This window comes from Silene latifolia, chromosome Y (assembly GCF_048544455.1).
Source record: "Silene latifolia isolate original U9 population chromosome Y, ASM4854445v1, whole genome shotgun sequence".
Lineage (NCBI taxonomy): Eukaryota > Viridiplantae > Streptophyta > Magnoliopsida > Caryophyllales > Caryophyllaceae > Silene > Silene latifolia.
This window is the reverse complement of record NC_133538.1, coordinates 328,209,436-328,281,524: the sequence shown is the minus strand read 5'-3', so window position 1 is coordinate 328,281,524 and position 72,089 is coordinate 328,209,436.

Below are 72,089 nucleotides of genomic sequence, written 5' to 3'. Positions count from 1 at the left end.
AGCAACAACATTGGCCTTCCCTTCATGGTAGATGATTTCCATGTCATAATCTCCAATCAACTCCATCCACCTCCTCTGTCTCATGTTCAACTCCTTCTGCGTGAAGATATACTTGAGACTCTTGTGATCCGAAAATACCTTAAAGATTGCTCCATAAAGGTAATGCCTCCAAATCTTGAGAGCAAACACCACTGCACCCAACTCCAGGTCATGAGTAGGGTAGTTCTCCTCATAAGGCTTCAACTGCCTAGAAGCATAGGCAATTACTTTACCATTCTGCATCAACACACATCCCAACCCATTCTTCAAGCGTCGTATAAACCTCGAAATTCTCGCTCCCTTCAGCAATGCTAGGACAGAGCGTGGTCAAACGCTCCTTTAAGGTTTGGAACGCCTTTTCACAACTCTCATCCCAACGAAACCTGTTCTCTTTCCTCATCAATGCCGTCATCGGTCTAGCTATCTTAGAGAAATCTTTCACGAACCGTCTGTAATATCCAGCCAAACCCAAGAAACTCCTAACCTCGCCGACATTCTTCGGTGCTTCCCACTTTGTCACGACTTCAATCTTTGCGGATCCACAGCCTACTCCATCTTTAGAGATTACATGCCCTTAAAAGCAACTTCCTCTAACAGAACTCGCACTTGGACAGCTTAGCATACAACTCATGATCTCTCAAGGTCTGCAACACGATCCTCAGATGCTCCTCATGCTCCTCCTTAGTCTTAGAGTAGACTAAGATGTCATCGATAAACACTACTACGAATCGATCCAAGAAGCGTCGAAGATCCTATTCATCAAATCCATAAACACCGCCGGCGCATTAGACAATCCAAACGGCATCACCACATACTCATAGTGGCCATACCTCGACGTGAAAGCCGTCTTCGGTATATCCACATCTCTAATCTTCACCTGATGGTACCCCGACCTCAAATCAATCTTAGAGAAAATCGTTGCACCACTCAACCGATCAAACAGGTCATCTATTCTTGGCAAAGGATACTTGTTCTTTATCGTCACACGGTTCGACTCCCCGTAATCTATGCACATGCCTCAAGCTCCCATCTTTCTTTTCACGAACAGTAATGGTGCTCCCAAGGCGATACACTCGGTCTAATGTACCCCTTTTCTATCAAATCGTCCAACTGTTTCCTAAGTTCCTCCATCTCTTTAGGACCCATACGGTACGGTGCCTTAGAGATTGGCCCCGTCCCCGGCTTCAACTCAACGGTGAAATCTATCTCCCTCTTCGGTGGCAACCCCGGAATCTCCTCCGGAAAGACATCTGCAAACTCTCCCACCACAGTATCTCATCAACGTTGGACTCGCTATCCGATCATCTCTCACATGGCACAGATCAAAGGACATCCCTTCCTCGAGATAAGACTTCAAGGTAACAATTTGCAATCAACTTAACCTTGGGTTTGACTAAAAACCCACGGTAAGACACACTAACACCCTTAGGACCTCTTAGGGACACTTTCTTTTGATGACAGTCTATCTTAGCCTTATACTTTCCTAACCAATCCATCCCAACTATCATCTCAAAACCATTAAAAGGAAACTCTAGCAAGTCTACAGGGAAATCGACTTGCCCAACTATCAAAGATACATCTCTAAACAACCTCCCACACGATCTGAGACTCACCCGAAGGTATGAAAACTTGCTCCTTAATGACTCATATACTCTCAGACCCAACTGCTTTACATGACTCGAAGACACAAACGATTGAGAAGCCCCCGAATCGAACAAAACAAACGTAGGAATACCATTAACAAGGAATGTACCGGTGATAACATGCGCATCCTCCTCAGCTGCCTTCTTCTCCATCATGAACAACTTGCCACTGGTCTTCTGCCCACCTCCCTGGACAGTACTAGCTGATGCGGTCGGCTTAGCACCCGACCCTTGATTGTTGTTGTTCGTCGGTGTCTTCTGATAAGAATTACCGCCGTTGCGGTTGCCTCCACTCTGGTAGCTCTGGCCTCCTCGGTTTGGCCATGATCCAGCCGGCCTGTTGCTCGCGAAGCTCTGTGCAGGTCTCTGAAAAGATCCCGGTGCACTCGTGCACTCATGCCTCTTGTGGCCTACGCCACCACACCCAAAGCAGGTCACTCCCCAGCTGTTGCTCACACTCCCACGACCTCTCCCAAAGGAAGTTCCAGCACTAAACCCAGATCCAGAAGAAAACCCCTTAGATTGATTGTGGTTGCCTTTCTTGTAGTTAGATTGGCCACCACCCTCGCTCTCCGACTTCCTCTTCTCACCACCAGACCTCTCCTGAGCCATCTCCACTAGTCTCTCAGCTCTCCCAGCCCTCTCATATGCTTCCTTCACATCAGTGAGGACTCCCACGGGTAACTTGTCCATAATCTTCGTGGTTAGTCCACTCTCAAACCTCAAAGCCAAATTCTCATCGCTCAAACCCATGTCCTCTGCATATCTAGATTTCTCATTGAACTGCCTGTAGTACTCAGCCACAGACATCTCAGCAGTCATCTTAAACTTATCAAACTCCTCCCTCAACTTACTCCTCACATGTTCCGGCACAAACTCCTTCCTCACAGCCCTACGAAACTCCTCCCAAGGTATAGCAGGTAACCCCTGGTTGGTATATATCTCCTTGGCACTTACTTTCACTGAATCCCACCACTTGCCAGCTGCCTCCCTCAGATAGAATGCAGCCTGATCCACTCTCATCTCATCGGGACAGTGGACTAAATCTAGTATGTTCTCCATCTCCCTCAGCCAACTATCAAGACGGTTAGGCTCCTCAACTCCCTTGTACTCCTTCGGGTTAAACCTCGCAATATAGAGGCTGACTTTAGCATGGTCCACCTCTTTCTCCTTACTCTTATCCTTGTCCTCATTCACTCTCTTCAGGGTCTCAGTAAGAGCGTCCTGGTGCTCTAACATCTTAACGATGTCATCCGTAGTCATAAGCTCTGCTCTAGCGTACAAGGCATTTTTCTTGGGCGGCATCTTGAAACTAAACATATATAAGAAAGGGTAGATATGAACATACGTACTAAACTTCAAAACACGAAAACACGATGCCCAGAACCCACTCGATCGAGTACCCAAACCCACTCGATCGAGTGACGGGCTACTCGATCGAGTGCCCCTATGTACTCGATCGAGTACCCAAACTCGTAACCAAACGGACTTTGGTCACTAACCCACTCGATCGAGTATATAGGCTACTCGATCGAGTGACCCCTACTCGATCGAGTACCCCTAGTTACTCGATCGAGTGCCCCAAAACGCGATTACGGACTCAATTTCGCAAAAACCTATCCGATCGAGTCAGTCTTACTCGATCAAGTATTACTAATACGTAAAAGCTACCCGCATATTACGTCATATACTAACATGATAACTTTATAAAATCACATTACTTCATAACATTCATGCTATTAATTGCCACGTTATAAAACATTCCATATGCTATCAACAATGTTTATATACATAACACACCTTCCTTTCATCTCATCAACTTTCAATTTTAAACATCCATCCATCATCACATTCCATCACATTGTTACACAAGTTACCAAGCACACACACGACTCAACACGTATTTACCCCACGTGACCGGTTCAAAGCTGTAGGGCGACCCCTCGCGACTTTAGGACGTCTCCCAAGCCTTTGCACTAGCTCCTACAACTTTTACCCCGGGTTCATTTTAATTGACTCCCTATGTTCATTAAGTTCATTGGTTACGGGTTTCGGGATCGTCGCTCGATACCATTTGTAACACCCCCATACTCCAAGTGCCTTACCGGGACCACTCAGGTATGAGGATGTCACCATCTCGGTTGCCCGAGGTATGATAATCAAATAGACAAAACAGAAACAACATTTATTATAAGTAATTTAATGAATAAGTTACAATCCTCAAACCAACTGAAAGTACAATACATTATTCCAACTAACTGTTCTCAAATGAAATGTAAATAAAGACTAAACTACAGCGGAAGACTCTATCGTCATGTCGTGGCCATCTGACTATCGAAGCACCGTCTCTATACTGCTCAATATCGCTCACCATCCCCGAATGGATCACCGCAGGTTTTACAAAACAACACCGGGTCGGTACTAATCACACAACCAAAATAGATAATAACAATAAGGCAATGACAATTTGAACTGTCACACATACACACAACACCAACTCCCATCATCATCTCAACACGATCGTCCTTTGGACCACCGCTGCAGTGGGGGACGCGGCCGTTCCCACCTAAGCCCCGCTCATCGTACGAGCGATAACCCTGTATCATTAATGTGCACATCCCCTTCCGTGGCGGGTTCCACGAAGGGCGAAACTAGGGCGTGAGATCACTCCCGCAAGTGACCCCACTCAGCCGAGAACGCATCTCGAGAACCATCACAACCAATCACAAACACAATCACAATCACAATCACAATCACAATCAAACACTAACTACAAAGACATCACCAATATCCCATTATGGGACTAATACCGAGTAGGAAATCCTACCTGGAAAGCAAATACGCAGACGATCTAAACAAATTGTCTCAAAACGGCTCCTCTACGAATTCTCCTCCTATCATACATAACACATAAAGACTACTATTCAATTCCTACTCATAAAATCCCCAAACCCTAAATTAGGGTTTGACCAAAACTAGCAAAACATCATAAAAATTATGCTAGAAGCTTACCCTCGACGCAAGGAATCCAACAACACGAAAAACAACGAGAATCGACCGTCTGAACTCCGGGAATCGTTAAGGATGCGATTAGGAAGAAGGACTGCTGCTTTCTCTCTTAAACAGGTTTTAGGTTTTGGTAAAAGTGTTTTAAAACAAAGACGAATTGGTTTAAATACCCTAATCGCATAATTAACAAAACCCGCGAAAACTCCCCCGTAAAACCGGGCGCTCGATCGAGTACCCAAGGTACTCGATCGAGTACCCCCCTACTCGATCGAGTGCCCGAGCTACTCGATCGAGTGCCCAACAGGTCAGAAACTATTTTGCTGCGACACTTACCCTTACTCGACAGAGTAAGGGCTACTCTATAGAGTACCCCCAAGACTATAAATACGGAGTATTACATTCGGTTATTCCAAAAATGTATAAAATGTGTTAAATATAAATTGTCATTAATATTATTCCGTTTTATTAATACGGGTCAATAATGACAATATCGTATAATTATCATTCGCTGATTAAATATAACCGATTACATTTAATTACGAATTAACATATTAATTCGTCCAAGCTAACATTATATACATTAATTAAATATAACATATTATATTCAATTTTACGAATTTGACAGTTAATTCGTCTCAGCTAATATTATTTAATCGGCATTAAATAATCGTCTCATCAACACATTGACTAACTGTTTAGTCATATAAGGCATCAATGTGATTACATTTCCATAACCACATCTCTCAAACACATCCTTTAGGTGTGACTTTTAGGGACCAGTTGATCACCGCCATCTGTATGATAATAACGTCAAACTTTATAGGAAGCCAACCGTTATTAGGTAATCGTTAATCAACTGATAAAATACGAAGTATACCCTTGTGAACCTTTAAGAGATTTAAAAATGTTATCACACTAATTTGTGGAGGACACAAGCTCCAACAAACTCCCGGTTGTCCTCACAAGTGTATGTGCGATAACTGATTCTCATATCCTAAAATTTCTCCCACTCAATGTAAAACAATTTGCAAAATCTGTATTCACAAAGGTCATATTTTACAAGTGATCTGTATCAAGAGTGGTTTCCCCGACTAGAGAGTAACTTAACTGATAAACGAATCATCATTCGAGCATGGCCATGCATTTTAGTTACTACTCCTCGAGTGGCCCTGAGAAATAACTATACCTGATAAAGGTTGGATATTTTCCTCAACTAGAATCCTGCAGATGTAAGCACAGTATGAAATGACCCAGAAAAAATCTACTTAGTCTCCAGTTACGGCAGACCGTGAGAAAGAAACCAAAGTCACCCAAAAACTGCCTTAATCTCAAGAGATAGTCGATAGTCAAAAGAATCGACTCTAGGAACACAATGGATGTCCTATCCATGACATGGCACCGAATGTTTTTAAACATTTAGGACTTCATTACGTTGTCACAAAAATTTGTCCTACGAGGTATCGTTATAATCTCGCATCTGTGATCGATCAGTCAACCGTTTGACTTATGGCTCGTTGAACCCACCATCAATTGACTGCACAATATAATAGCCAGATTTATCAGCTCATTAAGGCGATTACGGACCAAACAAAATATAATGTAATTCAGTTCACTTTGTGGCGTTCAAAGTTGTCACTACAATCCACATGAAAAACAAAATATTATAAAAAACGATGAAGTTATAAATAGTATATGAAAAAAATAATGTATCAAATCCATAATCAACTACTACAACTCAGGAACACGTTTAATTCCCATGGAAATAACATGCCCTACATGCTTATCATAATTCAACGGTTTAGTGAGAGGATCCGTGATGTTATCATCCGTCGCAATCTTGTCACTCACTATCTCCTCTTGCTCCACGTAATCACGGATCAGGTGAGCCTCCTGATGTACATGTCTAGATTTGTTGCTAGACTTTGGCTCCTTAGCCTGGAAGATGGCACCTCTATTGTCACAATAGATAGTGATCGGGTCATTCGAACTAGGAACTATCGTAAGTCCTTGTAAGAATTGACGCATCCATATCGCTTCCTTTGCTGTCTCCGAAGCGGCATAGTACTCGGATTCAGTGGTAGAATCTGCTACAAAACTCTGTTTGGAACTCTTCCAGCTGACCGCAACACCATTAAGAGTAAAGACAAACCCGGACTGAGATTTTGAGTCATCTCGATCCGTTTGGAAGCTAGCATCTGCGTAACCGATTGCGCATAGCTTAGTATCTCCTCCATAAGTCAATACCCAATCCTTAGTCCTCCGTAGGTACTTGAGGATGTTTTTAACAGCTATCCAGTATGTTTCACCTGGAGTCTTTTGGTACCGACTCGTCATAATCAATGCATATGCCACGTCTGGACGTGTGCATATCATGGCATACATGATTGATCCTATTGCAGATGCATAAGGAACACGACTCATGCGCTCAATCCCTTCAGGCGTCGTGGGTAACTGAGACTTCCTCAACTACATCCCAGAGGTCATTGGAAGGTTCCCCTTCTTGGAGTTGGTCATGCTGAACTTCTCAAGAATCTTATCCAAATAAGACTCCTGACTAAGTGATAACGTCCGTCGTGATCTATCTCGGTAGATACGGATTCCCAAAATACGTTGTGCCTCACCCAGATCTTTCATCTGGAAATGGTTCTTCAACCATTCTTTAACCGAAGATAGGAGAGGAATGTCATTCCCAATCAAGAGTATGTCATCGACATACAATATCAAGAATACAATCTTGCTCCCACTCGACTTGATATATAAGAATGGTTCCTCGACCGATCGAGTGAAACCTTATTCATTTATCACTTGGTCGAAACGATGATTCCAACTCCGAGAAGCTTGCTTAAGTCCATAAATGGAGCGTTTAAGCTTGCATACTTTCTTAGGATGTTCAGGATCTATAAAACCTTCGGGTTGCACCATGTACAACTCTTCCTCCAAATAACCGTTTAAGAAAGAAGTTTTCACATCCATTTGCCAAATTTCATAGTCATGAAATGCGGCAATCGCTAAGATTATCCGAATGGAACGTAGCATGACTACAGGTGCAAAAATTTCATCATAATGCAATCCGTGCACTTGAGTGAAACCTTTTGCCACTAGTCGTGCCTTATAGGTATCTAGTTGCGCGTCTACAGAACGCTTTATTTTGTAAAGCCATTTGAACTGTAGATGTTTTACCTTATTAGGTAAATCAACAAGATCCCATACGTCATTCTCATACATGGAGTCCATCTCGGATTGCATGGCTTCGAGCCATAGCTTTGAGTCGGAACAGGCCATAGCACCTTTATAGGTAGCGGGTTCATTACTCTCTAGGAGTAAAACGCCATAGCACCTTTATAGGTAGCGGGTTCATTACTCTCTAGGAGTAAAATGCCATCTGTCCGGAGGATTAGAGACTCTACCCAACCTCCTAGGTTCCTCAGGAATATTAACCGTATCATCAGTTGGAGGAACAACTTCCTCCATCTGTTCCTCGGTTGGTTGTTCTGGAATCTCCGACAGCTCGAAGGTTATATTACTTGTCTTGTTCTCGAGAAATTCTTTCTCTAAGAACGTCGCACTAGCCGCAACAAAAACTCGATGTTCGGTAGGCGAATAGAAGTAATGACCAAACGTTCCTCTTGGATAACCTATAAAGTATGTCTTGACCGATCGCGGGCCGAGCTTATCCTCGTGTCTCCACTTGACATAAGCCTCGCAGCCCCAAACCCGAATAAAGGACAAGTTAGGGACCGTTCCCTTCCACATTTCATATGGAGTCTTGTTAACAGCTTTAGTCGGACTTCGGTCAAGTATAAGAGTAGCTGACAAAAGAGCAAAACCCCATAATGAATCAGGCACTACCGTGTGACTCATCATGGATCGAACCATATCAAGTAAGGTTCGATTTCTCCGTTTGGATACACCAATTAATTGAGGTGTTCCAGGTGGAGTTAACTGTAGAACGATTCCACATTCTTTAAGGTGTTGATCAAACTCATTTGAAAGATATTCGCCACCCCGATCTGAACGGAGTGCTTTAACCTTTCTACCCAGTTGGTTTTCAACCCTGTTCTGGTATTCCTTGAATTTCTCAAAGGACTCACTTTTATGCTTCATTAAGTAGACATATCCGTATCTACTCAAATCGTCCGTGAAAGTGATAAAATATCTATAGCCATCTCTAGCGGTAATTGACATAGGTCCACAAACATCAGTATGTATGAGTCCTAATAGGTCACTAGCGCGCATTCCAATACCTTTGAAGGAAATTCGAGTCATTTTGCCAATGAGACATGATTCACACGTCCCATATGTAGAAAATTCGAATGCGGGAATAGTCCCATTATCGACGAGTTTCTTCACGCGTTTCTCATTTATGTGTCCCATTCGACAATGCCATAGATAGGTTTGATCTTTATCACCAACCTTCAATTTCTTATTATTCACTTGTAATACTTCTGTTGTTTGATCTAAGATATAAATTCCATTCATGGAAACTGCTTTGCCATAAATCATTTCATTTAAAGTGAAAATACAGCTATTATCCTTTATTAAAAATGAAAATCCGTCTTTATCAAGTACGGAAACTGAAATAATGTTCTTAGACAAACTGGGTACATAGTAACAGTTATTTAAAAATAACTCAAAACCACTTGGGAGTTGGATTACATATGTACCCTTCGAGACAGCAACAACTCTAGCTCCATTTTCGACTCGCAGGTCCACATCACCCTTTCCGAGAGGTGTGATGTTTCTTAGGCTCTGCAAATGATTACACAAATTAGAACCACAACCAGTATCAAGTACCCAAGTTCCGAAACTTGCATGGTTAATCTCAATCATATGAATATAATATGACATACCAACAGGAACGACGCGGCGTTCTTTAATGTCCTCACGGTACACGGGACAGTTCCTCCTCCAATGTCCAGTCTTGTGACAATGGTGGCACTCAATGTCACCGCCTTTGCTCTTTGCCTTGCCCTGTGAGCCACTAGTCTCACCGGGCCAACTCTTACCGTTTTCTGGCTTCTTGAATTTTCGCTTACCTACAGTTAGGTCGCCTGGAGCTTTGCCCTTACCTTTACCCTTGATGGAAATCGTGAGAACATCCTGCTTCATGCTCCCACTTAATTTCATATTCTTCTCGGTCTGTACGAGAAGGGAGTGTAGCTCATGAGGACTCTTTTTCAAGTCACTCATGTAGTAGTTCGCCCTGAAAAGGGCAAAACCATTGTGAAGAGAATGAAGCATACTGTAACACTACGGATTTTCCTTGGTGACTACTCGACCGAGTAGAGCCTACTCGGCCGAGTAGTGCTTTGGCTGTGGGTTATTTTGGTTCTGCCGAGGAATACTCGGCCGAGTATAGTGAATACTCGACCGAGTATTGGACACTCGGCCGAGTATGCACTTACTCGACCGAGTGTCCGGTTTGGCAGAGTGTTATTTCGACGGTTTGATTAGGGAATGTTTAGGGTATTTTATATTTCCGCGTCAGTTTCTAATATCATTTCAAAAGCTTTATCATTTCTACGTTACCCTAATCACACCCAAATCATTCCCTATCCTTCTCTTAAGCATTTCGTGGCGTCATTGTGTGGGTAATCGTCGTGATTCTTGCGTATAAGTTCTCGTTGCACTGTTGGTAAGTTCTATCTTCGTGATTATTGGTACTTTTGTGAGTTACTGTACATTTATATGAGAATAAGATTTTGGGAATTGTACAAAGTGTAATCGTGTTTCATGATCATTGTATAGGAGAAGACTTCGTAGAGGAGCCTTTTTGATTGTTCGTGTTGCATACTGCTGTTGATTGCTAAGGTAGGGTTTTCCTACTCAAGTTACTGTGCTTTACATGACATGTTGTTGTAATTATCGTTGTCTGTTGATCATCGTAGTATGGAGGTTGTTGTGATAGTGTAAGTGTGAGGGGATTGAGATGACTGTGATGTCATGTGATTGTGATTGTGGTGGAGTCACTTGCGGGAGTGGCTTCACACCCTAGTTCGCCCTCCGTGGAACCCGCCACGGGAGGGGATGTGCACATTAAGGGACAGGGATCGTTGTCGCTCGTTGAGGAGCTGGACTAGGTGGGATCGGCTGCGGTCACCCACTGGCGGCGAGGATTACCTGTTCCGATGGGTAATCTGGCAGGGCTACACACTTTGGTGTGTAGTCAGTTACTATGGGAGCTTGGATGATTGGGAATTGGTGATGATCAGACGATTATTGCATTTGTTGTCTTATTAGTTGAATAATACTGACCCCGTTGTTGTTTGTGGAATCTGCGGTGATCCATTCGGGGATGGTGAGCAGGCTTGACAGGTTTTGCTAGTGAGAGCTTGGGGGATTATCTTGGGAGATTTGCCACCACGAGTCATAGCATCACCGTCTGAGTCTTAGCGAGTTTTCCTTTAATGTTAAGACTTTGAAGTTGTATTTCGTTAGACAGTATTTGGTTTTGGATCTTGTAAACTTTGCATTTCACAGTACTTTAATAATAATGCTCAATTCAGACGCTTTGGTATATACTAACCTCGGGAAACCGAGATGGTAACGCACTTTCATGGTAGGGTGGTTCTGGTAAGGCACCTTGGTATGAGGGGGTGTTACAAAGTGGTATCAGAGCCGAAGATTCCGGCACCTAAACAAATGAATTTAATGAACCTAGGGAGTCTAAATAAAATGAACCCGGGGAGAGTTGTTTGGAGCTACCGCAAAGACTCGGGAGACGTCCCGGAGTCGCACATTGGCTCTTACTAACTCGAGCCGGTAACATGGGGGAGTGTGATGAGAACTAGGCTTTGTATGTGCACGTATGTGATGATGCATGTTGGTAAAAGTCGATAGTTGCATATATGTGTGATGAAGTTCTTAATTGTTGTGATGGGAGGAGTGGTAGATGAAACGGGTTGTGATTTCAATGTTGGCTTAGCATATGTGCAAATTGGATGCTGATATGGTTACAATATGGTATTAAAGTTTTTAATATATGCATTGCATGCTGATGTGATTATAACATGGCTTTTAAGTCCTTACGTATTTGCTACGGGAATAGTGAGCATGATAGGGGAATCGTAACCTGTAAACCTGTTTATAGCGTAACTCGGCCGAGCAGGGCAGATACTCGACCGAGTATGGAGTACTCGGCCGAGTAGCCAAGAACTCGACCGAGTGTTGTTTGATGGAAAGTGGCAGTCGCTACTGTTTGTGATAACTCGACCGAGTATGAACGTATACTCGACCGAGTAGTGTTCACTCGGCCGAGTGTTGTTACACTCGACCGAGTGTTGTTTTTGTGTTTTGACGTTCGCTTCTGGAGTCGATACTCGACCGAGTATCTGAGAGGATACTCGACCGAGTTAGCTTTACTCGACCGAGTATGATGTATACTCGGCCGAGTGTTCTTATGGCGGAAGAGTGTTAAGTTTTGAGCATGTGTTTACGTTTCTTTCATTCTTATCAGCTCAAAATGCCGCCCAAAAGAACTCCCGCGCAGATCCAAGCTTCAGAGATGACTCTTGATGAGGTTGCTCGTATGATTGAGCAACAAGAGGCTCTCCTTGAAGCTCTCAAAAAATATGGGAAAAGGGAACGAGAAGACGATGGATGCAACCCAGCTTAGCATCAACATTGCTCGTTTCCGCCCTCCCACATATGACGGGGTAGGTGAACCAAAGCTGCTCGAGAAGTGGCACCGTGAGATTGAAGCTCTCATAGAAATGGTTAAGTGCCCCGAGGACATAATTGTTGAGCAGGTAGTGTACTACCTAAGAGGAGAAGCTGCAGTTTGGTGGCAGAATGTCAAGGATGATGCTAGAGCTTACTACCAGGCGGAAGGGGCTATTCCGTGGTCTGGGTTGAAGAGTGCTATGAGAGAGCAGTTTGTGCCGGAGCATATCCGACACAAGATGAGATCCGACTTTGATTCTTTCACCATGACTGAGGAGATGACAGTCACTGATTACTATCATCGGTTTTTGGAGCTATCTCGTTATGTTGAGGATATGCAGCTCGGGCAAAGAGGTTTGGCTCTCCGTTTTGAGAGGGGTTTATCTGCTAAGATCGTGAGTCGTATGCCGGCTGGGGTTGCTACTGACCTCAAGGAAGTGTATCTGAGAGCGGGTCAAGCTGAGAGAATGGTGGATCTCTCAAGGGAGATCGAGGAGAGGACTGCTACAGAAAAGAGGAAGGCTGATAGCGGGAACAACAATCAGCCAACCAACAAGAAAGGGAATTTCAACCATGCTAAGGCTTTTTCTAGTGGAGCTGGTTTCTCCGGAGGTTCTCGTGGGTCAGGGGAAAGAATGGAGGTCGGGCTGTAAGTGACAACACCAACCTTACGTGCTTCAACTGTGGTGGGATAGGCCACAAAAGGCGGGAATGCACGAGCTACAAGCCCGGCAATGGTTCAGGAGCTCGATCAGGAAATTTTTCTCAGGGGCCGACTCAGAGTTTTGCTAGCAACCGACCGGGAGGTTCATGGGGCAACAGAGGTGGACAGGGTAACCAGGGCGGTTACAACCGCGGTGGTGGTGGATCTTATCGCGCCGATAATAACAGCGTCACCAGGATTCGGCAACTAAGCCAAGTACCTCCAATGCTTGATTCGGGGTGGAGGACAGAAAAAAACAGTGGAAATCTCTTCATGATGGACAAGCGGGAAGCACAAGATGATGCTCATGTAGTTCCGGTACCTTTCTTGTTAATAATGTACCGTCCTTTGTTTTGTTTGATTGGGGCTACACATTCTTTTGTGTCTAAAAGTCATGTTGTGTCTATGGGTTTGGGAAAGTTTGAGGTTGTAAAAGATGATGTGTTCATACCTTCGGGGGAGTCTGTGTCGTGTCTCAAGTTATATAAGGGTATATCTATGGTGATTGGAGGGGTAGATTTACCAGTAGACCTGTTAGAGTTTCCTAAGGATGGGTTTGAGGTGATTGTCGGGATGGATTGGCTAGGTAGGTATGATGCCAGGATAGACTGTCGACAAAAGAGAGTGTCTTTAAAGGGTCCCAAGGGTGTTAGGGTGTTCTATAGAGGGTTTTTGGTAAAGCCTAAGTGTAGGTTTATAGCAGTTATGACCTTAAAGTCATGTTTAAGGAAGAAGTGTCCCTTAATTCTTTGTCATGTGAGAGATCACCGAGTAGAGCCGCCGACGCCTTCCCGAGATTTCCGTGGTGAAAGAATTCGAAGATGTCTTTCCTGAGGAAATACCGAGTTTGCCTCCCAAGAGGGATATCGATTTCAGCGTGGAGCTTAAGCCGGGAACGGGTCCTATATCTAAAGCACCTTACCGTATGGCACCTAAAGAGTTGGCAGAGTTGAAAAAGCAGATACATGAGTTGTTAGGCAAGGGTTATATCCGGCCTAGTGTGTCACCGTGGGGAGCTCCAGTTCTTTTTGTAAAGAAGAAAGATGGGAGTATGAGACTGTGCATTGATTACAGAGAGCTCAATCGAGTCACAGTGAAGAATAAGTATCTGTTGCCGAGGATTGATGATTTGTTCGATCAGCTAAGTGGAGCAGGTGTGTTCTCTAAGATTGATCTGAGGTCGGGGTATCATCAGCTGAGGATAGCAGATGAAGATATTCCTAAAACAGCATTCCGATCTCGTTATGGTCACTACGAGTACGTGGTGATGCCTTTTGGGTTAACCAATGCGCCAGCAGCTTTTATGGATTTGATGAACCGGATCTTTACACCGTTTTTGGATAGGTTTGTGGTTGTTTTCATCGACGATATCCTAGTTTATTCTAAGACTAAGGAAGAGCATGAAGAGCACTTGAGGATAGTTCTGCAGACCTTGAGAGAAAATCAGCTCTATGCCAAGTTGTCCAAGTGTGAGTTCTGGTTAGAGGAAGTGGCTTTTCTGGGTCATGTAATATCTAAGAAGGGGGTATCTGTGGATCCTATTAAGATTGAAGCCGTTACCAAGTGGGAATCGCCGAAGAATGTTGCTGAGATTCGGAGTTTCTTAGGCCTTGCCGGCTACTACAGAAGATTTGTGAAAGATTTCTCTACCATAGCGCGGCCTATGACATCCTTGATGAGGAAGGAAGTCAGATTTGTTTGGGAAGGGAGTTGTGAAACGGCGTTTCAGATCTTAAAGGAACGTTTGACCACAGCTCCAATCCTAGCCTTGCCAGAGGGTTGTGAGAACTTTGAGGTCTATACCGACGCGTCAAAGAACGGTCTTGGTTGTGTCTTGATGCAGGGAGGGAGAGTGATAGCCTATGCTTCGAGGCAGCTGAAGCAATATGAGGAGAACTACCCTACTCATGATCTTGAGCTGGCTGCAGTTGTGTTCGCTCTTAAGATTTGGAGGCACGACCTTTATGGCGCAACTTTTAAGGTGTTCTCTGATCATAAGAGTTTAAAGTATATCTACACTCAGAAGGAGCTTAACATGCGACAGAGACGGTGGATGGAGCTGATTGGAGATTATGATATGAAGATCATCTATCACGAGGGTAAAGCTAATGTTGTTGCAAATGCATTGAGTAGGAAGAGCGTTCATTCGCTATGTACAGCTATGTCCTTGCTGAAGTTGAGGGATGAGATGTCTAGTTTGGGGATCTTTATGATTCGAGAGGGGGATACCATCGGGGATTTGACGATCGAGCCAGAGTTGTATGAAAACATCAAAAGTAAGCAAGAGCTTGATCCTAAGATCCAGGAGTGGAAGTCAAAGGTAGAGAGTGGAGCAGCTTCCAGGTTCTCTATACATCCAGATGGGAGTGTTCGTTTTGATAGAAGATGGTGTGTTCCTGACGATGAAGAGTTAAGGAGAATGATCTTGTCAGAGGCTCATTGCACTCCTTATTCAGTTCACCTGGGTGGTGACAAGCTTTACAGAGACCTTAAGAAGACTTTTTGGTGGCCGAACATAAAGAGGGATGTAGCTGAGTTTGTGGCTAGATGTTTGACCTGCCAAAGGGTCAAAGGTGAACAAAGGAGACCCCAAGGTAAGATTCAGTCTTTGACAGTGCCCGAGTGGAAGTGGGAGTCAATCTCCATGGACTTTATTGTGGGGTTACCTAGGTCACAACAAGGTAACAACATGATTTGGGTGATTGTGGATCGGTTGACCAAGTCAGCCCATTTCGTTCCCATGAAGGATACTTGGTCTAAGATGCAGCTGGCATTGGGTTACAGAAAGCATGTGGTTCGTTTACATGGTATCCCGAAAGATATCGTTTCTGATCGCGATGCGAGGTTCATATCAAAGTTTTGGCAAGAACTGCAAGAGTTGATGGGTACAACGTTGAAAATGAGTCTGACTTTTCATCCGCAACCGATGGTCGACAGAACGGACCATCAAGACCTTAGAAGACATGCTAAGGGCATGTGCTATGGACTTTGGGGGCAGTTGGGAAGACAGACTTGATTTGATCGAGTTTTCATACAATAATAGTTATCATACAAGCATTGGGATGGCACCTTTTGAAGCTTTGTATGGCCGAAAATGCCGAAGTCCAGTTTGTTGGGATGATAGTTCCGAGGCAGTGGTTTTAGGGCCACAATTGGTTCAAGATATGGTTGAGCAAATCCAGTTGATTCGCCAAAAGATAAGAGCAGCTCAAAATCGCCAGAAGAGCTACGCCGACTTACACCGCAGGGACATTGAGTTTGCGGTAGGTGACAAGGTTCTTTTGAAAGTGTCACCTATGCGAGGTGTTATGAGGTTTGGGAAAAAGGGTAAGCTAAGCCAAAAGTTTATAGGTCCTTATGAAATTTTGGACCGTGTTGGCGAGGTAGCCTACTGAGTTAGCTTTACCACCACTTTGGATAGAGTGCACAATGTTTTTCATGTATCTCAACTCCGGAAGTATGTGAGTGATCCGTCGCATATCCTCGAGATGGAGAACATCGAACTTGATGAATCCTTGTCCTATGCCGAGATTCCTAAGGAGATTCTTGATCGCAAGGTTCGTAAGACCCGGAATGTTGAGACGGTCTTACTCAAGGTCCTTTGGTCTAATCATAATGTGGAGGAAGCCACATGGGAACCTGAGGAAGCTATGCGAGAACGTTTTCCTAACCTTTTTTATCAGGTATGTTTGGTTACGGGGACGTAACCGTTGTTGTCTTTAGGGGTAGGAGATGGTCGCGATAAGTGTTTTGTTTTGTTTTCTTTGTTTGGTTCGAGTCGGGAAATGATTTTTGTGGTAACTTGTTGTGGTGCTTGTATAGTTCCTTGGAGTTGTCTTATGTTATTGGTATAGTCTTGTGATGTAGTGTTGTGCTTGCTTGTATAGTAAAGTGTGAACTTCGGGACGAAGTTCTTTTTAGGGGGAAAGATTGTAACACTACGGATTTTCCTTGGTGACTACTCGACCGAGTAGAGCCTACTCGGCCGATTAGTGCTTTGGCTGTGGGTTATTTTGGTTCTGCCGAGGAATACTCGGCCGAGTATAGTGAATACTCGACCGAGTATTGGACACTCGGCCGAGTATGCACTTACTCGACCGAGTGTCCGGTTTGGTGGAGTGTTATTTCGACGGTTTGATTAGGGAATGTTTAGGGTATTTTATATTTCCGCGTCAGTTTCTTATATCATTTCAAAAGCTTTATCATTTCTACAATACCCTAATCACACCCAAATCATTCCCTAATCCTTCTCTTAAGCATTTCGTGGCGTCATTGTGTGGGTAATCGTCGTGATTCTTGCGTATAAGTTCTCGTTGCACTGTTGGTAAGTTCTATCTTCGTGATTATTGGTACTTTTGTGAGTTACTGTACATTTATATGAGAATAAGATTTTGGGAATTGTACAAAGTGTAATCGTGTTTCATGATCATTGTATAGGAGAAGACTTCGTAGAGGAGCCTTTTTGATTGTTCGTGTTGCATACTGCTGTTGATTGCTAAGGTAGGGTTTCCCTACTCAGGTTACTGTGCTTTACATGACATGTTGTTGTAATTATCGTTGTCTGTTGATCATCGTAGTATGGAGGTTGTTGTGACAGTGTTGGTGTGAGGGGATTGAGATGATTGTGGTGGAGTCACTTGCGGGAGTGGCTTCACACCCTAGTTCGCCCTCCGTGGAACCCGCCACGGGAGGGGATGTGCACATTAAGGGACAGGGATCGTTGTCGCTCGTTGAGGAGCTGGACTAGGTGGGATCGGTTGCGGTCACCCACTGGCGGCGAGGATTACCTGTTGCGATGGGTAATCTGGCAGGGCTACACACTTTGGTGTGTAGTCAGTTACTATGTGAGCTTGGATGATTGGGAATTGGTGATGATCAGACGATTATTGCATTTGTTGTCTTATTAGTTGAATAATACTGACCCCGTTGTTGTTTGTGGAATCTGCGGTGATCCATTCGGGGATGGTGAGCAGGCTTGACAGGTTTTGCTAGTGAGAGCTTGGGGGATTATCTTGGGAGATTTGCCACCACGAGTCATAGCATCACCGTCTGAGTCTTAGCGAGTTTTCCTTTAATGTTAAGACTTTGAAGTTGTATTTCGTTAGACAGTATTTGGTTTTGGATCTTGTAAACTTTACATTTCACAGTACTTTAATAATAATGCTCTATTCAGACGCTTTGGTATATACTAACCTCGGGAAACCGAGATGGTAACGCACTTTCATGGTAGGGTGGTCCTGGTAAGGCACCTTGGTATGAGGGGGTGTTACACATACGGTCAATGACTATGCTCTCACTGATTTTACAATCAAGTGCCTCCAATTTCTCGACATTCTCAATCATGTTAAGAATGTGTGGGCTAACCGGTTGGCCCTTTTAAAATTTCGCATCAAAGAAGCGACAAGTACGCTCATAAGTAACGATTCTCGGTGCTTTTGAGAACTCGTTAGTGAGCGTGGTGAAAATCTTGTTCGCACCTTGGGCAATGAAGCGTCTCTGCAAATTGGTTTTCATTGCAAAAATGAGTACGTTCTTTATCGCACCCGCTTCCATAATGAAATCACTATAAGCAAGTGACTCGTTAACTCCCGCATTGGGGCCTGGGTTTACCGGTATTGGCTCAGTTAAGTACTTGAGCTTACCGTCAGCAATGGCAGCATTCCGTAGTCTTTCGCCTCCCGATCCGCAGTTGGACCCATCATTGTTGATCGCGTGTCTTCGATTCATGTTGTCCATAAAAACTTTCATCCAGACTCGCGTCCAAGTGTGGCACTTGGCATTGGGATTTCGTTATTTCCAGCCATTTGTTGTAACAGTAATATAAACGTGTTCTACACTGCGAAAACAAGAATAAATAATAAGCATGTGCATCGATTTTAATTTAAGTCTAATGCAATACTGTTATAACGTGAAGATTCATGCATTTATACAATTGACCTTCCTCAAGAATTATATAAATGATCTCAAGACTCAATTATCTATAAATTGATAAGTCAACCTTTTGGCTAATTCTACTGTTAGAATTCTTGGTCGATAAATTTCTGTAAATTCTATCTTTAGTCCATCATAATCACGAGAAACTCTTCGGACTATAATGTTGAGATAAACTAAGTCAACACAAACTACTTACCCAACGTAGAAGGGGTCATATTATGCCTACCGACGAAGAAGGGATTCATAGTTGTTTGCCCTTATAAAGACTAATCTGAATTTCCGTTTTAGAGGAAGATCCCATCAACTTTATTTTAATTCATTTTAAGTGAACTAATATCTAGCATGCGTGAATGAATAAACTAAGGTGATGGCTTAATAAACATGTGACATTTGTATGTCTATGAAAACTAACATACAACCTATATGTGTTAATTTTCATTCATTTTAGTAGGTGGTTTGGTTTTAGGCGGAATATGATGCATTAACTAGCATGTGAATGAAAAGCAATCAGAACGGTAAAACGTAAAAAAAAAAATTCCTAGTGTGGCCTATCCTATCAAAATGAACATAAGTACAAATTTGGAAATCGTCCTTGGACCCGAGAAGCTTGTCTTGATGTTCCATCTTGATCCATGTAGCGGGAGTGAGCTCCAATCTCCATCTTTAGTCTTCTCAAAAATTACAATTTAAAATTACATAATAAACCTATTTACAGTCTAATTTCAAAACCGTAATAAATAAAGAAAACCAAACGGAGATACGAGATCTCAAATTACATTAAAAATTATGTTCCCATCATTACGAAAAGATAATTTGACTAAGGCCACACTAAGTATTACAAATTACAACCGATTGTAAAAATACGTAAATTAAACCATTCAAACGATTCATTCAAAAACAAAAAACGCATCAACTAAAAAAAATTAAACATGCAAGACATATTTAATTGATCAAATTAAGTGACAATTCCTCAATTACTCACTATAAATTTAATCTTAATTCATATTAAACTTGTAATATGAATTTAATCCATCAATATTTTAAACTGCTTTAAAATAATTAGGTATCAATGAATTATGAACCGCTTCACAATAATTAATTGGCCAAAAAAACAAAAAAAATCCTTTTTTTTCTCTTTTGGTCTCGGCAAAACAAAAAAACACCCGAAATTTTTTTTTATTTTTATTTTTCAGCTCGGCTGAAAGAAACAGAAATCAAAAAAAAAAAATTCTTTCTTTCTTTCTTTCGGCAATTCTGTAAAAAACCGCAAAAAAAACCAATTTTTTATAGCAAAAAACGAAGAAGGAAAAAAAACAGAAACCCTTTTTTTTGTTTTGCATTCGGCAAACCAAAAAAATAGCCGTCAATTTTTTTTCTTGCGGTAAAAATGCCCTAAAACAAAAAAACTTAAGATGAATGAAATCGTTTATAGTTTCTATTAGAACACGATTAGCATATGAATTAATGAAGCGTGATTAACCGTATATGCCAAAAACTATATAGCAAAAACGAATTTTATATCATCAACCTGACGATTCCATTTACAATTTAATTTAATCCGAATTAAATCAAAGCATCTACAAATTCATTTTATTATTATCTTAACTGATTAAAACATCAATATGTATTATTTATCTGTATGCATCCCTTTAATTTTAAGGATTATAACGAATTATAATGACGAATGGAAGTCATAAATTGAATTACATAAACAAAAGGTAGAGAATTAAGAAATAACCTTCGGTCCTAGCAAAATCGGCCTAAGAACAATATCGCAATGATATTCGCCTATCAGTTGCACCCAAGATGATATAAGATATGCCGTTAACTTGTTGCTAGAATCGATCCCTCAATTTCTGTAAAATTGCTTAGGGTTTTTCGTTTTTGTGTTTTTAGATAAGAGGCAAGAATAGATTAGAATTAGGTTAGAAAATTACTCCCTCTCCTTCCTCTTAAACCGTGAAAGAGGAAGAGCAATAGGGTTATTTTTTTCTTCCTATTTTCGGCCCATATACCGAATTAATAAGGAGTATTATTTCCTTATTTTCGGTTTTGGCAACTACCGAAAATGAGGATAAAAATCCTTATTTTCGGTTATTCCAAAAATGTATAAAATGTGTTAAATATAAATTGTCATTAATATTATTCCGTTTTATTAATGCGGGTCAATAATGACAATATCGTATAATTATCATTCGCTGATTAAATATAACCGATTACATTTAATTACGAATTAACATATTAATTCGTCCAAGCTAACATTATATACATTAATTAAATATAGCATATTATATTCAATTTTATTTAATTTGTGATTAATTGTCTCGGCTAATATTATTTAATCGGCATTAAATAATCGTCTCATCAACACATTGACTAACTGTTTAGTCATATAAGGCATCAATGTGATTACATTTCCATAACCACATCTCTCAAACACATCCTTTAGGTGTGACTTTTAGGGACCAGGTTATCACCGCCATCTGTATGATAATAACGTCAAACTTTCTAGCAAGCCAACCGTTATTAGGTAATCGTTAATCAACTGATAAAATACGAAGTATACCCTTGTGAACCTTTAATAGATTTACAAATGTTATCACACTAATTTGTGGAGGACACAGGCTCCGACAAAGCTAGCTCCTAAACAGGACCATATAAGACCATCCAAAACTCAGTTGTCTAGAAAATAAAGCTCAAGTGCCCTTAATTGGAACACTTCTCACTATCCAATACACTATCTTCTCAAATATATATAAGAATAGAACGGAGGAGTGAGACCGTCACAAGATAAAAATAAGCATATGCAGTCTCTGTAACACCCCTGATTTTCGGCTAAATTACAGCTTACTTTTACATACAAAATTTGCCGAAATACAAGGATATTATAATTAATATACAAAGTCTCTTAATACAAAATCTCTTTTATACAAATGAAAACAAAATGGAACAAAAAAAACTTTTAGAAGCTATAATAAAAAACTTCTATTGAAATAAAAATCCTTTTGAACAGCAGCGGAAGACCTGAAAGCAAAACAAGAAGACAGAAAGGAACTACCCCCATGACGAGTAACAGATAATACCTCAATATAAGCAGAATAGTTTTTGGTCATGGCATGGGAAACAAGCACACATAAAAATAAAAATAAACAGGGAGAATATTAAAAACACTCCCCGATAACTCATCTCAATCTCAAACTTACTACATAATATAATACACCCTCATCCTAAAAATTAGCTCAATCTCAACTCATTACTCTATCTTACTCATTACTCCGTCTCATAATATAGTAATACAAAGTAACCAAGTATCGTATTCTCATCGTCGAACCTAAGCCAAGGACAAGGGGTGAGTGAACTGGCGGATAAGACCGCGAAACAATATTTCCATCTTAATATCGATTTCAAACTCAGATAATTCAATAACCATGGTCACTCTGGACCATAAACAAAACTCGGCTCAAAGGCCTCATAACTCAATACCAGTAACCAATTTCCATCTTAATTTCAATATCAATATCGTCAAAAGGTCCAATAATGAACCGTGCTCAAGACTTAGAGTAGAACTCTAAGCTACTCAGCCACGAGTCAAGGTCGAAGGAAGCAACAATTCAAATACAATACAAAACGATCCGTGACAGGATTATGGTTTCATACTCATAACCTTAATTGCTCGTTGCCAAATTAGATTACCAGCTACTCATCCTCAATATAATGCCATCCTCATCTCATTATGCAATCCCATGATTAACTCACGCCATAACTCACAAATTAAGCTAATCTATAATTAGTAATCCAACTCCTTAATCCACAATAGCCATATACTTAACTCCCATGTGCAGTCACTGCAAATCGACTAAACTCTATGCGTTTTCCCATGAACACCAACATAGTTCTAACACACGGGTCGCAACTATATCCCCAACAAGACAACCATATAGAATAAAATAGCTACTACATTATATAAACTCAAAACGATTATCACATACCGCCTTGAATAATCAATTTATCACATAAAACATGTACAACAAGCATAATTTCATACAGCCTCAAACGATAATAAGCGTATTAGGATCGGTAGAATCGTGTTTTCTTTAATTAGTTCAATAATGTCACGAAAAGGCCTTAGAAAGTATTATTCTTGAATCTGGTATAGCGGGTGAGTTCAAAAAAATCCAAAGACATTAATGGCATAAGGAAATAAAGGCCAAGATACTGAGATTTGGTGTACGATGGAGTTGTGTTAGAAAATTGGAATTCTGAGCACTAGGAGGCAACGTAACAAACTTAGAGGTAGTAGGGTTTGGTGTAATTATGGTGAGGTTATATAGGAAACGTATATATAGGTAAACTAGGAAATCGGTAAAGTTAATTAAGACAAATAATCAACTAGTAAATTTTATATGAGAACAAATAAATTATAGTTTTTTTTCCAAATAAAAACTAAGAAATATTTATATAAAATACAAAATTATTTGGGATATTACAATCTTCCCCCTTAAAAGAAACTTCGTCCTCGAAATTTGGATTTAGAAAAACAGAACCATTTAAAAATTCGAGTCGTATTACAATTCACCCGCCTTAAAAATAAAGTTCGTCCTCGAACTTTAAATATTTCAAAATGACAGCGTCAAAACTTCCGAAAAGTTTAAAAAGTTAAAACGAGTGGTGCTAAGATGTGACGATCTCAACACCTAACCAAGAAAGAAACCGCTCTGATACCAAATGTAACACCCCTGATTTTCGGCTAAATTAAAGCTTACTTTTACATACAAAATTGTGCGAAATACAAGGATATTATAATTAATATACAAAGTCTCTTAATACAAAATCTCTTTTATATAAATGAAAACAAAATGGAACAAAAAAAACTTTTAGAAGCTATAATAAAATCTTCTCTTAAAATAAAAATACTTTTGAACAGCAGCGGAAGACCTGAGAGCAAAACAAGAAGACAGAAAGGAACTACCTCCATGACGAGTAGCCCCGAAGGTAGAAAACACGTCAGCCGGAAAGCTGAGTAACACATAATACCTCAATATAAGCAGAATAGTTTTTGGTCATGGCGTGGGAAACAAGCACACATAAAAATAAAAATAAACAGAGAAAATAATAAAAACACTCCCCGATAACTCATCTCAATCTCAAACTTACTACATAATATAATACACCCTTATCCTAAAAATTAGCTCAATCTCAACTCATTACTCCATCTTACTCATTACTCCGTCTCATAATATAGTAATACAAAGTAACCAAGTATCGTATTCTCATCGTCGAACCTAAGCCAAGGATACGGGGTGAGTGAACTGGCGGATAAGACCGCGAAACAATATTTCCATCTCAATATCGATTTCAAACTCAGATAATTCAATAACCATGGTCACTCTGGACCGTAAACAAAACTCGGCTCAAAGGCCTCATAACTCAATACCAGTAACCAATTTCCATCTCAATTTCAGTATTAATATCGTCAAAAGGTCCAATAATGAACCGTGCTCAACACTTAGAGTAGAATTCTAAGCTACTCACCCACGAGTCAAGGTCGAAAGAAGCAACAATTCAAATACAATACAAAACGATCCATGATAGGATTATGGTTTCATACTCATAACCTTAATTGCGCGTTGCCAAATTAGAACACCAGCTACTCATCCTCAATATAATGCCATCCTCATCTCATTATGCAATCCCATGATTAACTCACGCCATAACTCACAAATTAAGCTAATCTACAATTAGTAATCCAACTCCTTTATCCACAATAGCCATATACTTAACTCCTATGTGCACTCACTGCAAATCGACTAAACTCTATGCGTTTTCCCATGAAAACCAACATAGTTCTAACACACGGGTCGCAACCATATCCCCAACAAGACAACCATATAGAATAAAATAGCTACTACATTATATAAACTCAAAACGATTATCACATTTTGCCTTGAATACTCAATTTATCACATAAAACATGTACAACAAACATAATTTCATACAGCCTCAAACGATAATAAGAGTATTAGGATCGGTAGAATCGTGTTACCTTTAATTAGTTCAATAATGTCACGAAAGGGCCTTAGAAAGTATTATTCTTGAATCTCGTATAGCGGGTGAGTTCAAAAAAATCCGAAGACATTATTGGCATAAGGAAATAAAGGCCAAGATACTGAGATTTGGTGTATGATGGAGTTGTGTTAGAAAATAGGAATTCTGAGCACTAGGAGGCAACGTAACAAACTTAGAGCATGTTTGGCCTCGATCCTCAAAAATGAGTTTTTGTTTTTCAAACTTAATTTTTCAAAAGTGTTTTTCAAAGAAGAAACATCAAATAGTTGCTTCTATTTCTATGGGCAAAAATATGGATTTTTAGCTTTTAAGAAATTTTGTTTAACTTTTAGAAAACTATGTGTTTGGCCAAAAAGTATTTTGAGTCCAAAAACACTTTTACAAACTAGGCCAAACACACACTTAGAGGTAGTAGGGTTTGGTGTCTATATGGTGAGGTTATATAGGAAACGTATATATAGGTAAACTAGGAAATCGGTAAAGTTAATTAAGACAAATAATCAACTAGTAAATTTTATATGAGAACAAATAAATTATTGTTTTTTTCCAAATAAAAACTAAGAAATATTAATATAAAATACAAAATTATTTGGGGTATTACAATCTTCCCCCCTTAAAAGAAACTTCCTCCTCGAAGTTTGGATTTAGAAAAACAGAACCATTTAAAAATTCGAGTGGTATTACAGTCTCTTTTATTCAACAACTCAACTTTTTCAATTTTTCTTTCTTTTTTCTTCTTCTAGTTTCACGTGTGTTTCCTCAATTCCTTGTTTTTTTTTTTGATTTTCTTCTTCCACACGTCTCATTCTTTTTTCTTTCTCTTTCTTTTCTATTTTTCTACCAACTCCGCACAAATGAAAGCAAGCCAAACTCGCAACATGACAGATATACCACAAAAGTCACACTAAACTAGATTGACTGGGCGGGCTAAATTTTGGGTGTAGCTAATGGGTCAAAAAGGCTATATTTGGCTGAAGTGGAGCTAAATGGGTGAAAAATAATGAAAGAAAGGGAATTTGTAAGCTCCTCCCTGCATGTGACACCGACCACAAACCTGAATGTATGCAAATAACGAGAATCGAATTTCACAAATGTGCAAAAGTAATGGACATATTATGCAAGGAGTACTACTCTCAATTCCTATGTAAACCGGTCATGAATGTCACCAGTTATAAGGCTCTAAATCTCAGAAATTGTAAGTGGGTTGCCAATTTAGCAGGTCAAGTCTACAGAGTCAGCTAAATTTGAACAAAAAAAACTCGTAGATATGCGCAAGACTCGGCTACTAACTATCAATTAGATGCAAGGCTTAAGTAAAAATGACAAGTTAAAGTGCAACTTCATCATGGAAATCTACCGTTCCGACTCAACCTATATGCAAAAATAAACGTGAATTTTTTTTTTGATTTTTCATTTTTTTTTAAAAAAAAAAATTTATTTTGGAAAAATAAAGAACAATGCATATGAAAATCAAACGTGATAACAGGAATGCAGTAAGAACAACATGCAGACACAGATATGGATGCATAACCTCCCCAAACCAAACCGTACAATGCCCTCATTTTACTAAAAAATAAGGAAAGGAAATGCAAACTAAAATAAATAGAGTGGAGATGTGGAAAACTCACAAAAATACGCGAAGTACGGACCTCCCCAAACCAGCCAGCAACATGGGAGGTCACTAAATAGCTCCAGAATAGCTTCAAAGGAAGCAAATCCAAACAAAAGCACTCGATCGAAGAAGTAAAGAGGCCTCGATCGAATTGTCATTATCTATGGTTGCTCGATCGAAAAGGAGAAGTATTTACTCGATCGAGTAAAATGGTACTCTATCAAGAGCTCTCTATTGTGTGTACTTTTGGGCGATAGTATGACACCTGAAAAGACGCAAATACAACCACAAATATGACAAAAGACCAAGTCTAAATTGTTCCGCATAGTCTATGGTTCGAAGACCAATTATTACACACAACTAAAATGTAAAACAGCTAAAAATTTAAACTCCGGGTTGCCTCCGGGACAACGGTAGTTTCAGACAGGTCCCAGCTTGACCATCTTTTCTTCATCCAGCTGCTCCAGTTAGTCAGAATCAAAGCAATTCAAAGCCCTTAGCATTAGATCATAAATCTACGCATGTGCTACACAAGAGCATAAGTAGCACCATAATGTGACAATAATATAGGAAATTAACATGTAAAACCGTTTACGCCTAACGAATTTCCTATGACAGCTCATAAATTTTCCACAAAATATTGGAGCTCAGGAGCAATTAAGAATAATCTAAGGCATCGTTTCAGTTTAACTAACTTCTGACGACAAAAATGGTGAAAATTTAGTAACTTATTCGTCCATAGGGGAGGGGGTCGAGCATCGGAAGAAAATATAGGAGTCATATGAGATAGCGTATTAGTAATACCAAAAATAATGAAATTATCGTTGAACTACCTTAATTTTGTTGCTCTCACTGTCGGAATCGTTGATAAAAGAATATATTACCTCTTCCGTGCTAGGAGCAATTAATGACTCAGCTGTCATCCCATTCCCTTCCTTCATGGGTTGTATCCCGTAAATCTCCAACTCGGCTTTCAAAAGGGGAGATTCACCATAACCATTGTCTTCAGCAAAATCGTCATCCAAAACGAACCAAGATGACGGTTCATTGTGCTCCACGGCCAGAGTAGTCTATCGAGTAAAGATAACACTTGATCGAGAGCTCTCCTCTTGAATTTCACTCGATCGAACATCCTGAACTACTCGATCGAGGACTTCCTCATAACAGCTGTTCGATCGAGTGGAATATTCTGTTCAATCAAACACTTCTTTAGATAATCTACTCGATCGAATACCATTGCTAGCTCGATCGAGTGATATCTCTAGTGCAGCGCAGAAATCTTCGTAACTTGCTTCATCTTCGGATAGATAATCGCATTCCGAGACATATAAATCACCATCACCGATAGGCAGCTTGGGTCCTTCGTAGGGAAGATCACTCTCTGTGTGCCTAAAGTTCGTTTCAGCGGCGAACTGAGCTATTTGAGACTCAAGCTCATCTATTTGAGTGTACGTGTATCTATCATAATCTTGCATTTTAAATGCAAGTGTCTTGATCAAAGATTTCAGTTCCGCAATCTCTTCTTTATGTTCATCAGGAGGAGGTGCTTGTTGTTGCGGTGGCCAAATGAATTGAGGCTTTTGATAGCCTCGTTGATAAAGTTGATGTGGCGGCGCAATTGCAAAAGGTTAACTAGCTTATCTATGCTGCTTGAACGCATAGACCTCGTCGTTTCCCGCTAAGCAAACAACTGCATTGTGCCCAGCAGCACCATATCTCCCGCAGTAAACCACCTGCTGCGCCATAGAATGGAACATAGGTGGAAGGTCAAAGGTACTCAAGCCTTCTCTTTGACGATCTTTTACCTAAAACTGTCTAGGTAGGACCTGTAGGACCTATCAAAATAGCACTAAAGAAAAAAATGGGAACGACCTCAAGGGATAAACCCCTTGAGGGTAAAGACAGACAAAAATAAACAGGTAAATAAAATAGTTGCCTCCCCGACAATGGCGCCAAAATTTGGTACCGTCGTCAAGTACTAAAAATAAATACCTAATTACTACTAACAGAAGCTAGCAGTAAGTAGGGTCGATCTCCAAAGGGAGGCGGTCACTATCTACTTGTCAATTTAGTCCTTCTGAGGTCACAAGATGGGGGTTTTAATTGTTGAACAAAACACATAAAAGCAAGGGTAGATAGGAAATAAAGAGAGAGATGCTAGGATATCGGGTTATCGTGATAGATTTACAAGTCACCTAAAGGTAGGTCAGTCGATTTAATGTGAAAAGGGTAAAGGAAAGGTCCTTCCGGTCCGCTATCCGCCCTAAAGTACAACTAGCTTAGCTTTCGCCCTCACTAGTGTAGTCTATTGCTCATATCAGGTCTATTCACTCTAATCTTCCGATCTAGGATTGAACTTAACCAAATTAACGGGTTTAGAATCATGCATTCAACTAAACGATTATAATAAAATTGTTAGTGAAGCAGTTCTCACATTAATTCTCCTAAACCAACTATCGCATCGTTGCTATACTACCATGACTACCCTAATCCTAGCATTAAGATATTAGCTATGCATAATAGTAATTAAAACCATAGAGAGAGATAAAGAAATGGTAAACGTAATATAAAGATTAAAGGAAGAGAAATAATACTTAAAAAAAAGGGAAGAGAGATTACAAGAGTTCAGATCTGGAAGAAAGAGCAAAATAACATTCAACAGTATCCGGTTGCAAAAAGGGAGAAAAAAAGAGAGAAAAGAAAGATGTTTAGACCTATTGACGACTCCCTTATATAGGGAAGTGAAAATTAAAAAAACTAAACCTATCACGGGATAAAAATCCCGAGTATAATAGCTAAATACTCGATCGAGGACTTTTATATCACTCAATCGAGAAAAACCAAGCTAAAGCCTCTCGATCGAGTACTTTAGGTACTCGATCGAAAACTTATCAAAAAGGCCCCATTCGATCGAATAGAAAAAGGAGTCGATCGAACACAAATGTACTCGATCGAGTACTTTCCAGCGCACAATTTCTGCTTCGCGCATGGAAATTCAAACGGCTCTTCGTTACTTGGGAAAAAAGGGCGTTTCCGGTTGCGTTGGAAAGCTAAGAGGATAAGATTTCATTGCCAATTGGAATAAAATGAAAATTGGTTGTAGCACTCGAGATATGACTCTTCAAACTAGGCACTAGTAATTTGAAGTTTTTCCTTTGCTCACCTAGCTATCTTACTCCTTTGTGCATCTCAAAGTAGTAGTTTGCAAGCTCCAACTCAACTCATCTCCTAAATGCATGCATAGGGACATGTTTTAGGCTTGATTATGCTCATTTCCGGTTCATACCTGCAAATAATACAAGACAAACCAAAGTAGACAATTCGGGGGACATTTGTAACGAAACACTACACAAAATGCATTGAAATGCGTGCAAATAAAGTACAAAATACCAATATAAAATGCACGCATCAAATCTTCCCAAACCAAACCTTTGCTTGTCCTCAAGAAAACTATATGCAAAACTAATGGAACGGAAAAAGAAAGTTCAGAGCTAGCTATAACTTGTCTACTTGAACCAATTTAATGCGGTCAAAAATTAACAGTCACAGCTACAGCAGTCAATACGCAAACGAGTTATAAGATGTCCATAAACAAGGCTGACCTATCGACTTTGAAAGACCAACAAAATCGGACTCTCACGTGGTCACTCTTCTCTCATGAAGCAAAGGGTGAATAATTATGTGTAAGAGGGAAAGAGAATACAGTCACTCACCTAAACTGCGACCTACATAACATGCATGCAACAAAAATGATAGACGATTAAAGTACTACGCATACAGTCCAACCAAAAATGTCCGTCACAACCGAGGGCTTAAAAATAGTATGGGAAAGTGAGGATACAGGTGAGAAAAGGCAAAATAGATTATGGAAATGTGGAGGTAAAGCGTCAAGCTAGCTCCTAAAAAGGACCATATAAGACCATCCAAAACTCAGTTGTCTAGAAAATAAAGCTCAAGTGCCCTTCATTGGCACACTTCTCACTATGCAATACATTATCTCCTCAAATATATATATGAATAGAATGGAGGAGTGAGACCGTCACAAGATAAAAATAAGCATATACAGTCTCTTTTATTCAACGACTCAACTTTTTCAATTTTTCTTTCTTTTTTCATCTTCTAGTTTCACGTGTGTTTCCTCAATTCTTTGTTTTTTTTTTTCCTCTTCCACACGTCTCATTCTTTTTTTCTTTCTCTTTCTTTTCTAATTTTCTACCAACTCCGCACAAATGAAAGCAAGCCAAACTCGCAACATGACAGATATACCACAAAAGTCACACTAAACTAGCTTCACTGGGCAGGCTAAATTATGGGTGTAGCTAATGGCTCAAAAAAGCTATATTTGGTTGAAGTGGAGCTAAATGGGAGAAAAATAATAAAAGAAAAGGAATTTGTAAGCTCCTCCCTGCATGTGACACTGACCACAAACCCGAATGTATGCAAATGACGAGAAATAGAATTTCACAAATGTGCAAAAGTAATGGACATATTATGCAAGAAGTACTACTCTTAATTCCTATGTAAACCGGTCATGAATGTCACCAGTTATAAGGCTCTAAATCTCAGAAATTGTAATTAGGTTGCCAATTTAGCAGGTCAAGTCTACACAGTCAGCTAAATTTGAACAAAAAAAACTCGTAGATATGCGCAAGACTCGGCTACTAACTATCAATTAGATGCAAGGCTTAAGTAAAAATGCAAGTTAAAGTGCAATTTTTTCACGGAAATCTACCGTTCCGACTCAACCTATATGCAAAAATATACGTGAATTTTTTTTTTCGTTTTTTTTTAAAATTTTTTATTTTGGAAAAATAAAGAACAATGCATATGAAAATTAAACGTGATAACAGGAATGCAGTAAGAACAACATGCAGACAGAAATATGGATGCATAACCTCCCCAAACCAAACCGTACAATGTTGTAATTGTACTCAAAAATAAGGAAAGGAAATACAAACTAAAATAAAGAGAGTGGAGATGCAGAAAACTCACAAAAATACGCGATGTAGGGACCTCCCCAAACCAGCCAGCAACATGGGAGGTCACTAAATAGCTCCAGAATAGCTTCAAAGGAAGTGAATCCAAACAAAAGCACTCGATCAAAGAAGCAAAGAGGCCTCTATCGATATGTCATTATCTGTGGTTGCTCGATCGAAAAGGAGAAGGATTCGATCGATGGAGGTAAACACTCGATCGAGTAAAATGGTACTCGATCAAGAGCTCTCTATTGTGCGTACTCTTGGGCGATAGTATGACACCTGCAAAGACGCAAATACAACCACAAATATGACGAAAGACCAAGTCTAAATTGTTCCGCATAGTCTATGGTTCGAAGACCAATTATTACACACAACTGAAATGTAAAACAGCTAAAAATTTAAACTCCGGGTTGCCTCCCGGACAGCGCTAGTTTCAGACAGGTCCCAGCTTGACCATCTTTTCTTCATCCAGCTGCTCCAGTTAGACAGAATCAAAGCAATTCAAAGCCCTTAGCATTAGATCATAAATCTGCGCATGTGCTACACAAGAGCATAAGTAGCACCATAATGTGACAATAATATAGGAAATTAAAATGTAAAACCGTTTAAGCCTAACAAATTTCCTATGACAACTCCTAAATTTGTCCACAAAATATAGGAGCTCAGGAGCAATTAAGAATAATCTAAGGCACCGTTTTAGTTTAACGAATTTCTGATGACAAAAATGGTGAAAATTTAGTAACTTATTCGTCCATACGGGAGGGGGTCGAGCATCGGAAGAAAAAATAGGAGTCATATGAGATAGTGTATTAGTAATACCAACAATAATGAAATTATCGTTAACTACCTCAATTTATTTGCTCTCACTGTCGGAATCGTTGATAAAAGAATGTATTAGCACTTCCGTGCTAGGAGCAACTACTGACTCAGCAGTCTTCTCATTCCTCTCCTTCGTCGGTTCTATCCCGTAAATCGCAGCCTCTAAATCATCCAACTCGGCTTTGGAAAAGGGAGATTCACCGTAACCATTATCTTCAGCAAAATCGTCATCCAAAACAAACCAAGATGCGGTTCATTGTACTCCATGGTCAGAGTAGTCGATCGAGTAAAGATAACACTCGATCGAGAGCTCTCCTCTTGAATTTCACTCGATCAAACATCCTGAACTGCTCGATCGAGGACTTCCTCATAACAGCTGTTCGATCGAGTGGAATATTCTGTTCGATCGAATACTTCTTCAGATAATCTACTCGATCGAACACTATTACTAGCTCGATCTAGTGATTTCTCTAGTGCAGCGCATAAATCTTCGTAACTTGCTTCATCTTCGGATAGATAATCACATTCCGAGATATATAAATCACCATCATCAATAGGCAGCTTGGGTCCTTCGTGGGAAGATCACTCTCTGTGTGCCTAAAGGTCGTCTCAGCAGCGAACTGAGCTATTTGAGACTCAAGCTCATCGATTTGAGTAGACGTGTATCTATCATACTCTTGCATTTTAAATGCAAGTGTCTTGATCAATGATTTCAGCTCCGCAATCTCTTCTTTCTGTCTATCAGGAGGAGGAGCTTGTTGTTGCGGTGGCCAAATGAATTGAGGCTTTTGATAGTCTCGTTGATAAAGTGGATGTGGCGGCGCAATTGCAAAAGGTTGACTAGCTTGTCTATGCTGCTTGAACGCATAGACCTCGTCGTTTCCCGCTAAGCAAACAGCTGCATTATAGCCAGCAGCACCATATCTCCCGTAGTAAACTACCTGATGCGCCATAGAATGGAACATAGCTCGAAGGTCAAAGGTACTCAAGCCTTCCCTTTGACGATCTTTTACCTAGAATTGTATAGGTAGGACCTGTAGGGCCTATCAAAACAGCACTAAAGAAAAAGATGAGAACAGCCTCAAGGGATAAATCCCTTGAGGCTAAAGACAGACAAAAATAAACAGGTAAATAAAATAGTTGCCCTCCCGGCAACGGCGCCAAAATTTGGTACCGTCGTTAGGTACCAAAAATAAATACCTAAGTACTACTAACAGAAGCTAGCAGTAAGTAGGGTCGTTCTCCATAGGGAGGCGGTCACTATCTCCTTGTCAATTTAGTCCGTCTGAGGTCACAAGATGGGGGTTTTAATTATTGAACAACCTTAATAAAAGCAAGGGTAGAAAGGAAATAAAGAGAGAGAGATGCTAGGATATCGGGTTATCATGATAGATTCACAAGTCATCTAAAGGTAGGTCAATCGATTTAATGTGAGAAGGGTAAAGGAAAGGTCCTTCCGGTCCGTTATCCGCCCTAAAGTACAACTAGCTTAGCTTCCGCCCTCACTAGTGTAGTGTATTGCTCATAACAGGTCTATTCACTCCAATCTTTCGATCTAGGATTGAACTTAACCAAATGAACGGGTTTAGAAGCATGCATTCAACTAAACGATTATAATAAAATTGTTAATGAAGCAGTTCTCACATTAATTCTCCTAAACCAACTATCGCATCATTGCTATACTACTATGACTACCCTAATCCTAGCATTAAGATATTAGCTATACATAATAGTAATTAAAACCATAGAGAGAGATAAATAAATGGTAAACGTAATATAAAGATTAAAGGAAAAGAAATAATACTTAGAATAAAAGGGAAGAGAGATTACAAGAGTTCAGATCTGGAAGAAAGAGCAAAATAACATTCAACAGTATTCGGTTGTAAAAAGGGAGAAAAAAAGAGAGAAAAGAAAGATGTTTAGACCTAATGACGACTCCCTTATATAGGGAAGTGAAAATTAACAAAACTAAACCTATCACGGGATAAAAATCCCGAGTATAATAGATAAATACTCGATCGAGGACTTTTATATCACTCGATCGATCAAAACCAAGCTAAAACCTCTCGATCGAGTACTTTACGTACTTGATTGAGCACTTATCAAAAAGGCCCCATTCGATCGAGTAGAAAAAGGAGTCGATCGAACACAATTGTACTCGATCGAGTACGTTCCGGCGCACAATTTCTGCTTCGCGCATTGAAATTCAAAAGGCTGCCATTTTTTCGTTACTTGGAAAAACAAGGCGTTTCCGGTGGTGTTGGAAAGCTAAGAGGACAATATTTCATCTCCAATTAGAATCACCTGAAAAAAGTTGTAGAACTCGAGGTATGGCTCTTCAAATTAGGCACTAGTAATTTGAAGTTCTTCCTTTGCTCGCCTAGCTATCTTACTCCTTTGCGCATCTCAAAATAGTAGTTTGCAAGCTTCGACACAACTCATCTCATAAATGCATGCATGGGGACATGTTTTAGGCTTGATTATGCTCATTTCCGGTTCATACCTGCAAATAATACAAGACAAACCAAAGTAGACAATTATGGGGACATTTGTAACCAAACACTACATAAAATACATTGAAATGTGTGCAAATAAAGTACAAAATACCTATATAAAATGCACGCATCAGCGGCTGGTACAGGTACAGACAATCAGGCTGCAGGTTTAGTAGCCAGCGAGGGTTATGGACAAGGAAATTCGGGGAAGAAAAAGTATAAGAAGCCTTCTTATTGGGGTTCTTCTAATTCTGCTGGTACTTCTAGTACTTCTGTTTCTAAGGGTCCTAAACCAAGTGATGTTTGTAATTACTGTAAAGGAAAGGGGCATTGGAAATTCGATTGCCCCAACAAAGATAAACAGAACAAGTCTGGTACTGCTACTGCTGGGGTAGCAAATGCAGATTCCGAGGAAGATGATTATGCTCTAGTTACTGATAGGGTCACGCATGACACTGATGTGTGGATTATAGATTCTAGAGTATCTTACCATATATGTCCACGCAGAGAGTGGTTTATAACTTATGAACATGTAGATGGAGGCACTATTTCTATGGTCAACAATGTTGTTTGTAGTATAGTTGGAATCAGCTCAATCAGGATAAGGACACATGATGGTAAATTCCACACATTGGACGAAGTTAGACATGTTCCAATGATGACAAAGAATTTGATCTCCTTAAGTACGTTAGACAGTAAGGGTTTTAGTTTTCAAGGTATAGGTGGAGTTCTGAACGTCTAAAAAGGTTCGAATGTGGTTCTGAGAGGTATCATGCATGGTACTCTATATTATCTTCAGGGATCTACTCTGTCAAGTGTTGTTGTTGTTTCTTCCTTAGATGTTGATAAGGAAGAATTGACTAAGTTGTGGCATATGAGGCTTGGTCATATGAGTGAAAGAGGGATGTAGACTCTATCAAAAGAAGATCTTCTATGTGGTCACAAGGTCAAGAATCTGGATTTCGTGAGCATTGTGTATTTGGGAAACTACATCGCAGCAAGTTTCCTAAAGCAGTGCATAGCATGGTACTCTATATTATCTTAAGGGATCTATTCTATCAGGTTCTGTTGCTGTTTCTTCCTTAGATGTTGATAAAGAAGAATTGACTAAGTTGTGGCATATGAGGCTTGGTCATATGAGTGAAATGGGGATGCAGACTCTGTCAAAAGAAGATCTTCTATGTGGTCACAAGGTCAAGAATCTGGATTTCTGTGAGCATTGTGTATTTGGGAAGCTACATCGCAACAAGTTTCCTAAAGTAGTGCATATAAGCAAGAGCACACTTGATTACATCCCTTGTAATTGTTGGGGTCCTTCTAAGGTTGAGTATTTGGGAAGTCATAGATATTTTATGTCAATTGTTGATGATTATTCAAGGAAGACTTGGATTTATTTGATAAAGCACAAAAACGAAGCCTTCACTCACTTTAAGCAGTGGAAGGCATTAATGGAGGGATTGCTAGACATCGTACAGTCTGAGATACACCTCAGCAAAATGGTGTAGAAGAGCGAATGAACCAGGCACTTCTGGAGAGGACAAGGTGCATGCTCTTTAATGTTGGACTAACAAGAAGATTATGGGCAGAAGCAGTTAGTACATCATGTTATCTGATAAATCAGGGACCTCACACGAGTCTGAATCTCAAAACTCCATTTGAGATGTGGTCTGGTAAGTCTGCTGACTATTTTATTTTAAGAGCTTATGGTCGTACTGCTTATTATCATGTTAGTGAGGGTAAGCTTAAGCCACAAGCTAAAAGGCGAGTATACATGGGCTATTGGGATGATGTTAAGGGATACCGCATCTGGTCTCCATCTGAAGGTAGAGTTATTTTGAGTAAAAATGTTATCTTTGATGAAAATTCTATAATTAATCCTACTGTGAAGTCTATTACTTTGTCAGATAGTAGTAGTAGTGCTGATAAACAGGTGGAGCAGCAAGACACTTTTGATGAGAGTGTACCACAGGAAGAAGATCAACCACTACCATCCGAATCCGAATCTGTACCATCAGGTTCTTCATTACCAGCTCCGAATCAGCACAGTTTGGCCCGTGAGCGGTCAATCAGGCCTAATTTTGGTAAGCCTCCGAATAGATTTGCTTTTGAAGATATGGTGGGTTATGCACTTTAGGTTGCTGAGGAGGTGGATCCTGACTTACATGAGCCATCCACTTTCAAAGAAGCAGCTACATGTTCTGAATCTGCCCAATGGCTTGCTGCCATGGGAGATGATATGGAGTCACTTCAAAAGAATCAGACATGGGAATTATCAAAGAAGCCTCAAGGCAGAAATATTGTTACTTGTAAATGGGCCTTCAAGAAGAAAGAAGGAGAAACTGTTTCTAAGGGTATAAGGTATAAAGCTCGATTGGTAGCTAGTGGGTTCAGTCAGAAAAAGGGTGTAGACTACAATGAGATTTTTTCACCAGTGGTCAGATATACTTCCATCAGAGTGTTACTAGCAATAGTTGCACATTAGGATTTAGAACTTGAACAGCTAGATGTGAAGAAAGCTTTCCTACATTGAGAGTTGGAAGAAGAGATATACATGACTTAGCCAGACGGTTTCCATGTTGCGAGCAATGAAGACTACGTTTGTAAGCTGAAGAAGTCCTTTTATGGGCTAAAAAATTCACCGAGGCAGTGGTATCAAAGGTTCGACGGCTACATGTTTGAAATTGGCTACAATAGGAGTCTGTATGATTGTTGTGTTTATTACAAAAAGGTGAAGAATGGGTCTCTCATTTATCTGATCCTATATGAAGACGATATGTTGATAGCTGCATAGAGCAAGTCTGATGTTCAGAAATTGATGGGTCTTCTCAGTGTTGAGTTTGAGATGAAAGATTTGGGTGCAACAAGAAAAATTCTGGGAATGTAGATCTACAAAGATAGGAGTAAGAAGAAGCTTTTCTTATCTCAGAAAGGCGATACTCAGAACGTACTGTCAAGATTTGGCATGTCTATTAATAAATCCATAGATACTCCTAGTGCATCAAATGCACATCTTTCTGTTGCTTTTTCACCCAAATCAGCTGAAGAAAGGTAGTACATGTCCCGAGTTTCGTACTCTAGTGTAGTGGGTAGCATGATATATGCTATGGTCTGCACTAGACTTGATCTAGCGCAGTCAGTTAGTGTGGTAAGCCGGCCGGTTTATGGGTGACCAGGTAAAAAACACTGGCAAGCTGTAAAGAGAATTTTCTGGTACCTTAAGGGTACATCTGATGTTGGTCTAATTTATGGAGGTGATAGAGAGTGCCTTGTGTCAGGGTAATCAGATTTTGATTATGCAGGAGATGTTGATAGTAGACAATCAATGACTGGTTATGTTTTCACACTTGGTGGTTCAGTCGTCAATTGGAAGGCTATATTACAGCTTATAGTTACTTTGTCTACTACTGAAGCAGAGTATATGGCTTTGACTAAAGCAGCTAAAGAGGGTATCTGGTTAAATGGGTTGGTCAGTGATCTGGGTCTACATCAGTAGCAAGCTATTGTATTCTGTGACAGTCTTAGTGCAATATGCTTGGCTAAAGATCAAGTCCATCTTGAGAGGACTAAGCATATAGATGTGAGATATCACTATCTTTGAAATGAGAAGAGGATTAAGGCGAAATAAGTGGGTACTGCTCATAATCCAGCTGACATGTTTACCAAGCCAGTTCCGCATAGCAAGTTCCAACACTGCTTGGACTTTCTAAATATCCGAAGTCTGTAATTGCCCCTTTGTGGGAAATATTTGAGGGGGAAGGGACAAGAGTTTTCTGGTACATCTGGCATCTATGGGGGTGCATCTGGTATATCTATCTATTTGTAAGAATTCAAGTCAAGGTGGAGATTTGTTGGGTTTGTGTCTTGATTCTGTTAGTCGCCGCTTCAAACGACTATGCGGGGGTCATTCTGTATTAGGTCTGTCTTGGCATTTTATTAGGTCATTCTCTATTAAGTCTTAGAGAGTATTATATAAACTCTCTAAGCCTCTACTTAGCAGTCATGCTTATCATACCGTCTGAATTTGTAATCTGTAAACTCCTCACATATCAATAAAACTCTCTCCCTTCTGCCCTGTGGACGTAGCTAACACACCGTTAGTGAACCGCGTAAATTTGTGTCTTTGTCTTTATTGTTCTTTATTTGTTTTTTCTTGCTTCCGTTATAGCAGTCTTCTATAACAACATCAACAATATCCAAAACGTCAATAGAATAACAAGAATCTTCAACCATTGGACTCTTCATGGCACTATTGAAATTATATGTGACCTTATCGTCACCAACTTCCAAAGATAACTTACCATTCTTGACATCAATTACCGCACCCGCGGTATGTAGGAAAGGTCTACCCAAAATGATTGGGATTTGTACATCTTCGGTCATATCAAGAATAATAAAATCAACCGGGATGAAAAATTTACAAACTTTAACGGGCACATCCTCTAAAACTCCCAGAGGGCGTTTTATTGAACGGTCCGCCATTTGCAAAGTGACACTAGTACATTTCAAGACTCCCATATTGAACTTATCACAAATTAATATGGCATTACAATCACACTAGCACCTAAACGACATAAAGCTTTATCAATAGTATAGGTGCCAATGGTGCATGGAATGGAAAAGCTACCAGGATCTTTTAACTTAGGAGGGGACTTATTTTGTAAAAGAGCACTACACTCGGCGGTGAATGCTATAGTTTCAACATCATCAAATGTCCTCTTCTTAGTTAAAATGTCTTTCATGAACTTAGTTTATGTTGGAATTTGAGTGACTAATTTACTAAAAAGGAACGGTTACCTGTAAATTTTTCACCACTTCCATGAACTTACCGAATTGAGTCTCCTTTTGATATTTGGCCAATCTATGAGGGAAAGGCACTTTGACTTTTTCTAGAACTTTGACTTCAACATCTTTCTTTGGAGGAGCATCCTCCATATCTTTCACTTCCTCTATGACAATGGGTTCAACTACCTTCTTGGGAATAGAATCAATCTTCTTTGAAGGAGGAGAAACCTCCATTTCAACAAGTACCTTCTCACTTTCTTTGGACATAGGGGGCTCATGATATTTGGTACCACTTCTTAAGGTAATGGCAATAACGGTATCATGTGGTGGCTCACCTTGGGGTGGTAGTTGACCCGTCTTCCTTTGAGAGCTAGAAGAGGCTAGTTGAGCCATTTTATTTTCTATCATTTTGATGGTGGCATTGTGAGCTTGATCAATCTTTTGCATTTGAGCCAACAATTCGGATTGTGTTGTAGCCATTTTCATGACCAAGGCTTCAAATTTGCTCCCCCCTTGGTCATTTTGTTGAGAATTTGAAGATTGGCCTTGGGCTTGTTGGAAATTTTGTTGAAAGTTTTGCTGAGGTGGCCATTGATTTTGATTTTGATAGCCCGGTGGATAATTGTACCTTTGTTGTGGAATAAAGTTATTTTGTTGTTGAGGGACAAAGGTATTTTGTGGTTGTTGGGGCACAAATGTATTTTGTTGTGGAGGGTTTAGCACATTTGTGCTCTTGTAAGACAAATTTGGGTGGTACCTTGAATTGAGATTGTAAGTATTTGAGAAAGCACCAGGTGGAAGTGTATTTTGTCTAAAACTTTGAAAAGCGTTTGCCTGCTCAGTAGTTGCCCTACACAAAGCGGTGCAATGGCCCGCACCTCCGCAACCTTCGCATAAAATTATTTGGCTAGTAGTGGACATAGCATTAACTTGTTGGAGAGATGAACTTGCATTTTGAGTCTCGAATTGTTGTTGAAGCAAGGCAATTTGAGCTTTCAATACGGATGTATCGGAAGACTCCTCCTTAGTCTTCAATGATGTACTTCGGGAATTGACATATTGTGAATCGTGAATCGCCATAGATTCAATTGTGGCATGAGCAATATTGGTGTCAATTTTATCAAACCTGTAACACCCCAATACACCAAGGTGCCTTACCAAGACCACCTAATGTATGAGAATGCTACCATCTCGGTTACCTGAGGCATAGTAATCAAAAGTGACCATGAAGAAACATACTTTCAGTAAATAAATTTAAAGTGTTTACATCAAATCCAAAAACTGAGAAGTACAATACAACTATTCCAAAACCAAACCAACTAAAATAAATAAAATGTCATGACACAACAGCGGAAGACTACTAGCTGACTCGTGGTGACTCATCCCCAGCTAACCCGCACGTATCCAAGTCATACCTACTAAACAACTGCTCACCATCCCTGAATGGATCACCACAGTTTTCAAAACATTTAAACGGGGTCAGTTACTACATAAACAATATAAGATGAAACAACAAACAATTACACAATCACAATCTCCAACACCGTCACATCACCAATCATCTGACTACACACTAAAGTGTGTATCCCTGCCAGAATATCCATCGCAACAGATATTCCACACCGCCAATGGGGGACCGCAGCCGTTCCCACCTAAGCTCCGCTCATCTCCATCGAGCAAATAGCTCAGGTTCCTTAATGTGCACATCACCCTTGTGACGGCAACCACAAGGGGCGAATCAAGGGCGTGGACCCACTCCCGCAAGTGACTCCACTCAGCCGAGGGCGCCCTTCGCGAACCACAGACAATCAACAATAACCACTTACAATATCGACAATAACAAAACCAAATATGATATAATCACATGCCAATCAACCAACAATCATCTTTTACAATTTACACAATAACTGATTAGGGAAACCCTACCTGGAATGCAATCACCAAAATCAACACAAGCAGGGGATCAAGAGCATTCCTCTACGAAATCACCTCCGATAATCACATATTCATACAATTGCAATCTATGATCAACAATACTCCCAATAATCCCTAATTCACCCAATTAGGGTTTAAACAAAACTAACGAAATGACGTAAAAATAGTACAAAGACCTTACCCAACATATGAAGATCTCAACGGTACCAAGAACTACGAAATCCAACAACTCTAGCCTTTGGATTTGATAGCAAATGTGAGAAGAGAACTTATGTTGTTTTCTTTTCTTTTGTAAAAAGGTTTAGAGTAAAGTAAAAAGGTAAAAGAAACTAACGATTTCACTTTATATAACATTCACGCGTTGCTATCAAAACCCGGCCAAAAACCCGTATTACCCGACTTACTCGATCGAGTAACTGAGGTACTCGATCATGTACCGCTTACTCGATCGAGTTGCCCTCACTCGATCGAGTATCCATCAGGCAGAACACACTCCAGAATGCAAAACTAACTTACTCGACAGAGTAAGCATTATTCGATAGAGTACCCAACAGCTCATAAATCCGTGGTATTATAGTCTTCCCTCCTTAAAAATGAACTTCGTCCCCGAAGTTCAAACCCATACCGAAAAACAAACTTACTAACTCAACTATGACACATTAACACATTGAAAACTCCAAAAACAAAACTCAAACACAACTCATTATGACTCAAAACAAGCGCACACTTTACCCAAACATACATAAAACCGTACCAAATCCTTATGCGATCATCTCCCACCCCCTATTAGAAACAAGGTTACGTCCCTGTAACCACACATACGTGATCAAAAAGAAACAGTTAGCGTTCCTTCACAACTTCTTCCGCCTCCCAAGTTACTTCCTCAACGTTGTGATTAGACCATAAAACCTTTAGCAACACTATTTTCCCAGTTCTAGTCTTGCGAAACTTGCGATCTAGGATCTCTTTTGGCTCTTCAAGGTAAGACAACGGTTCATCCAACTTAATGTTCTCAATCTCTAGCACATGAGAATGGTCACTCACATACTTCCATTGTTGAGACACATTAAACACATTATGTACCTGATCCAAAGCTGGTGGTAAAGCTAACTGATAAGCAACCTCTCCTACACGATCCAAAATCTCATAAGGGCCAATGAACTTTTGACTTAGCTTCCTTTTCTTACCAAATCGCATCCCTTCATGCATAGGTGACACCTTCAAAAGAACCTTGTCCCCAACTTAGAACTTAATGTCCCGACGATGTAAGTCCGCATAACTCTTTTGTCGATCTTGTGCTGCTTTCATCTTTTGTCGAATCAACTCCACATGTTCAACCATATCCTGTACCATCTGTGGACAAAAAACCACTTCCTCAGTGCTATCATCCCAGCAAATTGAACTCCTGCAGTTCCTCCTATACAAAGCCTCAAACGGAGCCATCCCAATACTCGTATGGTAGCTGTTGTTGTAAGAAAACTCTATCCGATCCAACCTGTCATCCCAGCTACCACCAAACTCCATCACACAAGCCCTCAACATGTCTTCCAAGGTCTTGATTGTCCTCTCTGTCTGCCCATCTGTTGCAGGATGAAATGCAGTACTCATCTTCAAGGTAATCCCCATCAATTCTTGCAACTCTTGCCAAAACGGAGAAATGAACCTCGCATCTCGATCTGACACAAAGTTCTTTGGCACTCCCTGTAACCTCACTACACTCTTCCTGTAGCCATTTGCCAACTGCACCTTACTCCACGTATCTTTCATGTTAATAAAATGAGCTGACTTCGTTAAACGGTCAACAATCACCCATATCATGTCATTACCTTGCTGGCTCCTTGGTAAACCCACGATGAAATACATGGAGATGGATTACCATTTCCAATCAGGTACCTCAATAGATTGAATCTTACCTTGCGGTCTTCAATGTTCCCCTTTGACTCTCTGGTAAGTCAAACATCTAGCCACAAACTCAGCTGCCTCCCTCTTCATCCTAGGCCACCAAAACGTGTTCTTAAGATCTCTATAAAGCTTGTCACCACCTAGATGTACTGAATACGGTGTGCAATGAGCCTCTATCATGATTCTCTTTTTCAACTCCTCATCCTTAGGTACACACCATGTCCCATCAAACCGAAGCCTCCCATCAGAATGAATAGAGAACCGAGACACTGTCTCTTTCTCCACTCCAACTCGCCACTCCTAAATCTTGGGGATCATGAGCCTGTTTCCTTCGAATATCATCATAAAGATCCAGCTGAACTATCAAATCACCTCTAGCATCCCCTTGTGGATCACATGTATCCCCATCTTAGTCACTTCATCTTTCAGCCTCATTAGTGATACAGCTGTGCATAGGGAATGCACACTCTTCTTGCTCAACGCATCGGCCACCACATTAGCCTTTCCTTAATGGTATATGATATCCATGTCATGGTCTCCTATAAGCTTCATCCACCTCCTCTGTCTCATGTTCAAATCCTTTTGAGTAAAGATGTACTTGAGACTCTTGTGATTAGAAAACACCTTAAAGGCCGCCCCATAAAAATAGTGTCTCCAAATCTTGAGAGCAAACAAAACTGCACCCAACTCTAGATCATGTGTCGGGTAGTTCTCCTCATAAGACTTCAACTGCCAAGAAGCATAGAAAATGACTTTCCCATTTTGCATCAACACACAACCCAACCCGTTCTTTGAAGCATCTGTATAAACCTCGAAGTTCTTACTCTGTTCAGGTAAAGCTAGGACTGTAGCTGTGGTCAAACGCTCCTTTAATGTTTAGAACGTCGTCTCACAACTTTCATCCCAATGAAACCTATTATTTTTCCTCATCAAGTCTCTCATAGGTCTGGCGATCTTGCAAAAGTCTTTCAGGAACCGTCGATAGTACTCTGCCATACCCAAGAAATTCCTGATCTCGGCCACATTATTTGGCACCTCTCAGTTAGACACCGCCTCAATCTTGCAACGATCCACAACTACACCCTCTTTAGAGCTCACATGGCCCAGAAAATCCACTTTCTCAAACCAGAACTCACACTTAGACAACTTAGCTTATAATTGGTTGTCATGGAGAATTTGCAACACTAATCGTAAATGCTCTTCATGCTCCTCCTTAGTCTTGGAATAGACAAAGATATCATCTATAAACACCACAACAGACTGATCCAAGTACTGCCTGAAAACCCTGTTCATCAGATCCATAAACACTGCAGGTGCATTAGTTAACCCAAACGGCATCACCACATACTCACAGTGACCATACCTCGATCAAAAAGCTGTCTTTGGTATGTCTTTGTCTTGAATCCTTACCAGATGGTTCCCCGACCTTAGATCAATCATCGAAAAGACACCTGCCCCACTCAACTGGTCAAAATATCATCTATCCTTGGTAAAGGATACCGGTTCTTCACTGTCACACGGTTTAGCTCCGTGTAGTCTATACACAACCTCAAGCTCTCATCTTTCTTCTTCACGAACAAGACTGGTGCACCATAAGGCGATACATTTGGTCTAATGTATCCCTTGTCCACCAAATCATTCAAGTGTTTCTTTAGCTCCTCTAACTCCTTTGGACCCATATGGCATTGGGCCTTAGAGATTGGTCCTGTCTCTGGTTTCAACTTCACACTAAAGTCTATCTCTCTCTTCGGTGGTAAACCCAATATCTCATCTCGAAAAACATCTGGAAACACCCCCACCACTGGTATCTCGGCTGTTGTTAGTTCCACCACACTTGTATCTTTCATATGGCATAGGATCAACGGACACCCCTTGCTCAAGTAAGACTTTAAGGTCACCGCTGCAATCACTTTGAATTCGGGTTTGATAATAAGCCCACGATAAGACACACTAACCCCCTCAGGACCTCTCAAAGAAAGTTTCTTTTGGTGACAGTCTATCCTAGCCTTATACTTACCCAACCAGTCCATCCCGACTATCATCTCAAAACCATCTATAGGAAACTCCACCAAGTCAACTGGAAGATCAACTTGTCTAATAACAACGGACACCCCTCTATACAACTTCCCACAAGACACTGACTCACCCGACGGTATAAATACCTCATCTTCTACAGACTCAAAATCTCTCAAACCCAAAGACTTAGCACGACTCGATGATACAAATGACTGTGACGCTTCCGAATCTAAAAAAATAAAGGTAGAAACGTTGTTAACAAGAAAATTACCGGTGATCACGTGTGCATCTTCCTCAGTAGCTTGCTTGTCCATCATAAACAGCTTGCCACTACTCCTTTGTCCACCCCCTGCACTGTGCTGGCAGATGTAGAAGGCTTGGCAGCTGACCCCTGATTGATGTTGGCTGCCGGTTTCTGATAAGAATTACCACCATTGCGGTTGAACCTACCGTTGTTGTTACTTTGCCCTCCGTGGCTGTTCCATGACCTAGCTGGTCGGTTGCTAGCATAGTTCTGTGACGGTCCCTGTGAAAAGCTCCCCTATGACGGTCTCTAAAAACCTCTCCCCACTGCACTAGTACACTAATAACTTCATACTGCCACAATTGAAACACAATATACCCCAGCTGCTGGACTACCACGACCATGCCCATAGGAAGATCCTCCACCAAAGCCCGATCCCGAAGAATAAGCACTTGCCTAGTTGTGGTTACCCCTCTTATAGCTAGATTAGGAACCACCATCGCTCTCAGCCTTTCTCTTTTCAAAACCCTTCTGTTTGTGTTCCTTGGCCATCTCGACCAACCTCTCAGCCCGTCCAGCCCTCTCATAAACCTCCTTTACATCGGTAAGAGTCCCCGCCGGTAGTTTCTCTATGATCTGATAAGTCAACCCCTTCTCGAAGTGAAGAGGTAAATTCTCCTGATTTAGCCCCATATCCTTAGAATATTAGGCCTTTTCGTTGAACTTATGGTAGTACTCAGTCACCGTCATATCCACAGTCATCTTGAAGGAATCAAACTCATCACGGAGTTTGCTGCGAACATGCTCCAGTAAAAACTCCTGGCTCATAGCCCTCTTGAACTCAGACCACGGGATTGCAGTCTTACCCTGCTTCCTATAGATGTCTAAGGCACTATCCTTTACCATGTCCCACCATTCCCCAACTGAATCTCTAAGGTAGAACGCAACTTGTTCCACCTTAAACTCTTCCAGACAGTATACCACTCCCAAGATATAAATCTTGTCACCACCTGGATGTACTGAATACGGTGTGCAATGAGAGTCTATCATAATTATCTTTTTCAACTCCTAATCCTTAGGTACACACCATCTCCCATCAAACCGAAGCCTCCCATCAGAATGAATAGAGAACCGAGACACCGTCCCTTTCTCCCCTCCAGCTCGCCACTCCTGAATCTTGGGGATCAAGAGCCTGTTTCCTGCGAATATCATCATAAAGATCCGGCTGAACTATCAAATCACCTCTAGCATCCCCTTTGTGGATCACATGTATCCCCATCTTAGTCACTTCATCTTTCAGCCCCATTAGTGATAGAGTTGTGCACAGGGAATGCACACTCTTCCTGTTAAACGCATCGGCCACCACATTAGCCTTTCCTTAATGGTATATGATATCCATGTCAAGGTCTCCTATAAGCTTCATCCACCTCCTCTGTATCATGTTCAACTCCTTTTGAGTAAAGATATACTTGAGACTCTTGTGATCAGAAAACACCTTAAAGATCGCCCCATAAAGATAGTGTCTCCAAATCTTGAGAGCAAACACAACATCACCTAACTCTAGATCATGTGCCGGGTAGTTCTCCTCATAAGACTTCAATTGCCTAGAAGCATAGGAAATGACTTTCCCGTTTTGCATCAACACACAACCCAACCCGTTCTTTGAAGCATCGCTATACACCTCGAAGTTCTCACTCCGTTCAGGTAAAGCTAAGACTAGAGCTGTGGTCAAACTCTCCTTTAATGTTTAGAACGTCTTCTCACAACTTTCAACCCAATGAAGCCTGTTCTCTTTCCTCATCGACGCTCTCATAGGTCTGGCGATCTTGGAAAAGTCTTTCACGAACCGTCGATAGTACTCTACCAAACCCAAGAAATTCCTGATCTCGGCCACATTCTTTGGTGCCTCCCAGTTAGACACCGCCTCAATCTTGAAAATATCCATAGCTACACCCTCTTTAGAGCTCACATGGCCAAGAAAAGCCACTTTCTCAAACAAGAACTCACACTTAGACAACTTAGCTTATAATTGGTTGTCATGGAGAATTTGCAACACTAATCGTAAATGCTCCTCGTGCTCCTCCTTAGTCTTGGAATAGACTAAGATATCATCTATAAACATCACAACAAACTGATCCAAGTACTGCCTAAAAACCTTGTTCATCAGATGCATAAACACTGTCGGTTTATTAGTTAACCCAAACGGCATTACCACATACTCACAGTGACCATACCTCGATCAAAACGCTATCTTTGGTATGTCTTTGTCTTGAATCCTCACCTGATGGTTCCGCGGCCTTAGATCAATCTTCGAAAAGACACCTGCCCAACTCAACTGGTCAAAAGATCGCCTATCCTCGGTAAAGGATACCTGTTCTTCACTGTCACACGGTTTAGCTCCATGTAGTCTATACACAACCTCAAGCTCCCATCTTTCTTCTTCACGAACAAGACTGGTGCACCCCAAGGCGATACATTTGGTCTAATGTATCCCTTGTCCACCAAATCATTCAACTGTTTTTTTAGCTCCTCTAACTCCTTTGGACCCATACGGCATGGGGCCTAAGAGATTGTTCCCGTGTCTGGTTTTAACTTCACACTAAATTCTATCTCTCTCTTCGGTGGTAAACGCAGTATCTCATCCGGAAAAACATCTGGAAACACTCCCACCACTAGTATCTCGGTTGTTGTCGGTTCCACCACACTTGTATCTTTTACATGGCATAGGATCAACGGACACCCCTTCCTCAAGTAAGACTTTAAGGTCACCACTTCAATCACTTTGAATTTGGGTTTGATAATAAGCCCACGATAAGACATACTAACCCCCTTAGGACCTCTCAAAGAAACTTTCTTTTGGTGACAGTCTATCCTAGCCTTATACTTACCCAACCAGTCCATCCCGACTATCATCTAAAAACCATCCATAGGAAACTCCAACAAGTCAACTGGAAGATCAACTTGTTCAATAACAATGGATACCCCTCTATATAACTTCCCACAAGACACTGACTCACCCGACGGTATAAAAACCTCATCTTCTACAGACTCAAAATCTCTCAAACCCTAAGAGTTAGCATAACTCGATGATACAAACGATTGTGACGCCGCCGAATAAAATAAAACAAAAGTAGAAACGTTGTTAACAAGAAAAGTACCGGTGATCACGGGTGCATCATCCTCAGCAGCTTGCTTGTCCATCATAAACAGCTTTCCACTACTCTTTTGTCCACCCCCTTGCACTGTGCTGGCAGATGTAGAAGGCTTGGCAGCTGACCCCTGATTGATGTTGGCTGCCGGTTTCTGATAAGAATTACCGCCATTGCGGTTTAATCAACCGTTGTTGTTACTCTGCCCTCCGTGGCTGTTCCATGACCTAGGTGGTCGATTGCTAGCATAGTTCTGTGTCAGTCCCTGTGAAATGCTCCCCTATTACGGTCTCTAAAAACCTCTCCCCACTGCACTAGTGATGTGACTCTTAATTGCGCACATTTAGTCCCCTAATTGAGCCTATTTTGCATACTATTATAATATTCCATAGCCATTTTATCCGTCAAATGCTTTCTATTTTGCTTTCCTAGTGCATTTCGTATGTTTTGTAGGAAGGAAGATAATTAGGCAGAATTTCCGCCTCCCATGCATATTTGGAAGCTTATTGATGATATTAGATGGACTAGTATGAAAGAGGAGGCAAGAACGAAGACCAACATCACAAGAATAAGGAGTATGCAAAAGGAGACAAGAACGAAAACCAACATCACAAGAATTGGGAGTATGCAAAAGGAGGCAAAGCAAGGACCACTCTGAGGAACAATCCGAGCGGCTTAAGCAAAAGACGCTCGTTTCCCCCTCTCATAATCCGAGCGTCCTGAGCAGAAGACGCTCGTCTCCTCACCTCACAATCCGAGCGTCTCCCTCCTTGAAACGAGAGGATCGTGACAGAACTAGCGTGATATGCTCATTTCCTCGCAAGACTTGCATTTCTCCACTTTAAAACTTGGCATTGTTATTTACTAATTTATCCTTACTTAACCTAGTAAAGCACCACTATATATACTCCATTTGTAATAATCAATAAAAGGAGAGCCCTCTGAGAGGAGAAAAACCTTCCTTAGATTAGATTAGGAGTAGATTAGAATAGATTAATCTCAATCATTCCACAAAATTACACATTAATCTTTCCTTAATCATTGTTTAAGTTTATTATTATTGGGTAATTGAAGATTATTGGGTTATTATTGGAGAATTGACAACTCTTCATCAATCAACCAAGTTCTCTTCTTTTATTCTTTGGTTTATTATTTGGAATCATCTTCATAGGTATAACTCCCTTTTACTCTTGTTTAATTATTGTTAATCACTTTCATTTATTCATCATGTTTTGATTTGTTAATATGATTGACACCATAAATGATATGTTTCCCATGATAATGAGTGAGTAGTTCTTTAGCTAGGATTAATGGGAAATTAAGGGAAACAAACATGGGGAATGATTCATGCTTAATCTAATATGTTTTCATAATTAATTTGCTTGCTTGTTGTGATTTCAACCTATGCACATGTTATGTTTGATCAAATGCTAAGCCTATGAATCCTTGCATTTTACTCATCTCTTATCTATTCATCAAGTTTTGCAAGACATAAACCAACTCGAGTCTTGTTAGACCATGCATAGAAGTGAATAGGAAGGACTAAGTCGACTTGTAGATGTTGTACAATCTAATCGATTCGGCTCTGGGACCCAAACCTTCTTAGGTATTGTAAGATATACACCAACTCGATCTCATCACAATAATAAGTGCTTGATATTTAATTGAGAACATGTTTGTATGATCAACTCCCATGAATCCCATATGACCCCATGACATCCTAGTATCCTTTATAATTTGTCTACACCTTTACTTGTTTGTTTTACTTTGTTGCTTGCATTAATTTAGAACACACCTATAAACCCAAATCAATTGTGACACTAGCATAAATTGAGATAGATAGAATTAGAAACCAAAGCACACCATCCCGTGGATCGACCTCGACTTAACCACTAACTAGTTGTTTGTTGAGAATTATAAAAGTGTTTGATTGGGAGACATGACGACAATCTCACCATCAAAATGGCGCCATTGCCGGGGACGGTGTTATGTGATTAAGTTCTTACTTGTTTGTCTATTTTAATTGTGCTTTAATCTTGAGGAACTTGTTCCTCAAGGTTCGTTTTTACCATTTTATTGTAGTTTCCATGTTTGTAGTTGTATCTTTATCTTGGCTATAATGATGATCCAAGACTTGGTACATGGAGTATGTGGTGGATCTTTGGGGTATGACTACAATGGGTATGGGGAGTTTGAGGAGCAAGTCAAAACAAACCTACCTTACAACTCATACAATGAAAATCCTAACTACTACCCCAATTTTTCCCACCAAAATCACCACACCCAATATCAACAACAACCACCCACCCAAAACTCACTTTATAACCAATTCCAAATGCCACAATATTTTCACACCCACCCACAACAAAAAGATGAGCCTAACTTTGACATTCAAGATATGGTTCTCCAAGTGATGGGAGACCAAAAACATTTCTTCACACGAATTCTAGAGGAGAGCCAGAATAGGAACAATGTTCTCCAAAGCATTGTTACCCATGGTGAGGAGTTGGAAATTCGAATTGCCCAAATGAATGCAACCCAAGAAAAAATCCAAGCAAACACTCCCCACCAATCCTTGAGCATTGAACATAAATGTGAATTTGAGGCAATGACCTTTGATGAAGAAGATGTGAAGTGGGAAGAGCCAATCTCCTTGAGCCCTTGTGAATATGAAAGTGTGGTATTTGATGAGGAAGACATGGGGTTGAGTTGTTGGGATTCATTAATCTCATTACTTTACATATTGAATATGTGAATAATTAATTTAGTCATAAAATTAATTCAAGATCTTATGCATGCAAAACAAATACAAGAGTAAGGAGAAAATCGGATCCTTACATTTGATATTTCGGATATTTGGGCACTAGTAAGGTCACCTACCTTACATAGTTCTTGAGCTTTCCTTATGGATGAACAAGATTCAAGTATAAAATCTCTCCCTTAAGATTGTACCAAGATGATACCCTTAATAGTTAAATTATTATAAGACTAGTATTAGTGTAAACTACCTTAAAATTGACACAAGATAATTATATTATAGCTCTTGAATATTTTGGTCAAGAGGAAGAGTTTTGTGAGATTTTTGCTCTCTTTTTCTTTCTCAAAGTATAGAGTTATTTTTGACACACTCTCAAATATGTCACATATTTTATTTGTGTTGTAGAATGTATGAATAATAGAAGAGCACACTACTTGAGTGCCTCATGGAGGAGGGCACCGGTTTTTGGAAGGGTTAGAGTGCCCAACAACTTTTGTTGTTTCTCTTCTCAATGAGTGGTAGGCATGCAAACCTATTTTTAGGGTCAATCAGTATGTTACACACTAACATAAATATTTTAAGGCACACAAACCCCTTCCTCTCTTATGTCACATGGCACCCATATAATGAGGGTCCATTTTAAGTTTGTCAATGTAAAATTGTATAGTGTGACAATTGGTCATGTTACTAGAACATGAAATTTAAATAATGCATTTTTAACTAATTGAAAAATTATTAAATAAATGAAATAAATCACATACAAAATTAACTTAGTAATTCACAATTACAATTACTTAAAATGGGTTATAGTATTATAAATCACAACTTCTTATATTTATAATAGGAAATTCATTCTATATTTTAATTGTTTCATAAACAATAATTTAATCTAAGCAATAAAACAATTCGATTATTTAGACCGAATCTTATTTAATCAAATTACAATAAGACACGTAATTTTACTCACAAAATCACTCGTCAATTTTAAGGAATTTAATTAACCATTATCGGCATACGATTAATTAAATAATAAATTAAGAGCATTACCCTATAGGTATGACCTAGGGGATCAACTGGTAACCGCCGTCGTACGACAGTAATGTCAAACTCTAGTCAGCCAATCATTACCGATATGTGTAGACCAGTTGACTAAGAAGTATAACTTTCCCTCATGTATTCTTAATATGAGATTTAAACATCTGATCTCAATATGATCAACAATGCGATCGCATTATTGTCGGGGACACTTACTCCAACAATCTCCCACTTGTCCTCGACAAGTGTGCGTCACCAATTCTCTTGTCCTATTACTATCTCCCACTCAATGCAAGGTGTCTTTCAGGTCATACTTGTAAGTGATTGTATTGAGAGTGGTATCCTCGATCTGGAGAATAACTGATTGACCGGAATCATCTACCGTAGATACCTTCCGAGCGTGGCCATGCATTTCCAGTTCATTACTCCTCGAGTGGCCCGGAGATATTGTTTTAACCGTGATAAAGGGGTGGACAATTCCTATCACACTATTCCCTTTGACTAGCCACAGCTCATCATAACCCAAAATAAGCCCATTTGACCCCATTTACGAAGGTCATAGGAACATAAATCAAATTTACTTTGAAACTGTGCCACCTTGGGCGAAAAGTCATTAGTCCAAGAATCGACTCATAAGAATACCATAGTAGCTCTCGCCACGACCAGGCAATATAAATTTGCAAGAACTCTATAAGCGGTCATTAGCCCGACAGAGTGTCCCTCACAGTCTGCCTATGTGATCGACTAGTCATCTCTTATGACTCTATAGCACTTGAACTTGCCATCAATTGCATCACACTCTAGTTACTTCGAGATGTCACTTCATGTAAGTAACTAGGGACGAATACTATGTTAATCCAGTTCGCTTTAATGGGGTTTAATATTGTCTCAACAATCCCATTTGGATGTAACAAAGTACAGAATGAGTTAACGATAACTCAAACAATAATGTGATTATCACATATAAGTAGTCAATACCATATTACTATTATATATCTTATAATCATAAGCGTACTCATGCACTTGTGTAACACAATAAAAGTTTAGCTTGTGATCATACCATGTGATCAAGTGTTTAAACTTAGTGAATTGCGATATCCTTCAATTTTATGTTATCCTTTATAGCATGAGATTTACTAAATACATGTCTAGACTTCATACTAGACTTAGGTTCTTTAACTTGAAAGAAGCTCTTACTGTTATCACATAACTTGTGATGTGGATTTCGGTGGACAACACTATTTATAGTTTTGAAGTTCACCACCTAATCACAACGTACTTAGGTCATTTCAAACAATTTTACAATGGATGACAATAAAATACACTTTACTAGTCTCTTACTCCTTATGTCAATAATTGCCTAGGATTTTCACAAATCCAAATGAGTTCGGAAACTTGAGTTTGTGTAACCTCTTAACACACAACTAAGTATCCTTCCAAATTCTAGAACATCCCATTAGTTCTCCTTGAGAATTCATTACGGTTCCTTGAGGCTTACCAATGACTCTCATATGGGTTAACTTGTTATCGACATATCATGCTCTAAGAATTTAATTCATCTAGGAGATGTGAACATTATTTGCGCACATTTAGTCCCCTAATTGAACCTATTTTGCATACTTTAATAACCTTTCATGACCATTTTATCCGTCAAATGCTTTCTATTTTGCTTTCCTAGTGCATTTTATATGTTTTATAGGAAAGGAGATAATAAGGCAGAAATTCCCGTCTTTCATGCATATTTCGAAGCTTGTTAATGATATTTGATGGACTAAGTATGAAGAGGAGGCAAGAATAATGACCAAGGAATAAGAAATAAAGAGTATATAGAGGCATCTTAGGCTTAACAACAAAAAGAAAGGGAACAGCAGCTCAACCCGCGCGGGTCAAGCTTATCTGGAGCGGGATACTGATCAACCCGCTCGGGTCAATTTCAACCCGCTTGGGTTGAGGCTCAGGATGCTCATTTTCAGCATGGGACGAGCGTATTGTTGGACAGGAAGCTTTTCCTTGCTACGTGATCCACGATCCGCGCATATTTCTTGAAGACTAGCAAAAAGGAGACTCGCATCTTTCTTTGAGAGGAGCATTTCCCTACTCAACAATTAGCATTGTTATTTACTAATTTACCCTTGCTTAACCTAATGATGTACTACTATATATACCGATTATACCCCATTTGTAATAATCAAACCATCAAGTTTCCTTAGATTAAATCAAGTTTTCTTAGATTAGATTAAACCTTCATTAGGAGTAGATTAGAATAGATTACTCTTTAATCTTTCCACAAAATTATACATTAATCTTTCCTTAATTATTGTTCACGTTTATTATTGAGTAATTCAAGTTTATTTATTATTGGGTAATTAGAAGATCATTTGGGTTTATTGGGAGATTGACAACCTTCCATCAATCATCAAGTACTTCTATTATTCTTTGCATTATTATTTAGGAATCTCCATAGGTATAATTCTCTTAATCCTTGTTTTAATTATTGTTAATCTTTCTTACTTGTTCATCATGTTTTGCCTTGTTAATATGATTGACAACCTTGTTAGCATGTTAAACACTATAATGAGTGAGTAGTCTCTTATCTAGGATTAATGGGTAATTAGGGGAAACCAACATGGGGATTGATTCATGCTTAATCGAATATGTTCACATAACTAATTCGCTTGCTTGTTGTGATTTCAACTTATGCACATGTTATGTTTGATGAAATGCGAGCCTATGAATCCTTGCATTTTTTACCCATCACTTACCTTTTCATTGAGACTTGTAAGACATAAACCAACTCGAGTCTCATTAGACCATGCATATAGTTGAATAGGAAGGACTAAGTCGACTTGTAGGTGTTGTACAATCTAATCGATTCGGCTCCGGGACCCAAACCTTCCTAGGATTGTAAGATATAAACCAACTCGATCCTATCACAACAATAATTGCTTGGTTATAATTGAGAACATGTTTGTATGATCAACTCCCATGAATCCCTTATGAACCCATGATATCCTACCATTTTTAGTCATTTGTTTACATTTCTTAATTTTGTTGCTTGTTTACTTTCCTTTGCTTCTATTAGATTAGAATCATCAACCCATTACAATTGTGACAAACCAAAGCATAACCATAATTAGATTGAATAATTTGAGTACCACCGTCCCATGGATCGACCTTGACTTACCACTAACTAGTTGTTTGTTGAGAATGTAAATGTGTTTGATTGAGAGCCCCAATGACACTCTCATCAAAATGGCGTCGTTGTCGGGGACGGTGTTGTATATTTGAATTGTTCTTTTGTCTAGTTTTAGTTGTGCTTCTTCTTGAGGAATCTTGGTTCCTTGGGAATTTTATTTCTTGTACTTGTTCTATTTCATATGTTTATCATGTCTACATTCACTTTTTGGCAATATGAAGATGAGTCATTTGATAAATATGTTGCAAGATTTGAAGATTATATGACTCATGCTTCGCATCATGGTTTTACTCTTTCAAATTATGAAGCATGTTGTGTTGTTTATGATGGCATGAACCTTGAAACCCGCAACTTGGCATTTTACTTGAGTGATGGTAGGATATGTGAGATCAGTTGTGAGGAATTTTGGGAATTTATTGAGTTCATGACCATCCATTGTCTTAAGCAAACTATACATGACATATTTGAGAGTGCCAAGGAAGGTATGGAGGCGATAAAGGCCACATTTCATAACTTCATTGAGGAAAACTATGAAAATGAGATTTTTGAGGATGAGAAACCTTCATATAACCTTGGGTCAACCCACTATGCCCACAAAATTGCCTACCTTGGGAAGATGTAGTGTTAGATGAGGAGAGTGACGATGAGGAGGAGTACATTCTTGATTGTGAAACTAATGCTTAGATGCCGTCATCCTACTCTTCTTGTGTTTCAATGAACTCAATCTCCATGGAATTTGATGTTAATGGGCAAAGTGAGAGTGACATGGATGTGAGTTTGAGTGAAAACTCACCCTTTGAGGATGACATATTTGAGGGAGACAATTGTGTTGAACTTGCCTTGAGCCTTGTTACGACAACCCCTTTGATAATGGACCTTGTTGGGATGAGGAATATGATGAGAACATTTGGGAACCCCAAATAGACACCCTTGAAATCACCTTAAATGATAATGAAAGTACTTGCATTGAATGTGGTGATTTTGACTATTTGGAGGATGAGTTGAGTGATTTGCCAACCAGCTACCCATTTCATGTTCCTACCATCCATCACATCTCATATGATTTTTGTCATAGTATTCTTGACATGCTTGTTTGGTCTTTTACTTGGGCATTATTTCATTGCATAATCTTGTGTTGTTATCCATGCTTATTTATGCCTCACTCCCAAGAAATTGACAGACTTCTACGTGCATTGAATGTTAGTGATAATCTTCCATGAAATTGTTTATTGATAATCTTTGGTTTGATGAAGTTCCTTAATAACCATTAATTTGTATATATGCATTTAGTGTAGTTTTGCATTCATTTAATTGCATGAGAGGTGAAAGGGAGGGATCTCATATTTTAATTGACTTTATGAAGGAAATTAATGAAAATGAGAAGATGAAAAATGTAAAGAAATGAAGAAAATAGAGAATTTGGGCTTATGAGTAACTTTGATATCATAAGAAAGGTGTTGGGTCGAAATTTCTCAAAATATGCGCATCCCGAGACAAATCCGAGCGGGTTGAAGAACAAGGAAAGAAGCAAAAGTTCTCTGGCCAAGAATCCGCGCAGATTTTGAGAAAAATGCTCGTCTTCACTGCCAACCCGAGCGGGTTCATTTCATCTGGAGCGGGTTTACTGTCTACCCGAGCGGGTCAGCTTTATCGCGAGCGGGTCCAGCCTCTGATTGCAGAATATGCCCAGAATCACGGGCAGGATACCTCCAACCCACCCGTGTCCAGCCTTATAGCCCGTGTATGCCTTTGTTTTCAGCCACAATTTTACTCTAGACTCAAATCTCACCTACCATCTTCATCTTCTACCTTCAAGCTCAACCCCAACTCACAAAACTCACTCAAATAACCATCAAATCCAACCAAATCACCAACAAATTACTCTAAAAATCATTCTAATCCATTTCTACACAATAAAAACCAACTTTCCAACCTTCTACTTGCTCAAAATCACCCATTTGCATCACTTTAAAATTTGGAGGTCCCAAAATCCGTGAGCTCCATTTTATCTTTCAAGTTTGATTTTTGCCTTCTAGCTTCGCTACATTACTTCTAGTGTTCTAGTAAGGCATTTTCAAGGTTGTTTGGCTCTTATTTGTGGAGATTTTAAGCATTCTTGAGTAGTGATACTTGGTGGATTTCAAGACTACAACAATGAGTTTTGGGGGCAAGAGTAAGGCTACTACTACTAAGGGATCAAAAAGAAGGAAAGGAAGCAATTCTAATGCTCCACTTGAGTTCCAAATGCAAGAAGAGGAGCTAGTACCAGAGATTGAGCAACTTGATGATTTCCCGGACGTAGTATTCATCAAAAATGAGCATAGGAGGCGATTTTTGAAACGACTTGGTAAGGAATTCGAGCCTACTCGTTTCATTAGTCGTCAAATTTTGGATATACTTGGAATTGAAGAACAAACCGAGTCTTTGTTTAGAGGAATGGGTCTTGAGACTTTATTTAATATGCATGAGGAAACATATCTTAGCCTCACCTTGGAATTCTTGTGTAGTCTCAAAGTATTTGAAGGAGAAAGATATGGGGTGTCTTTGGAATTTAGGTTTTGTAATGAGACCCATCAAATACATTTGGGTACCTTTGGTGAAATTTTTGAACTTGCGATACCCGAGACCGACCTTGAGAAACCCGTGGGGTTAACGGAGTCATACTTGTGGAGAGCGATCACCGGGTTAGAATTAGATGGTTTCAAGAGGTGTCATACCTTTTTCATTCATCATCCGGTTATTAGGATGTGGCATCAATTTATAGCGGGGACTATTTATGGTAGAAATGACACGGGATGTGTGAGACAACTTGACATGACTTTTCTTGAGTCATATTTGAACGTCCAAGGTTTGCCAAAGTACAACTTTAATTGTAATACTCCGTATTTATATGTCTTGGGGGTACTCTATCGAGTAGCCCTTACTCTGTCGAGTATGGGCAAGTTGCGGAATAAAATAGTTTCTGACCTGTTGGGTACTCGATCGAGTAGCTGGGGCACTCGATCGAGTAGGGGGGTACTCGATCGAGTGCCTTGGGTACTCGATCGAGTGTCCGGTTTTACGGGGGAGTTTTCTCGGGTTTTGTTAATTACGCGATTAAGGTATTTAAACATATTCGTAATTGTTTTAAATCACTTTTTACAAAACCTAAAACCTGTTTAAGAGAGAAAGCAACTAGTTCTTCTTCCTAATCGCGTTCTTGACAATTCCCGGAGTTCGGACGGTCGGTTTGCATCGTAGTTCGTGTCGTTGGATTCCTTGCGTCGAGGGTAAGCTTTTAATATAATTTCTATAATGTTTTGTTAAGATTGATGAAACCCTAATTTAGGAATTGGGGGTTTTTATGAGTAATATTTGAATGGTAGCATCTATGTGTTGTATGGTAGGAGGAGAATTCGTAGAGGAGCCGTTTTGATGTTTGTAGATACCGTCTGCGTGTTGTGCTTTCCAGGTAGGATTTCCTACTCAGTATTAGTCCCATAATGGGATATTGGTGATGTGCTGTAGTTAGTTGTTTGATATGATGATTGTGATTGTGATTGTGATTGTGATTGTGGTTGTGTTTGTTGATGGTTCTCGAGATGCGTTCTCGGCTGAGTGGGGTCACTTGCGGGAGTGATCTCACGCCCTAGTTTCGCCCTTCGTGGAACCCGCCACGAAAGGGGATGTGCACATTAATGGACAGGGTTATCGCTCGTACGATGAGCGGGGCTTAGGTGGGAACGGCTGCGGTCTCCCACTGGCAGGGCTGGTCCAGTGGACAGTCAGTATTGAGATGATGGGAGTTGGTGGTGTGTGTATGTGTGTGTGACGGTTGTTTGTATGTTTGTCTTATTATTGTTATTTATATTGATTGTGTGATTAGTCATCGACCCGGTGTTGTTTTGTAAAACTGCGGTGATCCATTCGGGGATGGTGAGCAGATATTGAACAGGTATAGAGATGAGTGCGGGATATTTGGGATGGCCACGACATGACGATAGAGTCTTCATTTGTAGTTTAGCATTTATTTACATTTCGGTTGAGAACAGATAGTTTGGAATAATGTATTGTACTTTGGTTTGGTTTTGAGGATTGTATTTATCATTAAACTATTTATAATAAATATTGTTTCCGTTTTGTCTATTTGATTATCATACCTCGGGCGACCGAGATGGTGATGTCTTCATACCTGAGTGGTCCTGGTAAGGCACTCGGAGTATGGGGGTGTTACAAATGGTATCAGAGCGACGATCCTGAAACCACGTAACCAATGAACTTAACGAACATAGGGAGTCAATTAAAATGAACCCGGGGTAAAAGTTGTAGGAGCTAGTGCAAAGGCTTGGGAGACGTCCTAAAGTCGCGGGGTCGCCCTACAACTTTGAACCGGTCACATGGGGAAAGTGTTTGTCGAGTCATCTGTATGTTTGATTAACGTGTGCAACAAAGTGATGAAGTGTGTTGATTGTTTGGTGTTGAAATAGGAAGTTGAGCAAGTGAAAGGAAAGGATATGTGGAACATGTTAATGAGATGATAACATGTTGAATGATTTACAATGTGGCTTTAATAGCATGATGAATTGATCTTGTTGATAGTAGAATAGATGCGTAGCATATTTATTACGATAGCATGTGATTTTATAAGGTTAGCATGTAGCATATGGCGTAACATGCGGGTAGCTTTTACGTATTGGTGATACTCGATCGAGTGGGGCTGACTCGATCGGGTGGGTTTTTAAGCGATTTTGAGTCGAATCGCGTTTTGAGGCACTCGATCGAGTAACTAGGGGTACTCGATCGAGTAGAAATCACTCGATCGAGTAGCCTAGATACTCGATCGAGTGGGTTAGAGATCAGAAGGTCTGTTTGGTTCTGGAGTTTGGGTACTCGATCGAGTACATGGGGGCACTCGATCGAGTAGCCCGTTACTCGATCGAGTGGGTTTGGATACTCGATCGAGTAGGTTATGGGCAGCGCGTTTTCGTGTTTTGAAGTTTAGTACGTATGTTCATATCTACCCTTTCTTATATATGTATAGTTTCAAGATGCCGCCAAAGAGAAATGCTTTGTACGCGAGGGCAGAGCTTATGACCATGGATGACATCGTAAAGATGTTAGAACACCAAGATGCTCTCACTGAGACCCTAAAGAAAGTGAATGAGGACAAGAATAAGGATAAGGAGAAGGAGGTTGACCATGCTAAAGTCAGCCTCTATATTGCGAGGTTTAACCCGAAGGAGTACAAGGGAGTTGAGGAGCCTAACCTTCTTGATAGTTGGCTGAGGGAGATGGAGAACATACTAGATTTAGTTCTTGTCCCGATGAGATGAGAGTGGATCAGCTGCATTCTATCCGAGGGAGGCGGTGGCAAGTGGTGGGATTCGGTGAAAGTGAGTGCCAAGGAGATATATACCAACCAAGGGTTACCTGCTATACCTTGGGAGGAGTTTCGTAGGGATGTGAGGAAGGAGTTCGTGCGAACATGTGAGGAGTAAGTTGAGAGAGGAGTTCGACAAGTTTAAGATGACTATTTGAGATGTCGTGGTTTGAGTACTACAGGGCAGTTCAATGAGAAATCTAGATATCTTTGAGGATATGGGTTTGAGTGAGGAGAATCGATTTGAGGTTTGAGAGAGGGCTAACCACGAAAATTATGGATAAGTTACCCGTGGGAGTCCTTACCGATGTAAAGGAAGCGTATGAGAGGCTGGGAGAGCGAGAGACTAGTGGAGATGGCTCGGGAGAGGTCGGGTGGAGAGAAGAGGAAGTCGGAGAGCGAGGGTGGTGGCCAATCTAATTTCAAGAAAGGCAACCACAATCAATCTAAAGGATTTTCTTCGGGTCCGGGGTTTAGTCTTTGGGACTTCCTTTGGGCGAGGCCGAGGGAGTGTGTGTAATAGTTGGGGAGTGACCTGCTTTGGTTGTGGTGGAGTAGGCCACAAGAGACATGAGTGCACGAGTGCACCGGGATCTGTTCAGAGACCTGCACAGAGCTTTGCGAGCAACAGACCAGCTGGATCATGGCCAAACCGGGAGGTCGAGCTACAGAGTGGAGGCAACCACAACGGCGGTAATTCTTATCGAAGACACCGATGACCAACAACAACAATCAAGGGTCGGGTGCTAAGCCGACCGCATCGCCAAGATCTTGTCCGGGAGGTGGGCGGAAGACCGATGGCAAGTTGTTCATGATGGACAAGAAGGGTGAGGAGGATGCGCACGTTATCACCGGTACATTCCTTGTTAATGGTATTCCTACGTTTGTTTTGTTTGATTCGGGGGCTTCTCAGTCGTTTGTGTCTTCGAGTCATGTAAAACAGTTGGGTTTGAGAGTATATGAGTCTGTTAGTGAGCGAGTTTTCATACCTTCGGGTGAGTCTGTATCGTGTGGGAGGTTGTTTAGAGATGTATCTTTGATAGTTGGGCAAGTCGACTTCCCTGTAGACTTGCTAGAGTTTCCTTTTAATGGTTTTGAGATGATAGTTGGGATGGATTGGTTAGGAAAGTATAAAGCCAAAATAGACTGTCATCAAAAGAAAGTGTCCTTAAGGGGTCCAAAGGGTGTAAGTGTGTCTTATCGTGGGTTTCTAGTCAAACCCAAAGTTAAGTTGATTGAAATTTGTTACCTTGAAGTCTTATACGAGGAAGGGATGTCCTCGATCTTGTGCCATGTGAGAGATGACCGGATAGAGAGTCCGACAGTTGATGAGATACCGGTGGTGGGAGAATTTGCGAGATGTTTTTCGAGAGGAGATTCCGGGGTTGCCACCGAAGAGGGAGATAGATTTCACCGTAGAGTTGAAGCCGGGGACGGGGCCAATCTCTAAGGCACCGTACCGTATGGGTCCTAAGGAGATGGAGGAACTTAGGAAGCGGTTGGATGATCGATAGAGAAGGGATACATTAGACCAAGTGTATCGCCTTGGGGAGCACCGGTTCTGTTCGTGAAGAAGAAAGATGGGAGCTTGAGGCTGTGCATAGATTACAGGGGAGTGAACCGAGTGACAATAAAGAACAAGTATCCTTTGCCAAGGATAGATGACCTGTTTGATCAGTTGAGTGGTGCAACAGTCTTTTCTAAGATTGATTTGAGGTCGGGGTACCATCAGGTGAAGATTAGAGAGGTGGACATACCGAAGACAGCTTTCACGTCAAGGTATGGCCATTATGAGTATGTGGTGATGCCATTTGGGTTGTCTAATGCGCCGGCAGTGTTTATGGATTTGATGAATAGAATCTTCAGACAGTTCTTGGACCAGTTTGTAGTAGTGTTTATCGATGATATCTTAGTCTACTCTAAGACTAAGGAGGAGCATGAGGAGCATCTGAGGATCGTGTTGCAGACTTTGAGGGATCATGAGTTGTATGCTAAGCTGTCCAAGTGTGAGTTCTGGTTAGAGAAAGTTGCTTTTCTGGGGCATGTAATCTCTAAAGATGGGGTAGCTGTGGATCCGGCAAAGATTGAGGCTGTGACAAAGTGGGAAGCACCAAAGAATGTTGCTGAGGTGAGGAGTTTCTTGGGTTTAGCTGGATACTACAGACGGTTCGTGAAAGATTTCTCCAAGATAGCTAGACCGATGACAGCGTTGATGAGGAAAGAGAACAGGTTTCGTTGGGATGAGAGTTGTGAGACGGCGTTCCAAACATTAAAGGAGCGTTTGACCACAGCTCCTGTCTTAGCATTACTGAAGGGAGCGAGAATTTTGAGGTTTATACGATGCTTGAAGAATGGGCTAGGATGTGTGTTGATGCAGAATGGTAAAGTGATTGCCTATGCTTCTAGGCAGTTGAAGCCTTATGAGGAGAATTACCCTACTCATGATCTGGAGTTGGGTGCAGTGGTGTTTGCTCTCAATATTTGGAGACATTACCTTTATGGAGCAATCTTTAAGGTATTTTCTGATCACAAGAGTCTCAAGTACATCTTCACGCAGAAGGAGTTGAACATGAAACAGAGGAGGTGGATGGAGTTGATTGGCGATTATGACATGGAAATCATCTACCATGAAGGGAAAGCCAACGTTGTAGCTGATGCTTTGAGTAGGAAGAGTGTACATTCCTTGTGTACAGCTCTATCTTTGATGAGACTGAGAGATGAGGTAGCGAGGTTCGGGATACATATGATGCAGAAAGGAGATGCCATGGGTGATATGACAGTACAGCCTGAGTTTTATGATGATATTCGGGATAAGCAGGCTTTGGATCCTAAGATAGTGGAGTGGAGAGCTGGGGTAGAGAAAGGGACAGTGTCCCGGTTTTCTATTCATACAGATGGTAGTTTGAGGTTTGATGGTAGGTGGTGTGTTCCTAATGATGAGGAGTTGAAAAAGACTATCATGACAGAGGCACATTGCACACCATATTCAGTGCATCCGGGTGGAGACAAGCTTTACAAAGATTTGAAGAAAACGTTTTGGTGGCCTGGGATGAAGAAAGAGACAGCTGAGTTTGTGTCCCGTTGTTTGACATGCCAGAGAGTTAAAGGGGAACAGAGAAGACCACAAGGTAAGGTTCAGTCTTTGGAGGTGCCTGAGTGGAAGTGGGAATCCATTTCCATGGATTTCATTGTGGGTTTGCCTAAGAGTCAACAAGGTAACAATATGATTTGGGTGATAGTGGATCGTCTGACCAAGTCAGCTCACTTTGTTCCAATGAAAGATACATGGACTAAGGCACAACTGGCTATGGCCTATCGAAAGAACGTCTTTGAAGTTACATGGAGTCCCTAAGGACATAGTGTCTGACAGAGATGCGAGATTTATATCGAAGTTTTGGAAGGAGTTGTAGGAATCGTTAGGGACAAATCTGAAGATGAGTACAGCTTTTCATCCTGCGACAGACGGGCAGACTGAGAGAACAATCAAGACTCTTGAGGATATGTTGCGAGCTTGGGTGATGGATTTTGGTGGTAGCTGGGAGCAGAGGTTGGACTTGATAGAATTTTCTTACAATAACAGCTATCACACTAGTATTGGTATGGCACCGTTTGAGGCTTTGTATGGGAGGAGATGTAGGAGTCCAATCTGTTGGGACGATAGTCTTTGAGGCAAAGTGGTCTTAGGACCAGAGATGGTGCATGAAATGGTGGAACAGATTAAGATGATCAGGGAAAGGATGAGAGCACTCAGGGTCGACAAAAGAGTTATGGCAGATCTACATCGTCGGGACATAGAGTTTCAGGTTGGGGACAAGGTTCTTCTGAAAGTGTCTCCTATGCGCGGGGTTATGAGATTTGGAAAGAAAGGCAAGCTAAGCCAGAAGTTTATAGGGCCTTATGAGATCTTAGAGCGAGTTGGGGAAGTTGCTTATCGTACGGCTTTACCACACGTTAGAGAGAGTACATAATGTGTTTCATGTATCGCATTTGCGGAAGTATGTGAGCGACCCTTCACATGTGTTAGAGGCCGAGAACTTAGAGCTTGATGAGTCTTTATCATATCTTGAGGTACCTAAGCAGATCCTAGACCGAAAGGTTAGAAAGACTAGGGGTGGTGAGACAGTTTTGCTCAAGATCCTTTGGTCTAACCACGAGACCGAGGAAGCCACATGGGAGGCAGAGGATATCATGAAAGAGCGTTACCCCTTCCTTTTTGATCAGGTATGTATGGTTACGGGGACGTAACCTTGTTTCTTTTAGGGGGGTAGGAGATGATCGCGAGCAGTTTCTAAGAGTTTTATACACCTTTTTATATGTTGCGTCGGTAGGTTGTCGGGATGAGTTGGGTAAGTAGCGTGTTTTATATTGAGTTTTGTTTTGGTTGTTGAGTCGGGAATGTTTTGGAGTACCTTTGTTTTAGTAGTGGTTTGAACTTCGGGGACGAAGTTCCTTTTAAGGAGGGAAGACTGTAATACTCCGTATTTATATGTCTTGGGGGTACTCTATCGAGTAGCCCTTACTCTGTCGAGTATGGGCAAGTTGCGGAATAAAATAGTTTCTAACCTGTTGGGTACTCGATCGAGTAGCTGGGGCACTCGATCGAGTAGGGGGGTACTCGATCGAGTGCCTTGGGTACTCGATCGAGTGCCTTGGGTACTCGATCGAGTGTCCGGTTTTACGGGGGAGTTTTCTCGGGTTTTGTTAATTACGCGATTAAGGTATTTAAACATATTCGTAATTGTTTTAAATCACTTTTTACAAAACCTAAAACCTGTTTAAGAGAGAAAGCAACTAGTTCTTCTTCCTAATCGCGTTCTTGACAATTCCCGGAGTTCGGACGGTCGGTTTGCATCGTAGTTCGTGTCGTTGGATTCCTTGCGTCGAGGGTAAGCTTTTAATATAATTTCTATAATGTTTTGTTAAGATTGATGAAACCCTAATTTAGGAATTGGGGGTTTTTATGAGTAGTATTTGAATGGTAGCATCTATGTGTTGTATGGTAGGAGGAGAATTCGTAGAGGAGCCGTTTTGATACAGCTGTAGATACCGTCTGCGTGTTGTGCTTTCCGGCAGGATTTCTACTCGGTATTAGTCCCATAATGGGATATTGGTGATGTGTTGTAGTTAGTTGTTTGATATGATGATTGTGATTGTGATTGTGATTGTGATTGTGGTTGTGTTTGTTGATGGTTCTCGAGATGCGTTCTCGGCTGAGTGGGGTCACTTGCGGGAGTGATCTCACGCCCTAGTTTCGCCCTTCGTGGAACCCGCCACGAAAGGGGATGTGCACATTAATGGACGGGGTTATCGCTCGTACGATGAGCGGGGCTTAGGTGGGAACGGCTGCGGTCCCCCATGGCGGGTGGTCCGGTGGACGGTCGGTATTGAGATGATGGGAGTTGGTGGTGTGTGTATGTGTGTGTGTGATTCATTTGTATGTTTGTCTTATTATTGTTATTTATATTGATTGTGTGATTAGTGCGACCCGGTGTTGTTTTGTAAAACTGCGGTGATCCATTCGGGGATGGTGAGCAGATATTGAACAGGTATAGAGATGAGTACTTGGGATAGCCGGGATGGCCACGACATGACGATAGAGTCTTCATCGTAGTTTAGCATTTATTTACATTTCAGTTGAGAACAGATAGTTTGGAATAATGTATTGTACTTTGGTTTGGTTTTGAGGATTGTATTTATCATTAAACTATTTATAATAAATATTGTTTCCGTTTTGTCTATTTGATTATCATACCTCGGGCGACCGAGATGGTGATGTCTTCATACCTGAGTGGTCCTGGTAAGGCACTCGGAGTATGGGGGTGTTACATTAATCCCGCTCTTGAATTACTTGTCCGATTTCGAAATCTATCGAGGGGTGCGACAAAATCAAAGGGAATTGTGATGGGTGGTCTTGTGACTAGGATGGCCGATGTTTTATGTCCGGGGTTTAATGATTATGGGAGGTATGTGGCTCTACCCGGAGATACTTTACTTGATGAGAAGGTCATATTTAGGCATCACAAATGGTGCAATTATAATGATTTGGGAGGCATTGATTGGTACACCAAGGGAAGCTCTACATTCACCCTTCCTTTTTGGGACCTTCCTCCTACCACACCTAGGTCGAGCTACCTTGCACCTATGCCGAGCTACCTCCTCCCCATTGAGAGGATTGCGGCTCCACCACCTAGGAGACGTGAGGAGGCACCTTCTACTCCTTCCTATGCACCACCACCGTCGCAAGGTCCAAGCCTTGGATTTCCACCATTCCTTCATGGTGTTCGGCCCTCTTATGCGGAGATACCTCCATTCCCCCATGTCTACCAACCCTATGCACCTCCTCCTCCTCCTATGAGCTCCCCGCCATCGACCATCGATATATTGATGGGTATGATGAGCAACATGGATTTTAGGATCCACCGAGGGCAAGAAGACAACTATTTGGCCCTTTATCCTCAATACTACCATATGGCACAACAAGGGTTTATTGATCCTAATGGCCTAGGCATTCTTGGGTACAACCAAACCTTGTGTTCCCAAACCAAGGCATGAATGAAGATGACCAAAGAGGAGGAGAGGAAGAAGAAGAAAGTGAAGATGACGATAGCCTTAATGATAAAGGCTTTGGTTGAGATCTTGATTGTAAGGCCCTTCTTTCCCTATCTCTCATGTATAGTTTGCATTGTAATATATCTCACATGATTAAATTAGTTTGCATTGTATTATATCTCACATGATTCATATAGATAATTGCATATAAATTAGAATTCATGCATAGTCACTAATGGCAAACCTATTCATTTCTACACTAGAAATAGGGTTTAAATCGGTTTGGGGAGGTTTGATCATAGGTGACCATAGTTTACTAGAAATCATGCATCATATAGTATAGTTTAGATTGCATTCATTTGTTATATATGTCATATAGAATTGTATTTAGTTAGAGCATGCATTCATTCATATCATATCATTGGATTTGTACTTTATTTCTAAAAATCAAAAAATTCAAAAACATGTATTTCCTTTTTATTCCTACTCCTACATGTACATTGAGGATAATGTCCAAAATAAAGTGGGGGATGGAAATTTGTATTCCAAAAATGCAAAAAAATTGAAAAATTTCGAAAAATCACAAAAATGCGTCTTTTACTTTCATAAAAACAAAACCTATAAAAATTTGAAAAATTGAAAAATTGAAAAATGCAAAAACATATCCATTTCCTTTGTAGTGTAGTCTTGTATATATTGTTTGTATATATTGTGTTTGTTCACCCTTGTTCACATTGATCGACTATGCCACATCCGAGACTTGAAGATATAGAAGACCGCATAGTATGATCTTTCCAATCTCCTTTTTTCCTCTTTATGTTAATGACTATGTGGCTTTATTTTGATTGATGCGGTGTAAACAATGTGATTATAGGATTGCATTTAGATTATTTGGCATATTAGTTGGTAGAAGCATATGCATTAGGATGTATAAATGTTAGTTGCATCATAGCATGTAGTTTGCATGTTAGAAAAGTTTTGTGAAACCGTCTATTTGGGAAACTTGACAAGTGTATATAGGCCCAAGTAGATGTTTTTCCTTATTAAGACTTTGCTTGTTAGAATACTTGTAAAACACCCTAGGACGTGTCATGCTAGTATCCTTTGACCCATGGATTAAGGCCTAGTCAAGAGTACCTTGTGGTGTGATAATTCATTGGCTACCGTTTATTCCAAGGTGACCCTTGAAACCATGCAACCATCATCCATGTTCTACCACATTTTGTCATCAAAGGGAATGGGCACAAAAATTGTTCAAAAATTTGAGTTCAAGAAATGAAATGAAAAGTCAAAAAGTTTGCATAAATTGCATCAAATGAAAAGAGGAGTAACAAAAATAAAAACTCCTATGCTTCAAATATAAGGCACTCTCGTTACTAATTGGGGTGACTTTGAAAATATTCAAAAGAAAATTCAAAAAGTTGAAAGTTGTCAAGTATTGAAATGCCAAACATCAAAAGAAATGGCAAAAAGAAAATGTTCTCAAACGTTATATGCCACAAGAAATTGGGGGGAAAACAACAACAAAAGCAAACTCCCAAATGAAACTCAAATTCTATTGATTCCTTTATCCATCAAATCCATTTTTGTGCATGGTAGAGAGGGGACGACCCTTCTTCTTGTCTAGGCAAGAAGGGGAATTTCGCGATCCTCCAGTGTTTCTAACACCATAGGGAGTCCACTCTTGACAAAAGCATTTAACGATTGAGGACAAAAGTACCCTAGCATGACACAACTTGGAGGTGATTTATTGGTATCCTTCTAGGCTTAGTAGTTTAAAGAAACCGTATCTATGATGGAATTTGTACCCTTAGATTGCTTCCCTTGTAGATAATTTCCGCCACTTAGATGAGGAAAGTGGTTATCCTTTTGTAGATGCATCCATTACTTGTTTTGTGTGCTTTAATGCTTGGATGTGTCGCCATTTTGGCAAGCCCCACCTTCCCTTGCAAGAAGGCATCCTACCTCATGGTTGTCTTATTGTGAGTTGAAGGGGCGGAGTGAGACCCGCTAATTGTCTCACATCGGCTATATTAGTATGTTAGTTTGAATAAGGGTTCTAATTTTTGTCACCTCTTTACTCGGGACGAGTAAAGGTTCGATTTGGGGATATTTGATGTGAACATTATTTTCATACTTTTGCATACTAAATAACCTTTCATGACCATTTTATCCGTCAAATGCTTTCTATTTTGTTTTCCTAGTGCATTTTATATGTTTTAAAGGAAAGGAGATAATAAGGCAGAAATTCCCGTCTTTTATGCATATTTGGAAGCTTGTTGACGATATTTGATGGACTAAGTATGAAGAGGAGGCAAGAATGATGACCAAGGAAAAAGAAATAAAGAGTATATAGAGGCATCTTAGGCTTAAAAGCAAAAAGAAAGGGAACAGCAGCTCAACCCGCGCGGGTCAAGCTTATCTGGAGCGGGATACTGATCAACCCACTCGGTTCAATTTCAACCCGCTCGGGTTGAGGCTCAGGATGCTCATTTTCAGCACGGGACGAGTGTATTGTTGGACAGGAAGCTTTTCCTTGCTACGTGATCCACGATCCGCGCATATTTCTTGAAGACTAGCAAAAAGGAGACTCGCATCTTTCTTTGTGAGGAGCATTTCCCTACTCAACAATTAGCATTATTATTTACTAATTTACCCTTACTTAACCTAATGATGTACTACTATATATACCCCATTTGTAATAATCAAACCATCAAGTTTCCTTAGATTAAATCAAGTTTTCTTATATTAGATTAAACCTTCAATAGGAGTAGATTAGAATAGATTACTCATTAATCTTTCCACGAAATTATACATTAATCTTTCCTTAATTATTGTTCAAGTTTATTATTGAGTAATTCAAGTTTATTATTGTGTAATTAGAAGATCATTTGGGTTTATTAGGAGATTGACAGCCTTCCATCAATCATCAAGTATTTCTATTATTCTTTGCATTATTATTTTGGAATCTCCATAGGTATAATTCTCTTAATCCTTGTTTTAATTATTGTTAATCTTTCTTACTTGTTCATCATGTTTTGCCTTGTTAATATGATTGACAACCTTGTTAGCATGTTAAACTTGATAATGAGTGAGTAGTCTCTTAGCTAGGATTAATGGGTAATTAGGGGAAACCAACATTGGGATTGATTCATGCTTAATCTAATATGTTCACATAATTAATTTGCTTGCTTGTTATGATTTCAACTTATGCACATGTTATGTTTGTTTAAATGCGAGCCTATGAATCCTTGCATTTTTTACCCATCACTTTCCTTTTCAATGAGACTTGTAAGACATAAACCAACTCGAGTCTCATTAGACCATGCATATAGTTGAATAGGAAGGACTAAGTCGACTTGTAGGTGTTGTACATTCTAATCGATTCGGCTCTGGGACCCAAACCTTCCTAGGATTGTAAGATATAAACCAACTAGATACTATCACAACAATAATTGTTTGCTTATAATTGAGAACATGTTTGTATGGTCAACTCCCATTAATCCCTTATGAACCCATGATATCCTAGCATTTTTAGTCATTTGTTTACATTTCTTAATTTTTTTGCTTGTTTACTTTCCATTGCTTCTATTAGATTAGAATCATCAACCCATTACAATTGTAACAAACCCAAGCATAACCATAATTAGATTGAATAATTTGAGTACCACCGTCCCATGGATCGACCTCGACTTACCACTAACTAGTTGTTTGTTGAGAATATAATTGTGTTTGATTGAGAGCCCTAACGACACTCTCATCACTAGGACATGTGTATAATGGCATTACTTGACTATACCAATGGCGGAAACATTGGTTATCGAATTATGTAAACAACAGTTCTTAGGTTCGATAAATAACCATGACTCTATCATGGTAATTCTATATTCATCAACATGAATAACCTACTTAACTGGTTAATCTCTTATGATGAAGGATCATTATCAACATAAGATACCTATCTAAGTGCCAATCTAACATCTCATGTTTTAATTGATCGACATGATGTCCGATATCTTCCAGAATTGAAAACCTAAATACTTCTTTATAAAAGACTGTATATGCTCGTCATTCCCAATGAGTAATATGTTATGCAATTCATGAAGGATGATTTCTCCCACTAAACTTCATGTCTAAACATGACTATCGCCGACTCCCACTGAATTCCACATGTTTCGTTTTTGACAACTCATTCGAAACATT